The sequence below is a fragment of the Meleagris gallopavo genome, chromosome 1 (genome assembly GCF_000146605.3).
Source record: "Meleagris gallopavo isolate NT-WF06-2002-E0010 breed Aviagen turkey brand Nicholas breeding stock chromosome 1, Turkey_5.1, whole genome shotgun sequence".
Lineage (NCBI taxonomy): Eukaryota > Metazoa > Chordata > Aves > Galliformes > Phasianidae > Meleagris > Meleagris gallopavo.
In genome coordinates this window covers 116,967,693-117,019,983 of record NC_015011.2, presented here as the reverse complement: position 1 = coordinate 117,019,983, position 52,291 = coordinate 116,967,693, and the positions used below count along the sequence as shown (strand labels likewise).

General features: G+C 39.4%; 1 protein-coding gene across 1 annotated transcript; it reads left to right on the top strand.

Annotated features, from left to right (window-relative positions):
- Positions 1–16,719: 16,719 nt before the first annotated feature.
- Positions 16,720–48,033, top strand: LOC104915353 (phosphate-regulating neutral endopeptidase PHEX; the record flags this gene model as incomplete). The annotated part of the gene is made up of 9 exons (XM_019612016.2): positions 16,720–16,891; positions 20,818–20,886; positions 22,464–22,625; positions 40,043–40,129; positions 40,389–40,615; positions 43,803–43,871; positions 45,630–45,746; positions 47,488–47,571; positions 47,869–48,033. Coding segments are annotated over 9 exons (1,137 nt in total), but the record flags the coding sequence as incomplete, so codon positions are not given.
- Positions 48,034–52,291: the final 4,258 nt, after the last annotated feature.

The window sequence follows — 52,291 nt, the reverse complement described above, 5'->3', positions numbered from 1 at the left end:
AAGAAAAAGGGGTGAGAGAGTGGAATGGGACCTCCTGAAAGAATATCCCCACATTCTTCATTGCAAAGGGAATAAAGCTAGAAAGCTGATTTTAAACTTTATTTCCTGTAGTTTCATTCATTCATCATATTGCTGTCATCTCTTCTGCAGGAGAAAAGAGTCCATGACTTTTCACCTCATGGACATCTTTAACTGCTGCCCTACTGATTATTTAGATTTTGATATGGATGTGACAGTAGTTTACAGAGGTACATTGTCAGCATGAAAATTAAGTCTGATATCTCACTACAATACAAGAAATTAAGTGTATTAAGGTTCTTGTGATCATACATTCCTCAGCCTTGGGAAAACACTAGGTTCTTGAAGAAGGAAAGCTTGCTTAACAAAAAAAGAAGTGGGAGTGTGATCTAGACTCATGTGCGTCAGTATTTCTTGAAAGTTTTGGAGCAAATAGATATACTTCAGTAGGGTAAGTCCAGCTTGTATTTCTCTAACCTGACCACACTGTGTGGGGCTCTTGCTGAATTATTCACTTACAATTTAAAAATCTGGAAGTTAGGTTGCATTGTAGTTTTGTTCTGAAAGAGAAAACATTTTTCTTAAATTGTTTATCATGTTGTCATGAAAGTTATATTTTTATAAGAATGTTCTTATGTACTAAAAGTTTGCTTTCAGTGTTTAAAAGATTCCACATCAGAGGAGATAGGAAGGACGTAAATGTTCTGTACATTTCTGTACATTACCAAGATAGAATAGAAATTACACTATCCCAAAACACATAATTGTTTTCCTTCAACACCTAGTATTCATATTTTGTTAGTTTTGTTGGAGGGAGTTGATTATTTTTTTTTTCCCTGCATAACCAAAATGATACTGTTAATGAAAAAAAATACACTTTTAGGATCTGTACTCTTAAACCATACATAAGGAAGAGTTTTGCTGCATTCCATATGCATAAACTGAATTGATGAAATTGGAGTGATCCATGTGGAATTTCAGAGGGATACTGGAACAGCTTGTAAAATTTTCCCTCTTATTTCATATGTACAGTTGTCCTGTTAAACTACTTTCAGTTTGGAGAGCCAAGGAGAAGTGTTCTCCAATCTTACTGTTTCAAGCAATTCTAGTTGATGCTGATTCTTAGATAAAAGTAGGTCACAGCTGGCCTACAACCTGTGTATCCCAAAGGGGACCCCCAAAGAGAGCAGATCCTCCTTTGGTACAGGAGGAGAGAAGAGTGCTGAATGTTTTAGCTCTGTTTTATCCATCCCCTATTAGTGTCTATGTCCTAGTAGTAACTCTTCATTTATGATACAGGACCACGATCAGTATATTGTGTAGATACAAACAAATGCAGATGTCTTATAAGCAGTCACATGTACCCTTAACATGGCATGCATGAATATTCCCAGTGATCCTTAGTGGTGACCATGTAGGTGGTATGAAGCACACAGGCATTCACTAAGACATGGCTTACAGCATGTTTTCCAGAGTGAGCTTGGTAGATCTCGAAGTCAGACACAACAAATAGGGCTGGGTTGTTTTTTCTTTTAGCAAACACACTTGTGAACTGGAAGATGACTTACCATGCTTGCTGGCTTGCTGTACCAAGGCTAGCACTTTGTTTAGCAGAGATGTTTCCTGAACACAGAGCTGCAGTGTGTGCAGGGGTGTGCTGTAATCCCTTGTCATGACCAGGGGACTCAAATTAGGTCTTCATAGGTAAGAGTCAGCAGTGCTTTCAACTGATAACAGCAAAGAAATATGGGGGATTTTTTTTTAAACTTTCTAATGTAGGATTTTTAAAGTGATAGATGTAGTGTAAAGCAATTCAGCGAACACTGAATATTACCTTTTACTTTTAAGTTGCTGAATTGATTCTGAGCAAGTATATATACACTGTCAGTTTTTATTTATTTGTTGCTGTAGTATAGGTTTTTTTTTTTTTTAAGAGAAGGAAAATAAACTGCTTTGTGTTAGAATTTTCAAAAGCAAACTGCAACAGCTGTTTGGTTTTCCATGTTTAAGGCCAGTTAGGAATACCTATGATTGCTGCATTATGTATGCAAACATTTCCCAACATACAGTTAATATTAGGGCTTTCTGAATTATTCTTTGCACAAAATGCTGCTTCCACCTAGAAATGTGACTTAGATACTTAAAAACTTGATTGATGATAATTTGTGCAAAGGGAAGACTTCTGGCTTTGTATCTACTGCATCAGTGCAGTGCACGTGTTAAAATAAAGGTACGCTATTACTGCTTCTGTGTCTATTTTTAAATGCATTGTGGATTCCGTGCTAAAGTGGCAGAATTAATGGGTATGGTGCTTACCGTTGTACCTTTTTCATTTGTCACCTAACAAATATAAAGGGACGGTACGGTCCTTTTACTGAGTATCTTTTCTTAAAAATTATAGGATGGTTTGGGTTGGAAGGGACCTTAAGGATCATCAACCTCTGAGCCCTGCCATAGGCAGGGCTGCCCCCCACCAGCTCAGCTGCCCAGGCCCCCATCCAACCTGGCCTTGAGCGCCTCCAGGGATGGGGCACCACAGCTTCTGTGGGCAGCTGTGCCAGCGCCTCACCAACCTCTGAGTAAAGAATTTCTTCCTAACATTTTAAAACTGTCTGTCTCTCAGAGAGAATTCAATTATTTTCCACATAATACATGCTTGGATAAAGTGCTGTGTGGTGTGGAACAGCGCAGTGATGTTTGCAGTGCGGGGGATCACTTCAAGCTTCAGTGATTTTTCTGTAGAAAAAAATTAATTTGCTGGGGAGCTCTGTAGATGTTAATTTTTTGGAGATCTGTAATCTGTTTCTTAGTTTTTCTGCTGAAGCGGCAAGTTGGCTTTGGGTGCTATTGTGACTCACTGCATAGCAGAGAAAGTACAGAAATGAGACATTAGGAACGATGCAAGATTTGGAACAAGTTTAGGAAGGGAGAGAAGAGCTTGAACAGGATGGGCAAATTGAAGTCGTTAGTTTGGTCTGCGGTTCAGAAAGATTAATAATGTCATACAACGAAAGAATGACTTCAGAGAAAGACTGTAGAGATTTACATAAATTCCAGCTAACTGGGAGGGACGCGTACATTTGTCTCAAGTACAGTGGTAGAAAATGACTTGATAGTTAGGGAAAAGAAAGGGGAAGGTTGTAACTTAAGAAAAAGCGTTGTGTACAGACATCGAGGGTAGGAAATAGTCATTTTAGATGCCCATATGCACAGCAGGGAAGATGGTTAGGTGTCTCTTGAATTTTTATTTTTACCATTTGGGGTTTGAGGTGTTGACAACTTGCTGGAAGGAGTAAGGCGCTGGGACAAGAGAGAGGGGGAAGAGCGCTCTGTTCCTTACTCTAAATTAGAAATAGGAGATCGCAGATGATGTTGCCTGAGGGCAATAGGAGGAAGTCGATAAAGCCCACAGAGAGAAAAGGAGCGTTTGGAATCTTTGAAATGCTGAAGGAGCAAGGGAAAGAAATAGCAGTAAAGGAGCAGAGTGCAGGGGTGATTAATAGCACAGAACAGCATAGGGCTGCCTTTGGGGAATGTGAGCAGTTAATCCTTGCTTTAGGAACCAAGTGAAGAAGTTCATACGGTGTTGATACATTTGAGTTGATGTGAGCTGCAGAGGTAGAAATGGAAGTAGAAAGGGAGGAAAAGAGTGAAACGTGTTTTATGATTGGAAGCATGATGAGAAGTGCATCTGTGCTGTGTTGCAAAAAGGGTTATGGCAAGTGAAGAAAGGATGCAGGAGCAACAATAATTAAGATGGGAAGTGTTTGGGGGGTAATGAGCCAAGAGAATGAACCAGCAACAGGACAGCACAACAAATATGGAGAGGGGGGAGCATGTGTGTGCTGGTTGCACTGCCTTGTCTACGCTCTGTAGGTACTGGAGGAAGGGAGAGAGATGTGAGATGCAGAGCGTGGGGCTTGCATTCTATTCTTTTTTTAAGGAAAAATGACAAAATGTCTTCTAAGTACTCTGCGAGAAAGAGAAAGATAGTACTGGAAATGAAATGGTGATTAAAAAGAAACTGCTCAGAATAAGATAGTATTCAGTGCAGACAAATTACCCAAGCAAATAAATAGAAAATTAATGGGATGTGTAGGATGTGTGAGCGTGGAATGATCAAAGGCAGGAGTTCTGCAGTGGCATCTCTGCTGTCTTCAGCTCATGAAATTGGGAAAATGAATCTGAAATGGTAGGGGTATGAAAACAAAACAATAACTAAACCAGAAAGTGCTGCTAAGATTTCTACAGGGTTTTTCTTTTGACTTCAAAGTAGCGTGACAAATTCATTGTATGTAATTTGAAAGAGTTTTCAATTTCATGACCTCAGTGAGCACTGCACAACACGTAGTGCCATATTGCCTATGGAGCACTGCTAGTATGATTCACTTTAACCAAAAGATAAAAATAGTATATTGATGTATAACGGAAGCATTTTAATATCTGAATAACATTTGTATATACAAAGATGAGCATCAGTGGCATTGTAAAGCAGCTGAGACTAGCAAAGCAAAGCTATGTGAAACCTTTGCTGGTTTTGGTAGCTGCTAATGTTATCTAACACTTCCCTATTTGACTTTCGTTAATTATCAAAACTGATGCTTCCATTTGTTTAAACGGAAGTATTTTATTCCATGCCTTGTCCAAATTCTGCTTACACTTCACACTGGGACATCCTGGGAAGTTACTTCCTAATGATTAGTTTCTCTTGCAGCACTTTTATGTATTTTTGATGACTTTTTGTAACCACTGGTTAGTTATTTGGAATGAAAGGATGACTGCAAATGAATTTTTCAGGCAACAAGTTCTTGACGGTTCATCATTTAAAAACACCTATGAAGACTAATAGAATAATAAATGGAATGAACATTAACTTCTATTTTGTAACAAGATAACATCCTTTTTGAAGATTTTACCTGTCAGGTTAAAAAAAAATAGTTTCTTCTGACTTTATGACAGTCTTACTGTATGTGTAACAGTTAAATACTAGGAAGTACAGGGAAGGTATTTGTAGTTGGATTAGAGGCAGTCGTGTGTCTTAAGAAGTTAAAATTTAAAATGTGCCTCAAATCTACTTTGCATTCTTGTCCTATGTGCCTTTAGCCTCTGGTGGCTGTAACACCTCTGCCTGTGTGAAAGGAAGAACTGAGTGTGCTTAAGACTGCAGCAGAGATCAGGCGGTGCTAAGGAAAGCAGAGACAATCTCTCTGGCTCCCACATGCTGACCTGTAAGCAGAATGAGTTATATGGAAAACACTGGGTATCCTGTGGTCATACAGGTGGTGTGCATCTGCAGCTGGTGGATTCAGCTGGTTCTTGCATCCAGCACCAACAGTTGCTTGTAGCCCTGGGTTTTGGGCATGCTTATTGTACTTGCCACTTGTCTCGTCTGGTTCTTTGCAGGTACACAGTGAGCTTGGGGAAGGCTTCCACATTACTGGGAGAGCTAATGGTGGGCAGCAAGGTCCTGCATGTCCATTATGTGTGTTTTTGTGTTGTTCGAGACACTTTATGGAGTGTAAGCCAGGAACTGGTGAAGGTACCTCAAGAGCTGAAGGCTGACCAGGACTAGTCCAGACCTACAGTGCACAGGAGGTGGGGATGGTGCATGGAGGAATGCAGTATGCTTACAAGGTACCAAGCAACTTGCTCCTCCTCTCACATACTCTGAGTGTCAAAACTCCAGACTGTCACTTGCATGTCCAGTAATGCACAATGTCAGGTGGCAGGACCACAATCCAGCACCCTCTTTGATGATCTTTACCACGTCTAACAAAAACTGAGTCCTAGCATAGAGGTGTCTTGCTGCTGGCTTAGGGCCCCGATGATCTGTTAGGTGTGGGAATAGAGTATGATCCCAAACCACCAGTGTGTAGAAGGGGAAATTGCTGTGCTTGTGTGCTCCTTTTGCACATGAGCACTGACTGCACGCTCTGCCTCTTCCTCCATCATGGGGCAGTGCTGTGGTGCCCTCTGCATGAGCCATTTGTTTCTCTGCTGGTGCGTGGTGCAGTGGGCACTGGTCACTTAGGTTGGTTTGGAGGCCACTTTGGTGCAAGCTGTGGGTGGAGTACCTTCAGTGTAAGAATACTTTAAGCAACTGGGAAGACAGCAAGAGTGAGAGACGGTGCTCATCAAGGTAAGTAGAGGAAGAGACAATGTCACTAATTCTGAAGAGTCCCAACCTTTTTGAAGGTGCTGTCCACTCAGCCTGGACACGTGAAAATACAGACTTTGGATGTTTCATCTGTAAATCATTAAATTAGATGTTGTTAAAGACGACAGTCAAAGACTTGAACTGCTGCTAATTCCTTTTATATATACTGTATTTTTATTCCCTTGGTCAGGCTATAACTCTGGTAAGAACTTGCTTGTGAAATGGAGGTCGCTGGGTTTGCTGAGTCTTTGTTCTTTCAGTTTCTGCTTCTAGATGTGCCACAAATGCACATGAATATGCAGGGATGTTTGAAAATTTAATTAACCCGAACTTCTCAACGATGAAGAATATTTCAGACTTCTTGACTGATTTGGGTGTTCTCTAAAATTTACTCAACCCAAGGCTGCAGCTCATGTGAAGGGGTTGCTGTGTCAGCATTTCCCCTGCTAGCTGTGCTATGGGGCCATATGGTCCCAGCCATCTTCTCTACGATCCATCTTCTTCTTTCTCATCAGCTCCTCTGCTGTGTGACCCACAGCTCTTCTCTAAGTTAGAAAATAAGCCAGAAGAGCCATGAAAGGGGGTGGGGAACTGATCTCACTGCAGCTGCACTGCTGAAATGAATGGATAAGAAAGCAACCTGTGTTGAAAGTGAGCCTGTGGTTCACTGTGTTGCCAGACTAACAGTTGCACGACAGATTTCTGCGCTGTGCAGGTGTGGAAAATAGTGAGGGCAAGGGGAAAATGCTCAGATGAAGGCTGTAGCGTGGCAGTGTGTCCCTGCTTTAGAAATCCAAGGGAGGAACTGCTAAAGGAGTTGCTCCTTGATTTTCTTATTCTTGTTTTCCTCTGCAATCAGATCTACTGAATCACTTCAGTCATCCAGAAATCTTTGAACAGTGCAGATTTTTGGGAGTAGCTAAAAGTGATCCTGCAGGAACCACGTGCTGCTCTAACTGAAATACAGAGCTTAATCTGCAGTCTGTGTGGATGCTCTGCACGTAGCTTTTGGGGTTTTTGTGTGCGCTATTTTGGATTGCTTGTTAACCTTCTCACCTTCAAAACTTTCAAATAACAGTCCGTGTATGGCAGTCATTTAGCTCTCCCAGTTCATTTCAGGTAAATGGCCTGATCTTGGAGGTTAGGTTAAAGATGGTGAGAGCAGCCCCCTTCTAGATCTACAAGCATTTCCTTGCCGGGTACTGGTTTCAAGAACACATAGCCAACACCTGTTTCTTGCAATGTGAGCTCCCTTGCTATTGCTCTACTTTACTACATTCTTTAAAAGAAATGAATACAAAAGCTATTATTTCCTTTTTCCTTTTTCTTTTCCTGTAGTGAAAATAAAATAGCCATGTGGTTTTCAGATCCATATCCAAAAGCAGTACTGCTGTGTGCTGAATGGCTGTTGCCCAGGGAGCACCTTTGTGCTGTACAAAGAACTGCATCTGGAAAGAAGGTGGTGCGGCATGCCGAGCTGACACCTTTTGTCCAGCAGGAGTGCAGCTCTGTACAAAACGTGTGTTATTTGTGAGAGTGAAGGAATGTGGGCTATGGGTGATGCTTGCGGTCTGGATGCTCAGCCCATGCTTGGCTGTCTGGTGACAGCAAGTGAATTACTTTTTCCAGCCAGTGGCAGAAACCTGGCCTTGCTTGAGCATCCAATTGTGAACAAGTGGCACTCAAATACATCTGAATTTCAGACATGCTAAAGTACATTTTATGTTGTGCCAGTCAAAATACATATTAATAGCTTCGTGTCCTTTGCAGTACCTGCAGACTCGCACAGCAGAGTGTTTTTCATTTGGTATTATATGTAACTTAAAATATGTTTATATAGTTGCTTTCATCCTCAGATACAGTGAAGAAAAAGAGATGGCAAGCCACAAAAGACTTTAAGACGTGAAGCCGAAAACACATGTGATTCCTCTTAAGAGCATGTTTTCTGAAGGCAAAGGCCATAACAAAAAGAAATCTCTTTACGAGACTGTAGAAGGCTTAAAAAAGAGCTGGAAGAAACAGATCTTTCCCTTAAATTAGTTGATAGCTCTGTGACCATATCCATACACTTGAGCTGAGGTGCAGCCTGTGCCTGATCTCTCTGTTGTCCCAAACACATTGCAGTTCTCATCGAGGTGTTGTGTCAGTGTTCTTCTGGCTCTGACCACCCTGAGCTTGGTGCAAGTTGAGCCTACATAGAGTCAAGTGATGCTCATGAGGTTGGTATGAAATTCCCATCGTGTGTCCTAGTTCAGACAGTCTCAGTATGAAGACTTCCTCTCTAGGCAGGGGATATGGAATCACAGAACCATAGAATACCCTGAGTTGGAAGGGACCCACAAGGGTCTGGAGTCCAACCCTTGGCTCCACACAGCACCACCCAAAATCAAACCCAGTGTCTGAGACTGCTGAACTCCGGTACTCAGGGCCGTGCCCACAGCCCTGTGCATCCCGTTCCACGCCCACCGCCCTGTGGTGCAGACCCTTTCCCTGACCCCCAGCTGCCCCTCCCCTGACACAGCTCCATGCCATTCTGCAGGCTCATATTTCCTCTCATTAATTGGTGCTTCAAATCCCTTTGTTTGTGAAGGCTATTATGTTTCTAGATAATTTTTGGAATTTATTGCCTGGCTCTAGATGTTTTCCTAGTGAAAGCAGATGCTATTAGTATTTCCTGGTCAATCTTACTGCTGTGCATATTGCAAGATGCTTATTCTATCACTTTATATTGAAAGCGTCATCTTGGTAAGAGGTTAGCTCACATTGCTGTAAAATTAGGTAATGAATGTCCCATTTCAGTTAGCCAGCTGCACTCAGGAAGCAACTGATCATGTTTGCAATAATTTCAAAGAGCAGAAATCCTCATTCTAATAGCAGTTTTGCAGTTAATTTTTTCCTCTGCTGGGGAAAGGCAGGGACAACAAATCACCACTGAAGTTTTCATCCTGCTACCTCCCATTATAGAGAAGGCTCTCAGCAGCTGTGTTTACACATTTCTTGGTCAGAGTTTCCCTTCAGATTTTCATTATTACATTTGTACTGCTGGTCAGTGAAGGCTAAGATGGAAAAAATCTGGTGTTGTTTTAACCGTACCATTATGTTTCTATTCTGTTTTTGCCCTTTACAAACAGAGGTGTGAGTGTTAAGTTATTCTGTTCAGAAACAATGTTTGACATTTTTGCTTATGCTGCTTCTAAATTTGTGCTCTCCTCATGCAGACGTGTTCTGATACCAAAATTTGAATACCTGCTTTCCTACTGCAGTATATGCAGAAATGTCACAAAAGAAGAAACTCACCACACGCTTTCCTTTGTTCCTGGAGAAATCCTGTATCCAGGCCTGGCAGTAAGACTGAAGCAAATACTCTTCCAGTGAAATGAAAATATCAAGTACTGGCTTTGAGAAGTGTACATGAATGCAACAAATTGTTCATGTGAGTGTCCATAAGTTCCATTGAAAGTTATGGGTTTTTTTTAATCAGGTCCAGATATAAATTCATAAAAATGTAAGGCAGTGACAAATCTGTGTTTCATAACCTTGTCAGTAGTGGGGAAAAAAAGAAGAAGAAAAAAAACAACAACAGAAACAACAGCAAAAAAAAAAAAAAGCTTTGTTTTCAGTAGAGATGTTGGAAACTTCAGGAAAGGGTTGTCAAGAACATAGCAATTTGGTTTGTAAAGATAATTATATTTGGCTCCAGTTTGGTTCTTGAGGATTTCTGTGACTTGAGGAAAACAGATATTTGGTCTTGATGATTCCGTGGGGTCTGGGTTTCTGATTTCAGTGTGAGGTGATCGTGCCTCCCCTTTCAGAAGACCTTCATCACATGTCCTCTTGAGGTCCTGCTGAGTGTCATTACTGAATGTGGACACAATCATCGATGTAGCAGCAAGACTGCTAAGAGGCAAGTTGCTAGAAACATCTCTAAAAATACCATATTGCCATAGGATGTTGAATTTAAAGCATCATATTTGACATGGGATTCTTCTGGCTTTAATCTATGTGCAAAGTTAATTTTAATTTCATTCTGATATGATAGAGAGGAAAAAGTAAAGTGCACTAAAACTAATTTCAGGTTGCAGCTGTAGATTTTTTGCCATCTGCTTTTCTCTGAGAGCAGAGCCTATGCAAGTGTGCTTTCCCTGCCTCCGCCTCTCATCCCATAGCTGTGCTCAGGAACTTTTGATCTTCGCAGCCCACCTCAACCAGATTTGACAAAGGGGATTTGGACTCAAAGATACTCAGCTCTGCAAACTTTTTGCCAGGATGGAAAAGTCTATTGTTTCTGTTACCAAAGCTCCAGCACAGGAGAATCTGTCCTGCAAAGGGACAGGTGGACATCTTCATTTGAGAACTTTGGGTCCAGAGGAAAGCTACGAAGATGATCAAAGGGCTGGAGCACCTCTTCTATGAAGAAGGGTTGAGGCAGTTGAGGAGACCTCATTGCAGCCTTCCAGTATGTAAAGGGAGCCTATAAATAGGAATGGGACTGATTTTTTTACACGGTCTGGTAGTGATAGGACAAAAGGGAATGTCTTTAAACTAAAAGAGGTTTAAGTTAGATATTTGGAAGAAAATTTTTATTCAGAGGATGATGAGACACTGGCACAGGCTGTGCGTGTTCCATCCCTGCTTCTTCTGGAGTGAAATATGTGCTGCTATGCTAATACGTTAGGAGAACCAAGTGTGAGAGTAGGCAGGAGGCACTACGTTTGCAGTGGCAGTCTTTCTTCTCTCTGAAAGACAGAAGTGCACAGTTGGGGCATTTCCTGTGTGGATGCAGAAAACAGTCACATGCAGCTCTGGTGGCTCTCCTCTTTTGATTGCATCTGTTAGTGAGTATATAGCCCATTACACACCAGAGGATTTGTCCATGAGGTTCAAACCTATTGGAAATCAAGTATCCTTACTTCTACTGCTCTTATTAATCATCTTTGCATTGAAGCACAGGAAATTATTAAAGCTCTTGTGATTCTGATGCAATATTGTAAAGAAACAATAGATAGTCCTGTTTAGTTTATACTACTGCACCTATAGCTGGGGCCATTGAAAGTATTACTTTTCCCAGCAACGTCTTTTTCAGTGCAGTTCATCTTATGTTTACCGTTAGTCCAGATAAACAAAGCCAAAATTTTTGTAGAATCATAGAATCACTAAATGGTTTGGGTTGGAAAGGACCTTAAATATCATATAGTTCCAAATCCCTGCCATGGGCAGGACTGCCTCCCACCAGCTCAGGCTGCCCAGGGCCCCATCCAACCTGGCCTTGAGCGCCTCCAGGGATGGGGCACCACAGCTTCTCTGAGCAAGAAGAAATGCTGAGATAATCTTAAATATTATATATATTTTTTTAATTGCCAGCTACCATGCCTTTCTGCATTCCCTGTTAGCATGTGCAGTGGGAATGGACCCCATATTTAATCAGTAACTTGGGATGACAGATGAGGAGAGTATGCAGAAGTGATGGATATCCATAAAAACACTTAAGAATAGTGTGAACATGACCTTTAGGAGAAGTATTTTTTGTTTAGCTATAATTTAATCCACTTCTTGAAGAAAAATTGCAGGAAGGCCTAAAGCAGTTCTCCTTTCTGCTTGAGAGCATATGCATTGTTTCATTAAAGTGCCTTTTCAAAAGCAGCTCTCAGAAAGCTTGCAAACTTGAGTGGTTTAACTTTAATCAACCCAGATGTTGGTTTTCAAAGCAAGTTGCTGTTTGGGCTGGTTACAAGCACCTTTTGGTCTGAGAAAGCAATGTTTCCTGCAACAAGGACAAGTTCTTCTTAAAGTAAGAAGGACAGCTTAATCTACTTAGAATAATAATAACAATAATAACAATAAGAAAATGATTTGAGGAATTAGAACTGTAGGAGGACAATTTTTTCTGCTTTGCAGGGTGTTTCCTCCACATTTGCGGTTGTATGGAAGATGTTTGTAGAAAAGTTTGCCACCAGCAATGTTCAGAGCCTGTTGACTCTGTACTGGGTCTTAATTAATGACCCACATTCTCACAGCTGCACTGAGGCCCTCTGTGATGTGTCTCACCAGTGGAAAACAATGGAGTTATATATTTCCAGCTGCCTGTCTGAGATGAATCAAGCAACAGTTTGTCCTGAAGTATGGCTGCTCTTGACTACTGCATGGAAATTTGGGGATTTTTGTAGCCAGGAGTGTCATTTGTAAGATTTAGAGATCTAAGGACAAATGGTCAAGCTATCTTCAGATGCAATGCACTGTTTTTTTTCTCAAGCACAGTGTATGTACTAAGAGTCCACTCAGCCAGTTCTGGTTGCAACAACTGTGTAGTTAAGAAAACAATTCAAGTCTCCATGATGGAACAGCTGAAATGAAATGAAGTACAGCATGTCCTTTGACCCCCATGCTACAAAGCCAGCATAGAACTCACACTACATCATAACTTCACAGGCTCTGCTGTGCGCTGTTCTGCTGATGGCACTCAATCTGCATATGCCTGGGTGGTTCTGTCTCCAAAAGTGAGGTATGACTGTTTACTAAAAATGCTTGATAGGCACCATCAAAGCTGTGATGTTCTGACTGCAAGATGCCTCTGGCAAGTTTAACTTATTCCTCTGAGGCAACCTTTGCCTCTGAGAGGCAAGCCCTGAATATGTACCATGAGGACAGCATGTGAGGAAATGCCCCCTCTGACTAACATCAGCAACAACAGGACGAGGAGCAATGGGCACAAACTGCAAAACAGAAAAGTTCCATACTAACACTCTGTCAGAGTGACAGAGCCCTGGAACAGGCTGCCAAGAGAGGCGATGGAATCTCCTGCTCTGGAGGTACTCAAGACCTATCTGGACACTTATGTGCATGACCTGCTGTAGGGAACCTGCTTTAGGAGGTGCTTGGGCTAGGTGATCTCTAGAGGTCCCTTACAAACCCTATGGGTCTTAAGTTTCCCATGTGTTTTGTTCTTTTTTTTTTTTTAACTTTAAATCTGAACTGATTTTTCCATCTTCATAAAAAGTACAGAAATTGTTTCAATACACTTAAAGAAGGACAAAATATTTTCCAGTGAGCCTGAACAAGTCTTTCGGCAAGCTTGGGCTGAACATGTACCAACCTCAGGCTCTTTTGTGGTTCCAGCATTCAGTGACAGCCTACATAACTCTGGTTTCTATTGTTTTCAGTGAAACATAGGCAAAATGTGTTATTTTGTACGTTCACTGAAGGCGTCTGATAATCAAGCCTCAAGAAATGGGAATTTAACCTTAAACCAAGGTACACGGAGAGTAGTTCAATCTCAATCAATCAGTGTCAGCTCTGATCGGCACCCTTCCTGACTAGCATAATCCATGGACGTGAGAATTGCACCTACTCGTAAAACAGTGAGGTGATGTGCAAATACTTGTGTTTGTGAGTGAGCAGCCATACGCATGTGTGTGCACACGCTTATTATGCATATAGACAAACTTCTGGGCATTGGAATGCTTCTGCTGTGGTTCAGCCTGGAGCATGTTCCAAATGGTCTGCCAGCTCTTTTATGTGAGGGTTTGAGTGGAAATGTTTGTACGTTGTTCTAGCACTGTTTTAAGTGCCAAAGTGATCCCATTGTTTGAGTGGGATCTCGGTCAGAGGCAGTTCTGAGTGAAAGAGTAGTAATTCAGAGTGTACCGTATTCAAATACTGGATATTTTCCTACGTCCATTCAATGTTTTATGAATGTTTATCAGAGTCTATGCACAGCCTCATTAAATACCTTATTGGACTATAATCACCAGGAGTGCTGTTAGCTGTTCTAGCAGTTTTAAGCATGGTGCATACTGGGTACCTGCCAAATTGCTTCTGTGCTTATGATGAGCAGGGCAACCAAATCCTGGCACATACCAAGAAAATGTCTCAAATGCAACATTAAACTTCTGTTACTGATCAGCAGTATCAGAAGCTGATTCATATGTGCTCCGTACACCTTTTTCAACTGCTGCCAGAAACGGACCTCTGCAGCTGTTCTATGCAGCTGTTTGTGCTTTATCTCTAATTTTGTAGTTCCTTCATGCTGGAGAAACCAAAATAAGATACTGACAGCATCCAGGCTCTTTTAACCAGAAGGAAGAACACTGACATGATGCCACATTGTAAATAAGCCCACAAACCCCAGCTTAGAGAAGTCATTTGGCTGCTGGCAGCTGATTTGTGACTCCTTGCCAGAAGGATCATGCACTGCCTGGGTCTGACTATCCATGGGCATTCTGTAGTTGGAGCTGGATAGTTCTTGTCAGGATTCCTCCATGCTCTCACTGCCTTCAACATTGCTTTGGCTAAGGCTCCTATTTGGAAAAGGGGACTGAATTGTCCAGCCTCTCCCCTTTATCTGCTTCCCAGTCTCCTCGGGAGAGCTGGAAAATAATTTGTTTCTGCTTTGCAGCACTGAAAGCTATTCTTGATTTCTGGTCTGGTGTTGTCCTAGGAAGAGATCTTACCTTGCAACAAAATGCTGTTAGTGAAACACTCATACAGCGTATTCATTCAGCACATGCTAGGCTGTAAGTATTTACTTCTCTAGAATACCAGATTTTAAGTCTTAAAGTAAGAGGGAATCTGAGTGAGTGGGGATATGATAATTTAGTGTTGATCAGTTAAGATATAAAGATGATGGAAGGTATTCACTGTCCGGTAACTGTTTAGTATTTTCAATATCAGTGGTTTAATTCTGACATTGAAGGAAACTCACAAGAACAAACAGAAACTCTTACCAAGGGTTTCCTATTGAAATTTACTTGGTGTTTGGGGAATGGGTGAAGTTGATCAAATGGTGAGATCACAACTTGTCCATGCATTTTCTGTGTCAGCACCCTGACCTTTTAACAGCCCCTCTGAGACTTGTAGTGATTTGTACATGAAGTCTCAATAGCACTGATGTCACTTAAAATTATATTCTCAACTGTGCTGCTGACAGAGTTGTATCAGTGATTGTTTATAAACCAAGGATCTGCTCGTGCACTTGGAGTCATTCACACATTAAACGGAAGACTTTACAGGTGGGAACATGATTTTCTTCATTCCCTGACACCATCATTTCCCTCTTCCTTCTCAGCTGTTGGATATCATGCGATAAATACGGGACAAGCAGGCAGGTGAAAAGAAACAAATGCATTTTTCCGTGTCTGGGCTGAGCAGAGATAAGAATGGCCTTCTGCATCCTGTTGAATGAGAACAAGGGTCATCAATGAGTGTTTTCCCTGCGTGATCCCAGCCAGGATGTAGAAGACTTAGAGAACCTTCCAAATCATGTTGTAGATGGAGTGAGTTTTCCATTTATGCCAATCTGGGATCCAGGTAAACCTGTGTGCTAGTACTCACAATACTTAATCTGTTTTTTCTGTTTGTTTGTTTGTTTGTTTGTTTCCCAGGCTGGTAACTCTGCCATCAGATATACCTTGCCTGTCTTCTATCCTTACGTCTTTTTTTTTTTTTTTAATCAGAGTGATTTTTGGCTGAGATAAGAACTCAGTATAGAAGTAACTCAGACACAAATTGTTGAGATCATGGATGTGTCACTGCCTCTCCCTGCATCCTTCAGTTTTACACGAGTGTCCAGTCCTGGAGAAATAGAGAGTTCTTCATAGGGCTGAACGTCACTGTCATATCAGAGAATTAACTCCAAAATTTTGTTATGAATTGAAGGGGAAACCTTGCCACCTGGAGAGAAGATCATCAAGTCTAAGCCTGAAAATTGGAAATCCATACAAATAAGTCTTTTCTCCCCACTTCCTAAATTAAAGTGCCCAATAGATGCTTTCCACTAAGTTTGTAGTGATATTTGACTTGGAGGTATAGGTTCCTCTCCTACAGTTCATCGTATATCAGCAAGGACTGAAATATCTTGCCTGGAAAAAAAAAAATCCAGCTCTTAAAGGAGCACTATTCTGTAGGTTGTGCTGATTACTGCTTTTGCTGCATGATTGTGATTTTTGGCACAGAGTATCACATACCAAATTCCCAAAATAAAATGCTACACGATATTCTAAGAGTACTTAGGAAACTTTAAAAAGGGATTTGTCCACTGGTTGAATATCGCTTCTGGTGAAGCCACACAATGCAATGCAGCAAGAGTGGCTTAGGACAAAACAGCTTTAGTCAGCAAATTGCCTTTTAAATAAGCACAAAGGAAAATGAAAACCTTCAATCAGTCCTGTGTTTGTGAAAGTTGTCAGAAATCCTGCTTTGATTGTGAAGGCTCTACGGCTATATGTTAGAGTAGCTAAAACATCTGTTCGGCAACGTTGTGAAATCCTCGTGCTCTGAACTCTTGATAAAGAGGACTGCTGAGCGATTGGTTCGTAGAGACTTTACAGGCAGAGGAGCTGTAAATAGAGTGGTCACTGCTTGCCTTCCCTAGTCCTGGTCAGAGGGAAGCACGGAAAGCAGCCACTATTTTACGAGTGCATGGTTTTGCTTTGAGAGGGAGAGAGCAGGAAGTGCCTAGGAAATGGTTCACAACAGAAACCTGAAGTTGTAAATAGAAGAGAGAAGGAGGAGAGCTGAGGGATGCAGCTTGCGAGTAGTTGAGCTCCTGATACAACGGCAGCAGAGCAAAACCAGACTTCTTCAAGAACAAGCACATCCGAGCCCATCCCGATGGAAGGGGAGACAGTACCAGCGAGCAGGAGAGCAGCCAGCAAAGCCACGCGGATTGCCCTCGGCGTGTTTGTGGCTGGCACCGTTGCACTTGGCACCATACTTTTTTGGGTAAGTGAGAAGGTCCAGGCTTGGTGTGAGGGTAACCCTTCCGAACACAACTGCTCCATGCGAGCGTTTGTGTTATGGTCACAATCCTGGTCTTTTCTTTTTCCCCATTTTATTTTTACCCTGAAGTGTATCAGCAAAGAGATTTTTTTTTTGTGGGGAATGTTAGAGCTAGAAGCTGCAACGTGTAACTATTGAAAGCTGAGCTTAAATTCAAATACTCAGTTGAATGAGTTCTGGCTAGAGTGGGATTCTTTCACAGAATGGGAAGAAAGGGGTAAGATTATGAATATTGGTAATGCCGATTGCAAACTGGCAGTTTGTGACCAATGTGGACTAAAATTCTCTGTTTCCTGAAAATCAATCTGTAGTGCATACATTTTATGGAACCTGTTGGGTAATCCTTCATTTGGTTTTCATTATGGATTGGCTGAAATTCCTGTAGTAATGCATATGCTTGCACATTTTTTAGATGTTTCTTTTTCTATGATGAATTGCAAAGGCATCTTTGCAAAAATCATGAGGTACATCTGGGAACAAACTAAAATGTTTTGATCGGATTTATTAGCTGTTACTTGGCAAAATAGAGAAGGCATTATTATTTTATCTCTGGGATTTGCAATCATTTGTAGGTTGGTTTTGTTGGAATATAGGATGTTGGAAGGGTGTACCTTGGGTATAAAAGCACCCAGAAACAACTAGACATTGAATAGAAAGCAATACTCTGTAAAAGCTTGAAGAGACTGATCCTCTTTTAGAATAATTCTGACAAACTTTTCATTTCTTCAGACCAATTTTCCTGGACCTCAGGAAACTTAATTTCTAAGAAAACTTCTTTGCTTCCTTCCCATACTTTATGATGTTGTTTGAAAGATACATCTATAGTGACAACAGAGAAAATGGTGTTGGGTTTTCTAGCAAACATTGGAAGCAGCAGGCTCTCACTCAGATAGTATTCTGCTGTAGAATCAATCTCACAAATATTTGCACAAAAGTAACTATTGTGTATGTGAAGAATCCCACCCCATTCAATAACATTCAATAAAACACTTTATAATGATCAGGATTGGATCTTCACCTTGATAATGCAAAGTATTGGCTTTACAAGAAAAATAACATTTTTTCCCTTAAATAATATGATATCAAACACCAGGAGGTAATGGTGAAACCTTGTTCTTTTTTTAGTACTAAGTTGCTTGATTACGTATTGCTCATACAAAGCAACAGAAGTTTACTACAGTGGATTATCAGAGTTATGTCCTTTATCCATGGACCAGATGTGAACATTTAAGCAATATAATAATTCTCATAGACTGTTTTATAAGTGTTAAGTCCTTTCTGTATCAAATTTAGTATCAAAATTTTCATTGGCCTAATGAAAATATAAATGCTGGCCTCTAGTCAACCATAATGTTCTTAGAATTTGTTTGGAAATTGTCAGAAGATTTCAATCAAAAGGGCAATGGAAAATAATTAAACTATTCTAACATTTTGTCAATGAAATGCTCTACTGTTTCATTTTGACACTGTTTTTTTTTTTGTTTGTTTGTTTGTTTTTTTTTGAAGTTTGTATTTAACTCCTTGTTAGCTCTGTCAAACAGAAAAGGAAGCCACTGTTTCTCGTCATCTGAAACATTTCAGGCATCAGATGTTGACTTTTTTTCTTCAGTTTTCATTTAATTCATGTAACTTCTTGTTTCTGGTGAACCTGAAACTATTCCTCATCACTTTTTATTCCCCATCACTTTTTTTTTTTTTCCAGTCTGAGAAGCAGAACATTGCCTTCTCCTACTTCTTTTGCTTGCTCACCTTCTAACTCCTACAACTCCCAGAAGGATCTGGGAGAACCATAGATTTTTCTTTGGCATTATTTGCTTGTACCATTGACACTAAAGGAAATGCCAAATCCCCTGACAAGCCCTTCCACTTTTCTGGATGTCTGCAGTATCAGAACTGTAAGGGCTGCTTTGAATTATTTATCTTTGCTGACACATTTTCATTCTCCCTCATTTTTCACCAAGCAGAAAGAGTATCTGGGAATTTCCCTCTTTTTTCTACTTTGTTAAGAAAAAATCTATCAAACCTTCAAGACCTCGATGAGTTCTAAAAGGTTAGCTTTTAAGAGGGAAACAGCAAATCCCCATGAATTGGGTGGAGTGTGATGCTTTTGGAGAACTATTCAGTAATAGGCACATTATCCATTATTTGTAGTTTACATAGCTCAAAATTGCCTACTCTTCTCTGTTTTCTCCTCAGTATTCTGATTACAATCTTTCTTTGTTTCAAAACCTAGTGCTTTTCCTGGCTAACTGCTGGATTACCTAGAAGTAGTTTTTGAGATGTTGTTTTTCACTGGTTTATTGCTATCTTCAGTATCACTAAGAAATGACTAAGGTATGAAGTTCTAGCCTTCAGGGTTTTTTTTAACATTAACATTTTCATGTGCTGAACTACCATCTAATATCTTCCTGTTCTTTTTGAACTACAAGAGAACTTTATAACCATCATCATAACACCCTGAAGTAGTTGCATACCGTTTTGCTTTTGCTTCTGTTTTATTTGCTATGGATTGAGTTATTAAAAAAAAAAAAAATGGAGATAGCGAGATATTTCTTTATTTCTTCTGAGCACATCTACTGAATCTTATTTTATCTGCCCCTTGGGACTCTTCATCCCAAGTATCAATTATCTGCATATTTGCTGCCTGACAGGAGTGTCTCGATTAAGCAATCATATTTAAATTTCAGTGGCTGGGGAAATGCACATTTTTGAAAGAGGACCAAAATTAACCGAGTATTCCATAGCTCTTGTCAGTGAAGTTTTTGGAAGTGAATAAATGTCCAATACCTTCAGAGGCCAGTTCATGCAGACACTGCACTCTGGCTTATAAACCAGGGTTTTTTTACTGCAGCCATTGCCAATTTAGCTCATTCCAAACAATAGTGAAAGGATACCAAAGATGCCAATGGAGCCAGATAGTGCAGCGCTGCTGCAGAAAGAGCTGCAGCAGGGAAAGTCCTGCAAAAGATGGCTAGGTAGCTCCATGTTCAGAGACCATCAGTGGGGATGGATTGCTTGTACTGTGGTGGCGCTCACTGCCTAGGCACTGGGCAAATGGACTATGTGACATGGAGTACCCTTATTCCATGTTGCCTGAGAGCAAAGACAGATGAAGTTGAGGAATCAGGCACAAGAGGGGGAAATATGAGGGCAGCTCCAAAATTTTATTATTTTGGCCCACATGTCAGAGGCAGATGTTGGTGGTATGGTAGTAGAGATTGAACCTTCCCACTAATATTCCATCAGATTTTGTTGCTGTGTGACAGACGGCAGCAGAGAGGCTGTCTGATACGATGTCATCTGATGTGGAAGTGCGGATGAAACAAAAGTGTGTCACTGAATTCCTTAATGTGGAAAAACTGGCACTCATTGACATTCATCAACACTTGCTGAATATTTCTGGAGACCAAACAGTGGATCTGAGCACAGTGAGGGTTGGGTTGTTTGTTTCAGCAGTGGTGGCAGCAATGTGAAAGACAAGCCACATTCTGGAGGGCAGACTTTTATGAGCATGTCATGAAGGTTCTTTTTCATCACTAGCAAAAGTGCATAGCTAATGGTGGTAACTGTGATGAAAAATAGTGTTTGGTATCTGATAATTTGCTTTATCAAATAGTGCTATTGTGCTCTTTGTATCTGTTGTCATTTCCATGGAAACAAATAAGAGGAATTACTTTGGGAGCAACCTATATAATTTTTAGGAGATGCAGTAGTTACCTAATGCGCATTATAGGTGTTCTAAATCACTGTGGCTAGAGATGCATTAGGCCAGATCTTGCACTGACATTTGAACAATCAAGCATATGGTATTTGTCTCACATGGTCAAAATCAGTGGCAAACGATCTCATTATGGTTTTCTATTTTGCAGTTAGCCAAGGTCTCATAAAATTTCATCCAAAGCAACAGTACTGTTTGACTGCAGAATGCATTGAAGCTGGTAAGCAAAAGCTGTCTCCTATCCATTACATAACAATCACAGTATGCTACTGAGATATTTATATTGTTTTTCCGTATTTCTTTTCACTCATGATGTTTAATTAATAATTAGGGTAAAAAATAAGAACGTTTTAAAAAAGATATTTGTCTAAATCACCGCTGATCTGAGTATATTTTCTGCAAGTCAATTTCCTGTTTTTAATTGCTTTAGTTCTATTCTATCCAGGTTAACCAAAGTTTCCTGTTGGGTTTGTTTCTATTTTTTATTAGAGGAACCAAATGTTGAGTGTCTCAAACTTTTTTTTGTTCCTTCTCAGTAATTAGAAAATATTCAACTGCACAGAAATGTTCTAGGGTCAGATCTTACATAGGTGTGCACGACTGCAATATAGGAACTGTGGCTCAAAATCTGAAACTACTTCTGTATCAGTAGGATCTTCCTCACACAGGTATGCATGTTGTAAACCTCATGGAACTGGGACATCTGTTAGTATGAAATGTGAGCTAAAGAGATCAGGTTTGGTAGGACCTAAGTCTCATTTTGTTCTTGTCATTTTGACAGCTTTACTCCCCCTAAATCAGTGAGAGTCTTTCATTGAATGCAATGAGAGCAAAGATCAAACAATTGTTACTACATCTGGAAACCTGGCCCTAGATTCATTTCATTTGAAACAAAGTGGATATTGTGTGAACTTCTAAGAATTTTTATTTCCATTCTGAACCACATTAAAACAACCCTTGTATTTGAAATCCTGACAAAATTCTGTGGGGCTACGTACATAGACTGTATACATAGCAGACCAAAAGTTATTCAATGCGGTCAGTCTCAGAGTTTCTAGCATGAGAAGTGAAACTACAGTTGAAACATAGAAATATCATAGAAAGTATTCTACATAAAAATACTGAATGCTAGAAACAGTACTGTAAAGTCCGTAAAAGTATCAGATGTTCTGATAGGAAATTAATTTTTCTATTTATTTATTGCTATAAGCCTCAAAACACATGGTTATTTAGGAAGAAAACGTCTAGCATTTTCATATTCTCTCTTACTTTACTCACATAGATTTATGCCATAATCTCTATAATGTGTGATCATTTGTTTACATACAGAGAAGTTTTTTTATCAAGCGTGTCAGATTCATCTCTTTCTAATGACTCTCACCTGCAGTAGTAACTGTTTGATACATATCATCACTATTCCTCAGGCACATAATTCCATCACAGCAACAGTGCAGAGTCTGTATTCAGGTGCCTGGCCCCAGCAGATCACTTTCCTGTAAGTTTGGTAGTCATTGCTCTTAAAGCAATTGAGCATATATTGAACAGATACTTTGTCTTTTCCCACTTGTTATGTAAGCATTGTTAGATGCTAGAGAAGCTGGGTGTTATTTTTGCCGCTGTTTTAGAAAGAGCAGAGATCGGGACATTCATCAGTCCTAGAATACTCAGAGTTAGCTGCAAGTGAGCAGCATCACATTGCAGAAACTGGTTAATCATCATTTCTGGATTTTGGTTTCATAGAATTCTCAGTTTAGGTTAAAAAGTACCATAACATCTATGTGGTATCCTTTTTTACAGCTGCTGCTGTCTTAAGCAAGATAAATCAATCTGTAGATCCTTGTGACAACTTTTATCGATTTGCATGTGATGGCTGGATATATAACAACCCTATTCCCGAAGACATGTCAAACTATGGTGTATATCCTTGGCTGCGACACAATGTGGACCTCAAACTGAAGGGTAAATATGTCATTTCTGAAAGCGTATAGCTTTTCAGTGTTGCTTGTTAAGTGGATAGTGTTGAAATGAATACAGATTGCACACTCCCTTCAGCTTATTGCATGATATCATGTTTTCTTTTAAGTATATTATTATTTTCTTTATTGAAAATAACATTGGAAGAAAATGTATTATAACAGAGACAGAAGGGGGAAGAAAGAAAAAACCTGGGGTATTGAACTTGGAGGTGTTGGTCAATGTTTAGCTGAACATGAGCCAGCAGTGCCCCCAGGTCCAGAAGGACCAGGGAGGTGATTGTCTCCCTGTACTCAGTTCTGGTGAGGTCTAGTGCTGTATTTGGTTTTGGGCCCCTTACTGCAAGAAGGACGTTGAGGCCCATGAGCATGTTCAGGGAATGGCAACAAAGGTGTGAGGGGTCATGAGCACAAGTCTTATGAGGAGCAGCTGAGGGAAGTGGGATTGTTCAGTCTGGAGAAGAGGAGGCTCAGGGGAGGCCTTATTGCTCTCCACAACTGCCTGAAGGGAGGTTGTGGTAAGGTGGGGGTCAGCCTCTTTTCTCACATGACTAGTTATAGGAGAAGGGGGAATGTTCTCAAGTTGCACCAGGAGAGGTTCAGGTTGGATATTAGGAAAAATTCTCCTAAAGAGTGGTCAGGCTCTGAAACAGATTGCCCAGGGAGGTGATGGAAGCTCTGTCCCTGCAAGTGTTCAAGAAATATTTAGATGTTGTACTAAGGGACATGGTTTAGTGGGGAAATACTGGTGGTAGGTAGAAGTTTGGACTAGATGATCTCGGAGGTCTTTTCCAACCTTAGTGGTTCTATGATTCTAATTGCTGTCAGCTCTACAGTTTAAGAATGATGATCCAAAAGGATATTTCATATACCATGGGGAAAGCAGCAGTTCCTCCTTGAAGTAGACTGGGTAGACTAAGAGTCTACTGTGTACAAGTACAGAATGCATATTGAAGATCCAGAAACAGATAACCATTGGTCTATGACAGCACTCTTTCTGACAGTGGATAACTGCAGGAAAAGAATATAAGAACTCAAAAATAGTAATATTTTCCAATACAGTTAGCTAGATTTCAGCAGGAGGCAATTTGAAACCTTTCAGATGTAGAGATTGTTTCTTTCAAGTTGCAGTTCAGCTGGTTGTTGAAGTACCTGAACTATCATCAGTGAAAGAGAAGGCTTTTTAAGGATATGTCTGGATAAAAAATAGCCTTGATTGGAAGAGTGTAGGAAGAAAGTGTTTTAATCTGTATATGACTTGGCTTTGTGCTATACTCTGCAGCAACATCTCTCATCAGGAAGTTCTGCAAACTGGAAAGAAAGATGATGATTACTGTTAGTAGGATAAAACTGAGAAAATTTCATAATCTCCACTAAAACCATATCACATAAAAGAATGGAGACGAGCAAGATTCATTGTCATTGTCAGTGTGCCTGAGCATCACATACCTTGAGCATATTATTGATCTATTAGTTGAGCTATCAATCTGCTTTTTTTCACCACAGAACAGAGATCACTTTTAGAATGTTGTGTTTGAATATAGCATTTATTGTTCTGTCAGTTTTTGTACATGTATTTGTATAGGATCAAAGCCCTTTTCTACTTTTTTTCTTCAGTCACACAATATTCAATTCTCACATCATTAAGCATTTTAAAAGCTGCATTGAGTTTGAGAATATGAATTTGAAGTTTCAACATGGGATACAATCTGATGATGCTGTTTTAAGTCTGCTGAAGATGTCACAACCAAAAGAAAAAATATTGCCAGAGGCTGTTTTAAGTTATGTTTTGCATTCTAATTGTTTTGCTGCCAGGATAAGGCTGTATTAGATAACTTCACATCCTGCATGAACCTTAGCCACATATAAGACAGATCTAATTGAATATAGAGTAGCAAGCTGTGACTCTCATCCTTAATTTCCTCTTTTTACAATGCCTAATCAAGGACATCATGCTATGCCACATTTTATATGGCTTTCTCATTGCAGTCCCTTTAGAAGTTGCTAATCCCTAGCTATGAAAGTACAAGACAAAGAAAGAAACATCTAAGTGAGAAGTATTTACTTAATGGAAGCGCCTTATCAAAAAAGGGGTGTAATGAAGTGCCTGATAATTACATTAACAGATGGCCTGAACTGCTCCTTAGCATAGTACAGGGGAAAAAAGTGAAATGTTTGGTGGAGTAGAGGAGTTGATTTAATATAACATTTTTATCTTCTCATTAACTTTTTATTGAATAAAATCTCCAAAACATACTCTTGGTAATTAAAAATAAATAAAGAGTGCTGGATATCATATTGTTAGCCAAAGTAACAAGGCGTAACTTCAGCCTCTATATATCTTTGTGCTTTAGCCTGAGTTAATTCACTAAATTAGCTTGACACTTCTAGTTATTAATTTGTGGATGACCACATCATTGCTTTCAAAATTTTGCCAAGACTATGATTGTTTGCACTGGATAATATATATGGCTAACCAGATCTTGGAAGCCAGTGTAATCTCTTTTTCCTAAAGACATCTCGTACTATTGGAAATGGCCCTGTTTGACTCAAGAGATTAAAAAAGCCGCACTCTTTAAGGAGGTGATTATTAAGCTAATTCCATGTTCTGAAATATTTATTATATTAAAGAAATCTGTTAATCTCAGAGCGATAACATGACTTGGCCAGAGATCCACATTTTTCATATTTGATACTCTTTGATGGTGTGATATAGATGGAAGTATTTATTCAGACAATATATTAAAAATGACGCTGTTTAAAATAAATTATTTAAATATCTAATCTGTTTCCTGGTTCCTGAATTTTCCCAAGCTTTCAGCAGAAAGGGAGTTTGAGTATTTGTGCAAATTTGTGCAAGCCCTTGATTACCCAGGGGTATCTTCAATCTGCTGGAAGTTTCATTTTTTGTTCAGGGCCAATAGACATAGAAGATCTTGCAGCCGATAATAGGCTTACAAGAGTAAGAATTAATTTTGCCTTACCAGAAGGTGGTAGGTGTAGCTGTACAGTGTACTGAAGCTGTCGTTAAGCATTGCCAGTTTTGAGAGTAAAGCTGTTTTGCTGTTATTGTTGTTTCCTTATTCTTATTAGTATTAGTCTTAGTATTGAGATTGCAGACACACAGGAGCATAGGACTTTGCAGAACTCAATTTCAAGAAAAGGGAGAACATTTTGTGTATAGGTGAAGGTTTTTGATGCTTTAATAACGAACAGCAAAGAGAGTGATGGCAGAGTGTGTCAGTGGAAAATAGCTGAGTACTTCTGGGTGATAGCCTTTTTGCACTCATGTTTGGTTAGTTGAAGGAACAGGGAAAGCAATGTGCATTTCAGGGTTCTACATTCATAAATTCTAATGTGACAGTTAAAATTCTAGTTTTCATAAAATTTGGATAATGGATAGGAATACAGTAATGGGTACTTTTTGTTGTTGTTGTTTTTTAATGATTCCATGGCTTTCTCTAGCTGTCTTTGGATGGATTCTTTCCCATCTTTTGCTTGAGGGTTGCTTGGTTTTCTTTGTCTGCTATCAGCGGACTCCCCAAAACACATATGTAACCTATTACAAAACGGGTAAAATCCTAGCACACTGAAAACAGTAGCATCCTTTCCCTTGGATATCAGAAACATCAGGGTTTCAAGCATCGTAGGGGAACACACAGGAGAGAATTGTAGATGGCCAAAGATGTATTTAAAGAGTAGTTGTGTGGTTTAGGTTAAAATGTCTTGATTCTTTACAGAACAGTTCTCAGAGAGGATACTACCGCTCTTGCTCTACTCCACATTGGTGCACCCTCACCTCAAGTACTGTGTGCAGTTTTGGGCATTACAAGACAAGGACATAAAACTATTAGAGTGTACAGAGATGGGCTACAAAGATGGTGAAAGGTCCAGAAGGCAAGACACATGAGCGCCTGAGGCTCCTGGGTTTCATGAGCCCAGAGCAGAGGAGCTGAGGGGAGGCCTGATGGCGGCTGCAGCTTCTCACAGGGAGCGGAGGGGCAGCGCTGAGCTCTGCTCTGTTTGACAACGACAGGGCCCGGGGGAACGGCATGGAGCTGTGTCAGGGGAGGGGCAGCTGGGGGTCAGGGAAAGGGGCTGCACCACAGGGCGGTGGGCGTGGAACGGGATGCACAGGGCTGTGGGCACGGCCCTGAGTGTCGGAGTTCAAGGAGCGTCTGGACAGCGTGCTCAGACACTGGGTTTGGTTTTGGGTGGTGCTGTGTGGAGCCAGGGGTTGCTCTAAGCGACTCTTGTGGGTCACAATATCTCGGGAATATTCTATGGTTCTGTGATTAGAGGCTTGGCACTTGATGATCCTTAAGGTCCCTTCCAACCCAAGCTATTCTATGATTCCATGATAGAATCAGTTAGCCAGTCCTTTCTGCACTGGACCATCCCTGACTTGTATGAAACCTTTCATTTTTAACTCCAGGCACATTAAAAAGTTAGATATAACCATTTTGAGTACTGATTGTTTCTTGGAGTCTTCCAAAAATGGAGAAATAAAACAGGCCACAGTCAAACCATTTTTATGAAGAAAAGTTATTTCAAGCTGTAACTGTTTCAGCTTTCCCTTAGGTCAGGCTTGCAATGTCTCTGAATTAGTAAATGTGTTTCACTTACCATAAGATTTTCTGCGCAGCTATTTGAGTTCCTGCAGAATTTTTCCATCTTTATTGGTGACCTTAATTAAGAGTTTGGGAGCTCAACTGTCTTACCATTGCAACACAGTGAATAATTTAAAGCTGGAAGTCTGTGGCAAGTAAATCAGTACCCGTTACCCATGGTGAATGTTGATTGTGAACCACGTAGTTTCTTTTACTTTCTCTAAAGTCTGCAGAGTGATGATATACAGCTGGATTTTTTTTCAAATGGCCATGCAGGAAGCAATAAATTGAAAACCAAAAAACTCTGCAAATATTCCTAAATCTCAGCACTGCAAGGGAGGTGATTTAAATTACATAAATTATTTGTGAACGTGGCTTTCAGGCCTTTTCAGTTTAATTTCAGTGTGTGGAAACTAGTTGCAGATTAAGTCTCTGGGCTGAATCTGGCCCAGTGAGACACCTACTTGAGACTAATTTACAGTGCTAAGGTTTTCCAGCATGGCTATTTTCTGAGTGGCTGCCAATTTAAACATAGTAGGGAATTCCTAATGTGGCAAACAAGGAATTGAGGATATGGTGTGTGTGTGTGTGTGTGTGTGTGTGTTTAAAGTATATGAGGCAGCAAGCAAAATATCTGGTAGCATAGGAAACTTCTCCTAATGTGATCTGCAATTATTTTCTTTAGAAAATAACTACTCAAGTAAATACAAAAAGGCAAAAATATTGAATGGAAATTTATACTGTCTGACCACAGTTATGTCCTTTTAGACAATTCCAGAAGCTGGTGTTGAGTTGCTGCTGCCCTGTGCCATAGGGCTCTTGCAGGGCTGGCCTCTCTCTTATTCTCCTCACAGACACTTGGTTGGAAGCACTGGAGTGGCACTGATGTGGTCCGTGAGATCCGTAATGTTGTCACAGATACTCCTCATGTTCTGTCTCAGTGGACGTGTCTTTTGTGATTTCTTTTTTACGAGATATCTTGTTGAGCACTGTTGCAAATTAGAGGAAGAACAGCAGTAATTTAAAATAAAAAGAGAGAGAGAGAGAGAGAGAAGGTATTTATGTTATCCTCTCCAAAAGCCTCTTCTTGGATAGCTGCTGTTAAATAAGAAGATACTGTTAAATAAGAAGATAGCAGCAAACAGCAGCAGTGCTCGTTCTTTTTTGATTAGTGACTTCATCTGCAGATGGATCTCTTTTCAGTGGTCCAGAACCTTTTTTCAGTGGTTCAGATCTTTCCTATAAGGGCTTTTTTCATCTAAGTGTAAGAAAAAAACATAAGTGCCCCAAGTCAAATAAATCTTTCTGGGCAACGAGTTAACAGATTTTGGTAAAATGAACTACCTGAATCAGAGATGGAGTAGCCAAGAATTTTACAGGCTTTGTGGCTGCTCAAAATGAAAGCTGTATCTGCAGTGAGTGATTTTGGGAAACCATGAGAAGAGAAAGGAGATCATTTTGGTTCCTAAGTGAGGTTTTAAGGCAGCACAGCAGCAGAGCCACAGAATTCCCACAGCATCTCCGTGGTAAGGAGACAGAACAGAATCTCCCTATGAGCCCTGTGCGGGAGCAGGAGCAGGATTTACACCTTGCTGCTACTCCTTTGGGTGGTACAGTATTCCCCCAGTCTTGGAGGGGGAACCTCTCTTTTCACTGTTGTCTACAGGGGAATGATATTTCCTATCTGCAGACACTGAATTCCAGAGTTACTGTAGGACTCTGTTTGGGTCTGGTAATCTTGCAGAAAGAGGCACTCGTACCTTAGAAAACATGGAAATCTGTGGCATCATATGATTTTCATAGAATCATAGAATCCTTAGAGTTGGAAGGGACATTTAAGACCATCTAGTCCAACTTCCCTGCAATAAACAGGAACAACCACAGATAGATCAGGTTGCCCAGAGCCAGATCCAGCCTCGCCTTGAAGGTCTCCAGGGACAGAGCATCCACCACATCTCTGGGCAACCTGTTCCAGTGCATCACCATCCTCAGTATAAAAGCTTTTTCAATCTTATTTTTTTTTTTTTAATTGCTTAATATATGTTGAAAGTATTAATACAATTACATAAAACTTAATGCTGGTGTCTACTATAGAGCTCCCTCTGTATTGTAACAACTGGAGCTCCTACAGTCTTCCAGCTTAAAGGTAGCTTAAAGATAATTATGGAATTGCTGTCCTCTACGCTCTAATCCTGGTGTGTAGGCGTGTGTGTTTTTTTGGAATGGGTAGCTGCAGGAAGTACTGCTCAAAAGATTGTTTGAGATTTGCTATTGAAATTAGGTTTATGAGCAGAGGCTCTCACATCAGCATAGGATGACTTTGTTTTGTTAGTTTGTGTACATTTAGATTAGTTGACTTCTGGAAGAATTCCATGATGTACTTACTTTTTTTATATACAAACTTAAAGTATTTGAACGAGGTGGGGGGGAGGGAGACACAGTTTTATCAAAACAAGGCAGGCTTGATTAAGTTGTCAGCTCCAGAAAGAGAGTTCTGAGGAATGAGCTCCTGGATCTGCAAAAAGAACCAGAAGGTTTTATTAAAAATTAATAACTTAGTGGCTTAAAAATATATCAAGTGTTGTGTGTAAGGTTTATCTGAGACTGTGCGAGCCAGCACAAGTTCTTCCAAAGGCAATCAATAGCTCATTGGCATGCTGGATGCTTCTGCTTTCTAAAGATGTAGTGGTATACAATATAACAGGTGGTAGGACAATGTGGTTCTGCTTGCATTATTTTTGAGCCTTATGTGAACAAGGAGTTTGTCTTGATGAAAGTATGTTTGGAGTGATAACTGGGAGTCCTTACCGTGAGATGATTCTGATGACCTGATTATTTACAATGGGGAGAGTGCCTGAAAGAAGGTAAGAACGTAATGGAAGGCTGATTGAGGAGAGAACACTGGCAAAAATATGTGCTTTTGTGAAATGTAAAAGGTTTATTATAGACATCAGAACGGAAAAAAAGTATTGATTTGCTATTTAATTTGTGCCAGTACAGAGAGTATTTTTCTTGGTTGGGGAAACAGGGTGAAAGAAAGGTTGATTGCTCTTCTCTCAAAATGATATAAGCAAGTTCAAGAGAATTCACAGATTTGAGATTTATCTGAGAAATAACTTCACTGTATTTCCCTATCATCCCCATGTGGAATAAGAAACTGAGGGGATTATCTTAGCAGTGGGTTGGAGAAATGTGGATCCAGATCTTTCAACTTTCAGGATAACATCTTAATTGGGAAACTGTAGACTGCATGGTGGCTCTTTTTTCATCTCTCTTGTTGAAACTGCTTTATTTGACATAAAATATTTTAACATCAAAGACATTGAGTGTTTTTTCTAAATGATTTTAATAGCCAGATAATTAGAGGATTAAATTCCTAAATGGCACATAAGACTCTGGTTCCTGCCCAGTAAGTATGCAATTTCATAAAAAGAAAAACAATTCTCAAGTAAACCCACCCCAGATATCCCTACACCCCACTATTTAGGAAATCTCAAGATACGGAAACAGTAACTAAAAGCATTTCAACTTGTGTCTCCAGTTGATTCAGGTTGAATAGTGGATTTTAATTACTTCATAATTAATATTTTTGCATCTGTTTTGACAGTGATCTCGAGATTACATTGAGTGTACATGTGTAGAAATGTATTTCCAAGAAAAGTGGATTACTTTCATGTATCTGGATGGTAACATTAATGTATAGTCCTTGATCATTCACAGGTGAAAATGAAGATATTCTCGTAGGGCCACATCAATTCATTGACAAGAAAAAGTAAATATCAGACTTTTTGTGGAGGAAAGTGTTCGGTGCCTGCTGCCGTTATTTGTGTTCATTTTTTCCCCCTTAGCTAAGCGTCTCTCCTTACTTTTGTTTAGACTCAGAGAAAAAACTTTATTAATGCAAGCATAGATTTAAGCATTTTAAGATTTTGGAAAGCCTTTCGTGCTAGTTTTTTGTGGTTTTTTTTGTTGTTTTGTTTTGTTTTGTTTTTTTTCCCCTCACGTATATTTAACAAGCAGTAGAGGAATCCAAGCATAATGCAGTAGCAATTGGAAATAGATATTTATAAAATGTATTAAAATAATTTTTTTGTACAGCGCTGGGCTCTGACAGTTTCCCTTCCAGACCTCTGAAAGCCACCAACAAGAAAAGGAAGAGGAACCTTAGTGTCAATAGGGTACTGGTATATATATTTTCAAGCATTTAACTAGCGTGGTGAAAAATATTTTTGTAAGATTTTTTTTTTTAGTTGTGATGGAGTGAAAATTACATATTTCAGTCTATTTTCTTATTTTAGAATCCTGAGAGCAAACTTTTATATAAAAACTAGTCATTGACATCGCAGTTTTAAAAAGAGTGTCTTGGGGATGGGGACTCCAAACTGCATATCCGACTGTCCACCAGACACCTGAAATAGCAAGAAGCACCACAGAACAACTACAAGAACTAGCAGTTACAAAAAACAGCATAGTTTAGGGAGCTCCAAAAAAAACAAAAATTGTTGTCGATCAGTTGTTAAAAGAGGAAATGTGCAGGGGTGTATACTAAAGTTGTATGTTAGAAGAAATTCTCAGAACTGTTATTTTAAAGGCATAAGGAAACTCAACCAGGCCCTTGAAATTATGTATTCAAAGCTGGGTTATGATGGTTGAAATAGGGCCACAAATGGGCTTCCATACCCTCCCATGAGGTGTGTGTCTGTAATGTCTTATGGGTGGACTAAAGGTGGCTCAGCTCTTTTCGCAAGGCTTCAGATGCGAAGCAGCTCTGAAATGGCAGCTAGGCAGTGTGACTTATGCTAGTAAACCTGCTAAGAGGATCAAGAGTACTTTATCAAGGATAAATTTTCACTGAAACATTAAACACTGCTTTCTGAAGCAAAGAGATATCTGTCTCTTTGCTGGAGAATTGTCTGAAAGAACTGATTTACCTCTAAGAATAATATAATCTTGGTTTGACTTACTTATTCCTAACAAGTATATACAGCTTTGAAATATGTCAGCCAATGCTGTTGTTTGTATAACCTCTATGTTAAGTCTGGATGAGCTGACACAAAGGGTCTTCACCTCTGTAGGAGTCAGGCTTCCACACTGAAGAGAATAACAGATATATATCAGATTTTCCCTTTTGAAGAACTCATAACCTGGATTATTTGCGTTACAGCTCACATTTTCATGCAGCAAGCCAGGAAAGTTACCATTGAACAAAGGATCACAAAAGTGTCATCCATAATTTTAGGTGCTGTGGCCACTGCTTGTATTTTGAAGGCCCATTGTAGGCCTCATCCATAACACTTGGCCTCCTTCATTAACCCTGGGCTCTGAAAAAAGAAATTGCAAACTAGATACTCTGAATGAACGTCAGCTGATCCCAAACCATTCTGAGTTAATCCCTCTTGGAACACACAAGCTCACATTACTGTAATTAGGACTGTACATTGTTCTAGCTATGATTTCTGTCACAGCAGCATAGCTTTTTGTGCTTCCTCTCACATTGTGGGCGAATTATTTCTGTGCAAGATAGCTCTGTGAACTGCAATAAACCTGACTTCTTAAATCCAGTGCACTGAGAGTTTGAAGAAAGGGCAGTGCCTTGATGACACAGGTGGAGTCCTCAGTGAATGCCGGTGGTGGTGCTGGTACAGGTGACTGCTTGGGCTGTAGGGGTTATGGCTGCTATTCAGGGACTCCTTTGACATAACTCTTTAGTGTGAAGTAAGTATGCATTTAGAGCTAGACGGTCTTAATTAGGACTAGATGAACCACAATTACATCATGGCTCAGGGAAAAACATTTTGCATGCAGGTGCTGTGTGATTTCTTGGATTGCCCAGTGTTTGGCTTATCAAACATTTGGTGCATGTATCTGTATTTTTAGTGTATTTTTTCATCTCCCAGCGAGTCAAAATGACCATCTATGCTTCCTCACTGGAGAAGATTCTGGGGACAAATATAACTTTCAAAATGTAACTTTTTTCCCCCCACTTTTAAGCTGAAATTCCTCAATGATATAATTAAAACATCCTGCTGCTGGCAAAATGTCAGAGGATATCTTCCATATTTCTAAAAGATAACATGAATTTTGCTTCTTCACAGAAGTAGAACAAAAACTGGGAAAGGAGATGTAGGTTAGATGTTAGAAGATAATCTTTTACTCGGAGGTGGTGAGGTGCTGCCCAGAGAAGCTGTGGTGCCCCATCCCTGAAGGAGCTCAAGGCCAGGTTGGATGGGGCCCTGGGCAGCTGAGCTGGTGGGGAGCAGCCCTGCCTACGGCAGCAGGTTGGAACTGGATGATTATTGAAGTCCCTTCCTACCCAAACCATTCTATGATTCTATGAAACAAAACTTATGACTGATAGCTGGAGAGAGTGCACAGCCCCTTTAATTATTCAACAGTTTAAAAACCTGAACATTTTGGCTGTGGAGGGGTATTAAGTAGCAGAACAGAGACTTTATTGTTCAAGAATCAAATAGTATTTGGCATTGGTATTTGCAAGAAAACTCCTTTTTCACAAGCAGAGTTCCTGCATTTTGGCCTAAGAAACTGAAGATCATTGGGAATAGTAAACATGCAAGATGCAGAAAATATATTTTCCAGCTGCTGCTACTGAAACCAAAGGAAGAAAATGTTGTTGCATGAGATTTTGACACCCTCTGCTGAAGTATGAACCTCTTCTGCCTTTGGTTGAGTGAATGGGTGGGTATGGGTTGTACTCTTGGACTGCTTTCTGGAACTGTGCTGAGAACAATGCTCTGCAAATTGTTTTCAGCTGCAATACTGAGCATCATCTGGACAATGCTGAGCAAATTAAAGGCACTGCTGGGCTTTCAGTATCTCCAAAGGATTATGTTCTTTGAATCTTTGAATGAAATTCAGCATGATTTATGCTCTTAAAGCAACAGAGTTTAATTCAGCAAGACTTTGACTTTAGTTAGATATGGAGGAATTAATCCTCTGTGGCTCACTTTCTTTATCTGCAGCAGTGGATAATGGCTGCATCTTCTTGTTGTCATGTGTCTAAGAGTGCTTGGAGATCCTTATCCTTAATGTATAGGGTGCAGTGCCAGGAGCAACCATTAGATTATCTCCTGTGACCTTGTATCACAGGCAATTACATTACTCACGTATGCAGCTCACTAGCTTGTGCTAGAATAAAACAGAATTCACATTGGGCTAAAGCTTATCTTTGAAAAAACCTCATCAAGTCTTGAAGATGTTAAGGGGTTGTGAAGCCACTATCTCCTCTGGCTGCTTGGCCAGTGGTTAATCACTGCCACCACTGAATTTGTCTTCACAGTCCGGTGACTGGCTTTCCTTGCCACCTCTTTTTAGTAGACTGAAGATCTCTTTGGCCCCAAGCATTTTCTTGTGGCAACAAGATATTTCTTATTCTAATCTCATTACGCTTCCACCATCTTTTGCGATACAAAACAAATCAGTAAATCATGTTCTTAAAGTCTCCTACTGCGTGGGTTTTTTTCTCCAGTTCTCAAGGCACTCCACTCAAAGAAAAACTCATTGTTTTTAAAGCATAGGCAACAGAGAGCATGCAGCATTCCAGTCTCTCTCCAACCTGTGTCCAACAATAAGATCACCTCCACAGTTTGGTACGTCTCTGCTTTTTCAGTCCAAGACCTCTGCTTTCTCCAACATTACCCTGGGATTTTATGCTGAATTACTTGCCTCCTTCTAGCTTTTCACTCTTCCAGGGTTAAAACTTTCCAGGAAATGGGCTGTCCCATTGGGGCTTTTGTATAGAATTTTTTAATTAAAAAGTCTGAGTGTATTCCCACTGGAATATTCTTTTTCTTCAAGGTAAAAAGCATTAGAATGTACTTCAAATCATTATTAGGTATCACTGTACAAACACTTCAGTTTGCATTTTCCATGTACAGCAGATGTTTGTAGGATAAAGACAAAAGTGAATGGGAAAATAGCGCTACTGTCTTCACTAGCAGCATGTAGTCTCCATATCTATGGTTGGAAAGTGCAGCAAAACCTAATGTTATCTCTCTAGATCAAGAAATAAGCTTAGCTAATAACACAGTCTAATTGCATTTCTGAGAGAGACTGTGTATGCAGAGAACAATCTAATAATACACAGAACATATATACAGTCTGCAGATTAGGATCCTTATGACCCGAATCTCTGTTTCTAATCCGAATATATGATACGCATGCTTCTTTTCCCCACAAATCTGTGCAACTCCTTTTTCTTGTACTCCAAATCAGAAGGTAAAAAAAGGGTACAGGATTTCTCAATGCTGTAAAGAAAGTACGGTGGTTGAAAACCAAAGCTGCATAGGACAGTAGGCTGGAAAATCAACAACAGCTAGAAATGGAAAGTAAGATTAAAGGTAACATTTAGCCACAATGTTATTCTTAGCCACTTCAAAATAGTATGTAGTTAAATACACACATGCGCACACACAAAATAGCAAAGCTTACTTTGTAAAGTTCTTTGCTCTCACTTTCAGAAGATGATGATTGCTATTTACTGTGGGGTTGTGAACCACAGGAAGCTGGCTTTTTTTAGCTCTCTTGTCCTGGAAAAGCACTGTCTGAAGGACACTCAATAAAGACCTTCCTTCCTTCCTTCCTTCCTTCCCTTCCAAACCCAACACCCCATCCCCAGCTGTGGCTATTTTCCTTGACTGCCTGTCTGAGCGTTCACAGCTCAGACCACTGAGGATCATTCCAATCATGGGATGGTTTCTGTTGGTGATGCTGAGTCTCTATGTTTTGTAAAAGACCCGTGGAGTGTGATGATGTAAGCCTGTCTGACCCAGACTGTCACAAGTAAAAGAACTTTGGTTTGCAGTGCAAACATCCCTGCCCTCGGAATCTTGGTAGGAAAAAAAAGAATGATGAAGCAATGTATGACCTTAGGAACCTTGGGATAGTAGGAACAGTTTTAACCAGTTTCTGACTATGCATGAGATAGTTTTTTAATGAGATGAGTTATGATGTTTCAGCAGTGCAGAGCAGAATTACCAATAAGTTTTGACATTTGCCATAACTAAGTTTTATGTGAAGGCAGATATAAATCTTGCTTCTGAGCATCCTTTGCATACAGAAACATAGACAATGAGGTGCTTAGATCAATAGCACAGTTCAGGATTCCTTTTATTCCTAAGAGAATAACTCTGGAATTAATTTGGAAGTGAAAGAAGCAAAAGACATGGCTGAAGAACAAGAGCTGCTTTGCTAAAATATCCATTTGAATTCGTACTTTATTTTTGACCAGGGACAGGTGATCACAAATCCTTATGCTCCCCCAGCAAGAGAATAAAGCAGGTGCTCGCAAAGGCAGTAGGGAACTGAAGACTTCTGTTTTTCTGATGATATTCCATTAGACTGAGCGCTAGCTGGTCTATGGTCATCTTTCTCTTCCTACCTCTTGGAAGACCTCATGGGAATTGCTTTCATTCTGGTGCCCTCTCCAACAGCTTTCTTTTATTGGAGGCCCCAGACCTGGATGCAGTACTCCAGATGGGGCCTCACAAGGGCAGAGTAGGGAGGAATAATCACTTCCCTGTCCCTGCTGGCCACCTCTCTTCTGATGGAGCCCAGAATACCATTCGCTTTCCAAGCTGCAAGAGCACACTGCTAGCTCATGTTAAGCTTTTCATCCATCAAAACCCGCAGGTCTTTCTCTGCAGGGCTGCTCTCAAGGACCACTCCTTCCAGTCTGTATGGATGCCTGGGATTCCTCTGGCCCAAGTGCAAAGCCTTGCACTTTGCTGTGTCAAACCTCATTATGTTCATCCAGGCCCACCTTTCAAGTCTGTTAAGGTCCCTCTGAATGGCATCCCTTCCTTCCACTGTGTCAACAGCACCACTCAGCTTGGTGTCATCAGCAAACTTGCTGAGGGTGCACTCAATTCCATCATTGATTCACTGATAAAGATGTTAAAGAGCACTGGTCCCAAGACATTATCTATATGATATATATCATCTAAGTGGCATCATCTACCCCACCTCATTCTTTACAAAAGTGCAGGGAGAGTTCCAGGCTTATTCTACCGCATAACAAGGTGATTTGATGGGAAAACTCCAGGTCTCATTTTGACATGATTTTATGTAGATGTATTCATAGAGTTGAATTTATTTTATTGGATCTCATCCTCTTATCGTTCCTGAGCTTTAGCTGGGCCTTATTGAATTCTATTACTTTCAAAATTTCATGTCTGTGCAGCTCACTGGCAAGGAACTGAAGTTATTACAATGGTTTTAACAGGAGTGTGTTTTTTTTCATCTTTAGTTTTATGTAGGTTTCATTTATAGTTTCTCCTTAAATGTCATTCTTAAAACATGAACTGGTCTGATTGTTCTACTGAGGACATAGACATTGGTGATATATGTCAGTGATTGGTATGATATTCTATTTAACAAGCTGAGAAATACTAAGATCTTGAAGATTTGAAACCAAAGCTGTTAACAAACTTGCTGGACAGAATTCAGTATTGAAAATCTTACCCATAAATAAAAGGGAAATGATATCATTAGATTTCTCAAATGAGATCTTTTTTTTTTTCTCCCCCTGGAGAGAAATGTTTGGATGAAGAGAATGGTTGGCATTTGTTCATCACTGGAATAATCTTTGACAAATAAATATTTCAATGTCAGCTGTATGGTCCCCTGAGTGTAGGTGCCCTGATGGGTATAGCTGAGAAGTATCTGAGAGATGAGGCATAGCAGGTTCTTGAATAGACTCTATGTGGAAGAGGTTTGATTTTACCATAGTTGTTGTCTCTAAGTCTTAGTGGTCTTCTGCTGACTTTGGCAGACCACCGGAAGTCCTGTACTGCACTTTGTTCTACCTTATGTTTGTGGCATGTTTTTTTTAACTCCAGCACAGCATCACATAGTGATCACAATGTGAACCATGTCTTTGCTCATAAACAGCTATTGAAACCCAGAGGGATACCCGCTGAGTAATATAGTGTAGGAAAGGTACTCCTGAAGTTTTCAAGACTTCTTAGCTCTGGCTGAGAACTCAACAGGAGGCACTTCAGATGTTTCCAGCAAAGCCATTCTTTCTAGTGGTTCCAGTAAGAGTAAGGTAAAGTTGGGAGTGACCTGTTTGGGTTTCACAAAACCACATCAGGTCCAGCAGTTTGCTAACCCATTTTTGATCCCATGCTCAAGTGCTACCTTGCTTCTCTTGTTAATGGAAGTGCTCTTGCTGTGCCGTACCTGATCTGACAGATGTTGCTGAAGATGTGCTGGCTCTGTGTTTAGGCATGGTATGCGTGTATGTGCAACAACATCTTGGCTGATTTATAACTTGGATAAATGGCTTGAGGCAGCTGACAATGGACTACTGAGATTCAGATGCACTTTGCATATTTCACTTCCATGCATAATGAGGACAGCAAGAGAGATGATAGCTTTGAAAAACTAGTTTGGCCTTCCAGCACAAAAGGACTTGACATTTAAGTTCTTTACTATGAGAGTGGTGAGGTGCTGGAGCAGGCTGCCCAGAGAGGTTGTGGATGCCCCATCCTTGGAGGTGTTCAAGGCCAGATTGGATGGGACCCTGAGCAGCCTGGTCTAGTATTAAATGGGGAGGTTGGTGGCCCTGCATGTGGGTGGGGGTTGGAGATTCATGATCCTTGAGGTCCCATTCTATGATTCTGTGACATCTATAGTAAGGGAGCCATATAACACAGCTTCTTATATAGCGGTTTCAAAGTTGGCCTTCTGTGTCATTCACAAAGCTGAAGCTGTGGGTGTCTAATGGACAAAAGGGCATTTTTGAAGAAAATAAAGCCAGTAGTTTTGCTTCTGGAATCCTTCCATCTTCTCCTATGACACAGAATGTCAGCACGGGGACTGAGCCACCTGAAAAATTCCTGAGTTTCTGCCCTGTGTGCTGCCTCCCAGCCCCTCCTGTAATCAGAGGTGGCTCTTTCTGAGGAAAAATAGTGAACAGTGTCAGTCAGATGTCTTTATAATAATCTTTTTAAAAGAATGTATATCCTTGTCGCAGATGGAGGCTGAAGCACTGCACACTTCACTTGTAAGAGGAAGGCAGAAAGATACTTACTGATATAAAATAGATGTAAGATGGCAATTTGAACAATGATGACAGTGACTCAACAAGATTTGAAATGGCTAAGTATTCTTGACTATTTGCTACGCAGAGGATGGGGGGTGCATAATGAATCTAAGCTCAAATCTTAGAGAAGCTACTGTAGCTTAAAAACAATACCTCACTTGCTGAGGATCTGTTGTCAAGGTGTCGTCGCATCCCAGATAAATATTGGTGCAGGTGTTAAGTAACTTCAAGAAGTGTTTATTCTCAAGGGGAGATTCTGGTGTGCAGCCAGCTGCTTTCCTGGGGCTCTTAGGCTGCTTCCTATTCAGGGGGTAGTATGATTGACTCATAGTTAGCTTAGAATTGGACCTATTGAATAAGGTGTCTGTGATCTGTTCTCTGAGCATTCAGTTTGAGACAATGTGGTGGTCGTTGACTGTCTCTGGTGAAACCTTGGTTGTTATCAGTCTCAAGGACAAGGTCTTTTGCATCTCATTGCATTCACTAAGCCTTGGGAATAATGACCAGTCTGGGTGAGGGGGCAAGGAGTGCATGCACTTCATAGTAATTCTGCGTGGAGGTAGAAAAAACTAAAAATATCTCTTGTGTCTGTGTTGTAGCCCAAGAAAATACATGTGAAACCTCATCCCCAGTTAGCTAAGTGCTATGACAGAAGTAAACACTGAGACAGGAAAGCAGACAGTACGCACATTTTAAAATATATTGAAAAAATGTCAATTCTTTTTTCAGCATTGCTTGAGAAACCGATCAGCAAAAGACAGGACAGTGAAGCTGTACAGAAGGCCAAGATCCTTTATGCATCCTGTATGAATGAGAGTAAGTGATCTGATTGGGGACACTTGTGTATTACCCATGTTTATACAGGCAGGGCCTTATGCTCTCCACTGGACTCCATGAGGCTTTGTCCAGGACTGCCATGCCAATGCGTTCACAGGCAGAGCAGAGGCACTGGATTCAGCTATTTGTTTTTCCTACCTGGAAATCCATCAGTGCCAATAAATCTTTGCTTCTCCTGTGGCTGTTGCTGGATTTGAATCATGTGGAATGTAACTGTTGTCACACTTTGACATTTCAGATAAAATTGAAAAAGCTGACGTGAAACCACTGTTAAGCATTCTGAGGCATTCCCCTTTCCGCTGGCCTGTACTGGAATCCAACATTGGACCAGAGGGGCTGTGGTCAGAGAGGAGGTTTAGCTTAGTGCAGACCCTGGCAACACTTCGTGGTCAATACAGCAACTCTGTCTTCATCCGTTTATATGTGGCTGCTGATGACAAAGTCTCCAACCGCTATATCCTGAAGGTACAGCACAGCATATCTATTAGTTTACTTTGCATGGCATTTTGTGATCTCATTTTTTGAAACAAGCGTACAAGCCAAATGCTTGCATTTGACTATTGTTGCTATTATCTACCAATTTGCAGATGTGCATAAGTGCCAATTCATGAGAATGCAGTAACCATTAGGTTACACATGCATTGAAAAGTATTTGTGTAAAGGATTTTTTCTCGTTTCAAATGACAAAAATAAGGTAAAGTATGTTCCCAGAGTACACGTGTATGAAAATGAGAGATGTGGATATCTTGTCCTGAATATTCTGGAGCCGAGTATGGCTACTTATCTATGAAAATGAGGAATGGGGCATCAGTCACAAATATTTTGAACTTGATACATTTTTCTTGAAATGGCAACGTGTTATATTGTGCTTATGCAGCACCTTACAACAACAACAAAAAAGTAACAGAAAGTCTTCTAAACTGGAAATACAGAATATGTTTTACTGAAATTCTTTTGTTTTAGAGCAAAGCAAAAAGTTTATAACAGCGCATGAAATTACACAACTGCTTAGATTAGTGAGAAAAAGACCAAAATCAAAATTGCCTAGCTGTAGTCTGACAGAACTCTAGAGAGAATTGCAACACTTATGATGAGATGTCATCATGGCAAGATCCAGTGCCTGGGTCAAATGCATTGTTGTTTTTTAGGAAATAGAGTTGAATAAGCAGAGTAGATCAGCTCTCTGCTGCTACGAGGATGTAGCAGCCAGAGAGAAGGGACAAAGAAGAAAGGTATACTAACATTAATCACAGAAAAATGGCACCTATGGTCCATACATTGGTAGTATCCTGGCTAGCTGTAGAGGCATATCCAAGAATACATTTTATTTGGGACTCAATCAAGAGTTCGGAGTGATGGTATGTATGGATGTTGTTTCTGAATCAGTACTTTGAAAGGCCCTTGGACTGCAGCATTGGACTGGTATGAAATTCAAGGGTAAATTTTCTTTGTTTCTAAGGAGTTTTCCTGAATGGTCAAGGCAACTGCAGATCAACAGTTAGCTGCATTAAGGATGTCATTCTGCTAAGATGCTGTTCAGTTCCTGTCAGGATTGCTTTGGCTGAAGATTTAAGAAAACTGAAATGGTAGAATCAGAAGAGGAAATATTTAGCTATCTCCTGTCATACTTCTGCTTTTAGTCCATGACATCTGCCAGGAGAGGGTTTGGATAGGTCTGTATGGCTTGTTCTTTGGAAATGAATTATATCTTGCAATATGTTCATTTGGTATGCTTAGCAGCCCCTGTGAATCGAGTATCTAAATAACTGAAATTCTACATCCTCTAAATAACATATTATTCCTTAGGGGATTCTGTTTTTATTGTTAATCTGATTAAGAACTTGCTCAGCAGAATGCATCAGCCAGTATTCTACTTTGTCAGTGTTTTAACAAATTCCCAGGAATGCAGCTGTACCAGGGAGTATTTCAATCTGCTTGTGAAAATGGATTGATTGCAAAATTCTGTCTTTGTTCAGCATTGCAAAAGCATGAATGGATCAGAAAAACCAGGAGGTTCTCCAAATAATGTTTTGTTCAACATTCAATATAATTTTCTTTTTCTTGAAGAAGTTGATTAACTTTTTTGTTCGTATCTCATGTTTGTGCTTTATTTCAATGGGTTATCAAATCTGACTCTTAAGCCAGAAAAATTTGGATGAGCACTTAAAGCAACAGTGACGTAGCTGAAATAGACCAAATAATCTGAAGTTAACAACTGCCAGGACATGCATCTGCAAAGCATAAGAGTAGAGAGGGTTGTTTTTTCTCTTTTCTTTTTGCTTCAGTATATGGAAGAAAGGTGTTACCGTTTTTCAAAGGATCAGAATTGTGCTGAACATCACAGCTTCAGTGAACATCTGCTGTCAGTAGATTATTTGTTTTATTTTGTTTGTGGTGTATCTTAAAGCAAAGAAGATATTTATTTACTCATTTGAGATTCTATTTGCATTTACTTGAGTAATTTTTGTAAGTGTAGAAAGTGTGAAATATAAATGCTGTAGGATATAGATTACATAGGCTTTTGTGAAATAGTATGAATAAATACAGTTTCTTCACTACTTCACTACTATTAAAAAACAAATAAAACATGAAAATAAAAGTCTTAGAATATCAAAACTTTTTTTTTTTTCCCATTCACATCAATATCTTTTCAGAATTTGGAAGTTGGCTGTATTATGCTATCAGATTTGGCTTCTATACTCTAACTTAATTGATCATGTTGAAGTGTCTTGTGAAATTGCTGTTTCTAGTATGAATTTTAAGAAATCTTCTTCATTGTGATTTTTGGCTGGTTAAGAACTTGAAACATTATGCACGTATTCCCATGTTGTCATCATTTCATTCAAAAGACTAAGCAAACCCATTAAACTTTCAAGTGTGATTTTAGAAATTAAGTTGAAAACCTTATCCAACAGTAGGGTAACTGTAGGCCAGCAAGTCTGATCATAGTTTGAATCAGAAATATTTAAAGCCTTTGCCTGCCATACATCTTTATCTAATGTACTGGAAGCATAACAATTTCCCATGCGTGCAATGATTTCTGAGGCTTGAGCCCAGCTGTACTTCTGTTCAAAAAGCCAAATACTCGTTACAACACTCGATGCTGGCCTAGAGTGAAGCTCAAATGCATGAACTTAATTTCTGTCAAAGTAGGCTAACGATGCTTTCCAGGCACACAGCAGCTGACATGCTCCAGCAGCTAATGGACGTTTGGTCCATATACTAAGTTTTCTGTCCAAAATTGATTCTTGTGCCCCTGAAATATATGTAACATGAATAGTTGTCTGCACTCATTGTTTGATCCTGTAGACTCACTCCTTTTACATTACCCTACTTGCTAATGGAGCCATGAACACGTAAATCAGGCTGATGATACTTTGCTGTAGTAGGTGGCTCAAGGTACTGAGGGCGGCATCTGAGGCTTCCCAGATGGCATTAATATGATTAAGGTAACGTCTGTCAGCACAGCATAGCTTTTTTTTTTAATTTATTTTTTATTTTAAATTAAGTGAAAATCAGGCTATTTTTCAGGAATGTATTATGTATTAGATATTTACATTTATTGTTATTGCCAGAAATATGCAAAGTCTTTCAAGGTTGCTAATATGGCTACCTTTAATTATTAAATGCTTTTTCTTGTTATTTTTAACAGCTAGATCAAGCAAGCCTATCTCTCTCATCTCGAGAGGATTACCTAGAAAACACCACAGAAGCTAAATCTGTAAGTAGTACTAACTAAAACTCAAAATATCTATTTTTGTTATTGTAGATTTTGCTTTGTTGAGCTCCAGTTCTGGGAAACAGTTATAGTTTGGTTGGATTTACATTTTTCAAGATATTTCCTATTAGGAAAAAAAACTCAACCACAAGGACTACTGCTACAAACATTTGCAAAGTTTCTCAAACGAAGATTTTAATAAGAAATGAGGTCCCCCAACCTTTACTTCCCCCTTAGAAGACATCTCTGGAAATCATCAGCCACCTGCCTGGTTTTGTACTTTCAGCATGCAAACATGCTGAAGGTGTGAGTGCTAGAAGACCATGTGGTTCAGGTGTTCTCTGTGTTCTGAGACTTGCAGAGCTATGTCCTTATGAAGGACCATCTGGGAGACCAACAGTGTCAGTTGCCTGGGGCACCCTGCATTCAAGGACAGCAGTCAGAGTTCATTAGCAGTTGCTACAGCTACCCTCACCTTAGCCTTTGCCTGACCTGATGTCAGTGGGAGCCCCCACAATTACTGAGAGGTCCCAAAATTTCCTAGACCACAGATGGAGAACCCAGAAGCTCAAGACTGCCTCAAGAAAGTGGAGCCCAGATGCTGCTCTGTCAGTTAGCTGCTCTCCTGGCCAGATAACTATCATCAAATTAGCCTGAATTTATTTAATGAAGGGAACAAGAGTTCCTCAACAGATCTCAGTGATTCATTTCCTCTTCTTCCCTTTCTCTTTATTATTTCTCAGTACTCTGCCATAGCTTATTAAGAAGTTTTCTTGCTGCTTTTCTGCGGAAAACAAAGATGAACTGTTGATGTTAAGCACATGTATTGATATTTGATAATGCCAACATCTTTTTCACCATCCTTTGATGAAGGCCTGTGAGCAGTGTCCAGCACATACAATCCAAAGTTCATGGAAAACAGGCACTTGGATTGTCATGGGGGCAAGTTACTGCTCTTGTTAAGGTCTTACAGTATTGCTTCCCTTTTAGTTTCTCTGAGAGGCTAGTGAGATTTTAGCCACATCCACCTGAGCAGATGCCAGTATCCAAACAACAGTATCTATTTAAAAATTAAAGATGGTAATATGCCAGGAAATGCTTTTGATTTTGGGAAACTACAGACCAGCAGGAGCTGATAGGATCAAACTTCTGAAAGATGGTGCTGGGGAAGAGATAGCACAGAAATCGCTGCCATATAATGATTGATACAGACAGTATTTTCTGTTGACATTTGTGTATACACACTAGGCTGAACACGTTATTTTAGAGTAGCTGGATAGCACAGAGCACTTTAGTAGGTACTTGTGTGCTGTAGCAGAAACAGAGGAGGGATGTCCTTTTACCTCCCTATCTTCTCATCCACCAAGCTTGCATTTGTCTGTCAGTACTTTTTCAGTCCTGTGCTCATTACTGCGTGAGGTTGCAAAAACATACACATTGTCTAATTCCATTGTAAGAGCTCTGTGTTCTCAGCCAAATCCAGAAATATCATTTGCACTTCCCAAGATGTATATACTCAGTGAATCACAGCAGATAGCTCTGTCTGTCATCCACAGGATGTTTATGGCATTATTTCCCCTTCCCTCTTCAATGGAAGCAGACATTAGGGGGAAAGAAAGTATAACTTGATTGCAAGAGTATGAAAGTACAATGTATTCATCTCCTTGATGTCAGCTGGATATTTATGTCCTACTGCTGCAGCTGTGTTGAAGTGCAAATCCTGTGATAATTTCCTTTTTTTTTCTTTTTCTTTTTTCCCAGTACCGAGATACCTTTTTGCAGTTCATGGTTGACACAGCAGTGCTTCTGGGTGCAAATGCTTCACGAGCTGAGTCTGATATGAAGTCAGTCCTAAAGCTGGAAGTTAAAATAGCCGAGGTTGGTAATTTTGTGTGGAATTGAAAAGAATTGAAAATTGCTTTAAAAACCAAGGGCTATCCTGTTTCAGAATGGAAAGTCATTATATTAACAACCTTAGCAATAATGTTTCTTGGAGGGAGAAGGAAAGAAGCAAATCTGATGGAAGAAAATGAAGAGTCTTCTTGCTTTAGTTAACTGCTAAATTGAATATTTATTCTCAAGGGCATTGGATGAAGAATTAAAAAAATAAAACAAATTAACAAAACCCTTAGCCAAACATAATCATAGAATCATTAAGGTTGGAGAACTGAAGGCCATCTACAACAGCAGAAATGCAGTGTTTCCATCTCTCTGCTGAATGTAGAGACAAAATTTTGTCAAAGCTCTGCATGAAAGCAGATATGTTCAGGAACAAGGATTGTTATATGATCCCTAGTAAGCACAATTAATTATATAATCACCATACTGTGTTTTGAAAACACATAGTCTTGTTTGTTACTTGGGCTTTTACTGTATCCTGTGTTCCTGTGTACTCCTTTTAAGTGAATGTATATCACAGAGAACTTCTGTGCTTGGGAAGAGAGACAGAAGGAATAAAAGGAAAATATGTATTTTTGATTTAGGGATGAATGGCATGCTCCAAGAGATCTTACTGTGTACAAGAAAGATTTTAAGTAGATTTGAGTTATTGGAGGAAGAGGAAAAATTTAGAGAGGAAGAAAGCAAGCAAGTTCAAGAAGAATTTATAGATCTGCCATATAAAAGGAGAAGAAAATATTTTTTGTCTGTATTCCTTGAGCAACAGTTAAACTGCAGACATTTACTGCAGAATTTTGTTTGGAGATCTTCCAGCTCTTTCGTTAGTCTTGTGTCAATCTCTGCCCTTAAATTCGGCACCATAAAGCCTGTTGCTCAGTATTTACCTTAGAACTGGGCTGGCACTGGTGTCAAGAATTCTTGTTTTTCTTGAACAGTGAGAAAATTTGTATTTTTATCTTGTACTTGTTTGGTTTCTTTATTATGACCCAGAAGACACCTTGGAATCCGAATATCCCTTACCAATTATAAAAGGGCTTGCTTTATATTTAGCATTTCTTTTGCTACATTCTTGGATTTTTACTCTGTAGAGGATCCTGAGGCCTGACTGTTCGGTCAGGCAGATGAGAAATTCAATTGGTGAATTTTGTTCATTTTTGCTTTTGTTCATTTCTGGCCTATGTAGTCAGGTTTCCTGCTATGGAAATCAAGATAGTTGGTTTAAAGGGAGAAGAAACTGATGTGTATCTGGCTCTTCCTCCAGGTGTAGTCAGGCCAGAGAAGGGCACATGTTCAAATCCGGAAGACGAGATATGTTTCCAGCATATTTGCTCTCAGATTTGACATTTAAAACTGTATAGTTTGGAGCTGATAGGATGAATGATACTAATGATCTAGCTGTGCTTTTAGCTTTTATGGACCCACATTTGTTTCCTTGGTATAATCAGAGCTAAAATTAGTCTAAAGTGTTCGGAGAAGACATGCAGCACATCAGATTCCCCAGTAATGAGTTAAACTGGCAATGAATCATATTCAATTTTTCTGAGCTAAATGCCATCTTCAGAAAGGGAAGCTAATGTCATGAATGCTTGGAAAATGGGTGGTTATGTACTTCACTGGGTTTATGATGGATAGTAATGATGTAAGAGAAGATTCTTGGAAGATGAGCCTTGTTTTCATCATCTTGTTTTTTTTCTTATTATTTCTTCTTTTTTTTTTCCAGATCATGATTCCATATGAAAATCGAACGAGTGAGGTGATGTACAATAAAATGAACATATCAGAGCTTAGTGCCATGATTCCACAGGTTGGTTGGGGAAGTTATTCTTTTTATTTCTGACCTACATAATTAAATATTCCTTTAGTATAGGGAGATAGCATGTTAAAGGAGTGTTATTAGGAATGCATGCACTCAGTTACAATGTATGTTCGTTTAAATCCAGTTATGACTTCGTCAGGTTTGAAACTGTGGAAAGATGAGCTGCAATAGTTTCTGAATTTTTAATAAGTAAAGCTTTAAAGCCACTATCTCAAACATGTGATTTAATCAATAAATTATCTCTCTTCATAGAGTCTTTAACCAGTCTTTTCTTTGTCATTTCAGTTTGACTGGCTGGGATACATCAAGAAGGTGATTGACACCAAGCTCTACCCTGAGCTCAAAGATATAGGTCCTTCAGAAAATGTGATTGTCCGTGTTCCCCAGTACTTCAAAGATTTATTCAGGATCCTTGAAAATGAAAGGAAAAAGTAAGGCTACAAATTTATGACTGGACAATAAATGCTGGGCTTGTTCTGTGATCTTTAGGTACTTCCCAGATTCTAGGAATCAAATCTCTGGGCAAAAGGTCTCCTCATTTTTGTCTGAATTCTTTCAGAGGTGTATTCCCTTGTGGGCAGCAGGAGTCTTTAGTTTCAGGTACCTTTATTAGCTCAAAACAGTTTTACTGCCTTTTGCAGATCCATTCACCTCTCTCGCTTGTATAGGGTCTTACATCTTGTAAAATCATTTACATCTCTAGAAAAATGCAGGCAGCACACATTAAATGCAATAGATGTGCTCTGCACAAGGAAGCAAGACAGCCTCAGGCAGTGTGATGAAAAAAGGGTGTATGAAGATGATATTCTATTTAAAAGCATCTTTATTGATGACATATGAGCCGTTTCTGTAATAATTTACTCTCTGCTCAGGTGTGTTGCTGAACTCTTAAAAAACATTTTCAAACTGTTGTCTCTAGAAATCATTCCTTGTTGATAGTACAGTATGGCCACAACTAAGGTTATATTTCAGAATAGAATAATTCAGAATGTTCTTACGTTATTGATCTTTGCCTTCAATGACAATGCTTATGTTAATTCAGAGTATTTGTAAAAATAACAAGCAGATCAAACAATAAGAAACATAAACATGTTCATTTGTTCTGCCTACAGATTGTCAAACATCCTTGCTTCCCAAAATTCAGACAAATATTGTTAGCGTATCACAAATTTTAGTTTGCTGACTAAGGTCTTCTACATTGTTTTGGTTTTCCAGGCTTTCTATCTCATAGATTTTGTTATGTCAGTGGGGATAAGTGGTGATTTAGAGGATGCATGTATACCATAAACAGAGAGATTGTTACTCTTTTAGAGCAAATACTATTCCATACAAATCTATTCTGCAAACTACACAGTAAATACCTGAGAGTATTCACAATGATGTCATAACATTTCCATGTGGGATAAAGTCTAAAAATGTAACAAGGGTATTTTCTTATGGGTAATCTCATTTTTCATTCTCCATATGGTATTTGAAAGGTTAAAATAATGCAAATAATATGAATTTGGTTTGTTTTATTAAATGTTGTCATGGATCAAATTTCTAGTAACAAGGGTTATTTTCTCCCTGTTTTCCCCCAGCCTCCCAGTTACCAGTTTGTTGATGATGCTGGCCCTATAGTTGAAAGTAATAAATAGGATATAATGAGATACATCCTCGTAATGGAGATGTTTACAGCTGCTGTAGAACATAGCTTTCCTGTTCTCATCAATGTCAGAATCAATAACTGCTTTACCTTGCCTCATCTTACTGCTTATTTGCGGTGTGGAACAATTAATACAGTACTCCTCGATTCCTGTGTTATAAAGAGGAATTTTCTTTAGAGAGGGATGGGGGCACTAGATCTCCTTTCTGGTCTTGTGTTACTTCTGAAAAGTTAGTTGGAGTGTTAAGTTACGGTAATTTAACCAGAACTTTTGCCTCTAGCAAGAGACTGAAGATTTTTCAGTGTTTTAATCTGATTTTTCACTCAATTATGAATACAGTTTCCAAACAGATTTCAAAAAATTGTGAAAAAGATCTTTTTTTATTAAAATGCCAATTAATGTGTCTATCTCATATTAAATCTATCCTCTTTAATTGCCACCATGTCTATTCATTAAAATATGTTACAAGCTCTCAGAATTTTACTTGAGCAACCTACTTTATTTCCAGACAGGGTTGAGAATCTTCAGCAGATATCTATGAACGCTGGTATAATTTTAACTGTCCCAGCAAACAAGCTCTCTACCACTTCCTTTGGGAGTGTGTATCACAGTGATGATCATATTGGCTCAGAAATGGTCAGCCTACACTTCTTTCTGTAACAGTTGTTTTGAAGTTAAAATAGGGAACTGTGTGCTGTAATCTTCCCAAAGGTTACAACAACAAATCCTCTGGTCTCATCAGAAGCACGAAGATCTGCATTTTATTTCTGTGTTGGTTTTCAATCCATGTGAAGAGGCTAACATCTCTGAGCCTTGTTCATTTGGATGAAAATAACTCTCAAATAGGCACTGAAGGCATTTCTTAACCAAAAAGTGTCATTTTTAACCTGAATGAAGATAATTGATTTTAAGTTCACATAGCTGACTGAAAAGATAAAATTTGTTCTTGAAATAAGTAAACAGACCTTAATAAAAATGAAATACTTACCTCTCCTGCCAGAAATAAAAACATCAAAGCTCACAAACAACAAAACCTTTGCCTATGATCATATCCTCCCAGTTCTGAAGATGTAAATCCTCTTGGGCTTTGAAGTGAAACCTTTCTGTTTTATGCATTGTATGCATCAGTGGATGCAAGTGTGATTACAATTAGGAATTTTTATCATCTCATCAGAGAGCTAGGTTTTAGGATGTGTCAGCTTTCCTTTCCCTCTCAAATTAAAACAAAGCTCAATTAATTGTGGGCTATTTCCTGAGACAGACATTCCCCTTCATCATTTATGCCTTATACTAAATACAAAAGTTTTTTGGTTCCCATGGATATTAATGTTGTTGAATAAGTCACCTTTTCAAGACTCATTCTTTACAAATTTCAGTCTTTCATTCACTCTCAATTTGACAGAGGTTCCTCAATTTGAATGTAAGGGCAAACACCTCCAGATGAGAACAAGAAGTACACAGAAGAAGGAATTGACTTTTTGTAGCAATTAAGTATTGAATTGTAACGTATAATTGGTTTGTGGTAGCTGTCTACTTAGCTGAATTTTTTTACTAAAGAATTTGATGGAAATTGTATCTTTAAACCTTTCAATATATGTACTCGAATATATGTATACACAATATATATACTCAATTTTAATATATATACTTACATAAATACTGATTTAAGTCTACAGAATTGCATTCTAATAGAGTGAGGGATTGAGTAGGTGCTGTGGGAGCAAAAGTGCTACTGAAATGCATGAGGCAGGTACTAAGAGGCTGGTGGAATTGAGATAACTTACAAAAGAAATGAGAGCTGTATTCTTTGAGGGCGTGTTACTTGCTATTAACTGAGGAAACTCTACATCATAAAAATGTGATAATGGGAAAATCTGTGCTTTCTGGTATAGTTGAGTAGGTTGAAATACATTTTTAATGATCCTAAGCATTTTGTCAAAATAATTTAATCATTTAGAGCTAATTGTTTTGTTTGTTGTAATGCAAACTATAAAGTATTACTTGTGCTGGAAGTTTGAAAGGCTTTTTTTCAAATATATTTTATGAATATTGTGAGGATTTACATGTACTGTGTGATGCATTTCTATAATGAAAAAGGAATTATTGTTTCTATCAGGAAGAAGGGTTAAGTGGCACAAGCACACAACTGCTCCTGGTGTGGTGTCCCACTTAGTGTCTGCACATGGTCAGACATGTGCTCAGTCACTAATAGACAATATGTTGCTTTAAGTTGCCATCTTCACCTCATTGTCTCACCTCTTGGTCTCCCCAGCTGAGGGACCAAGAGCTCAAGCTTGCAGCAGCAATCTTTCTTGATTTGCAGGCGCTAGGCACAAGCTTAGAGGCAAAACTCAAGCTCTGGCTCTGGTGATGCTGGTGTGAAGAGAACACCCTCAAAAATTTTTCTTACAGCCTGTTTTGACTTGGATGAGAGAACAGTATGTGAAGCATCTATCAATGAAACTAATGGAGTGGCACTGCAGGAACACCTGGCAGCTCCATCTCCACAGCAGCTAGAGACTGAAGAAACTAGAATTTTAGTGAAGAGCGAGCTGTTCAGATAGCCCATCAAAACATCTTATAATGGAAAGGAAACACTTAGGTCTGTACTAGACTTGTTTTGAGACTGCCTGAAGTTGAATTGCCTATTTACAGTGCAATTTTATCTCATATAACCACTGCTGATCATAAAGGTGGCTCAGTCTAGGCTGGACAAATACTTGGTTAGGTCTGGTCAAGTACTTGAAGTTTTAGAAAAAGGAGCAAAGATGTCAGGTCTCCTGGGATGTTTGAACAAGTTCTTCCAGGATTTCTCAACCTCAGTTCTTTAGAAATTTATCTTTTTGGTATGTCAGTTATCAATCTGCAAAATATGAGTTATAGTAATTTAATGACTCCAGGTAGTAAAATTTTTCTAAAGCTTTGTTAACTTCTAAGGGAAGACAATATGAAATAGTAACAGTCTCTAGTACATATGGAATTGATTGTTATCTGTTGTTTTATGGTTATGATTTATCTTCCCTACTAATAAGGAGAGGTAACATTTGCTTTGATATACGAAA